Source organism: Primulina huaijiensis, chromosome 2 (assembly GCF_012295235.1).
Source record: "Primulina huaijiensis isolate GDHJ02 chromosome 2, ASM1229523v2, whole genome shotgun sequence".
Classification (NCBI taxonomy): domain Eukaryota; kingdom Viridiplantae; phylum Streptophyta; class Magnoliopsida; order Lamiales; family Gesneriaceae; genus Primulina; species Primulina huaijiensis.
The window spans coordinates 27514097-27574318 of record NC_133307.1 but is presented as its reverse complement, the minus strand read 5'-3'; the positions used below and the strand labels follow the sequence as shown (position 1 = coordinate 27574318).

Genomic DNA, 60222 nt, shown 5'->3' with positions numbered 1-60222 from the left:
GTAGGAATCCTAAATGCAACAAACAATATGAATTAATTAAAAACCCGACTATAAAGGCGTATATCTCTTTTGGAACTGTTGGTGGATTTGAGGCTTAAATGCGTGATTTAAAGTAAAACTTAATATATTCTTATTTTTGTGATGGATATATGTCAAATGTACTATTTTTGTAAATTAATGAATGCTTAAATTTTCTGTTTTAGACATTTTTTTTAATGTATTTTATAACGAGATTTTTTCACTATTTATGTGATATTTAAATCTTTGACTACAATGCGATTTTAAAAATGTTTGACTATGATTATTGTTTTATCAAACAAGAGGCACGATGATGGGTTTTTTTTTTTAATAAATAAAATCAAAAGTAGATGCACATTTCATTAATCCATTTACTAAAATATTAAAAATCCATATGTTGTTTAAAACATATTTAACAATTATAATATGAAATGTTATGAACACAGAATATTTGAGTCCAATTGCGATAATTTAGAAATCTTAAATTCCCAAATTTCATAAATAAATAATTAAACTCTAATAATGTGTAATATTATCACTTATTTGAAAATTAACAAATTTGGACATGTAAATTGACCTACGTTGATTTTGGTAATCTAATTAACAAATTTAAGTCTTAGTGCAATTACTTCGTTTCTTCTTCAATTTTATTCATATTTCATCCAAGCACTAACATTTGTTTTTATGGTGGTTATTGTTTTATTGAGTATAAAAACTCCACATTAATTTTTAATAATGTTTACACATGTATTAAACTTAAAATAATTTTAAAAACAACAAATATTAAATTTTTATCATTTATATATAAATTTTTTTGAGTGATGAGGATATTTTTTTTAACATAAGTTTCTAGAGTGCGTTTGAATTGAGAAATATTACTTTTTATTGTAAATATGAGCAGAATTGACTCGTCTCACGAATATTTACTTGTGAGATTGTTTTACAATAGACCTACTATAATTATATAACCAATTATTAAATATATAATTAATAACATATCTATTTTTCTTAACCTTCATTAAAAAAAAAAAAAAGAGAGAGACTTATATATCCCGAATTATAAATCCTCTTATCACCGCCACAGTGATAGGAATTCCTAACCATTTTCAAGAATTTACTTGCTATATACATGTGACGTTCTTGTAGCTGGAAATTCTCATAAATATCAATGTTCAGTTGCAACACAGAACCAAGGAAGCAAGGCGGAGCTTCCGACGGCCATTCCCTCGACAAGGATGTTTAAGGAATGGAAGCTTCAGTGCCGCTGCCACCGTGGTGGATGCGAAAGAGGGTGTCTCGGCTTCACCCTCCACTCCACTTGATTCCTTACACCAGGATGATGGACGCAGAGACAAAATAAATTTTATATGTATTTTTTCTGGAAATTGAATTTTCGTCCTTCCCGTTCTCAGGTAACCAATAAACTTGCATGCGGCACCATGAGTCTCATCAATGAAATTGTGTCAATCTTGTGTTGCAATAGATTACGTTCACTTTCCATATGTGTTAGTATAATTTCTAATAATTCGTTCGCTCTGCACGGAAAACAAGGAATCCGGGGAAGAGATCGATTATGCTTTCCATGCAAAAATTGAAGTTTAAAGCCAAACCAAAGTTTCGCAGAAGCTTCTCAATGGTGGCAGATGACGACGGAACTTTTCAACCTTTTTCGACGATTCTGATATGGGATGCCCAAGATGGATGAATTATTTGTAGTCGTTTGTATATGTAAATCTAGGGTTTATATTAATGTATCCAACATTGCTGCGGCCAATGATGATGCAATTTCTTCAACTATGCAGAAAATAAATTTTATGGTGTAACTTTTTCTAAAAGTACAAGAATATAATAAAATTAATATATCAGCCAACCTTTGGTACAAATACTAAAACCCTTACGCACCACACCGTTTGGTATGAATGATGAGATTCAATATCCTTGTATTATCATATATCAAGTTTTGCTAAACTTTGACAACAATTGTAATTAAAAGAAACTATATCATCCTTGCTTTCAATTTATCATGACCATCTACCGAACCAAACGATATATATCCCTATGAGCCATCAAACCTTCTCTATACATGTTAACATGTGTGGCGATTCCTGAATGGGACGACTTGAATCCATGCCGGTCTTAATTCCTACCTTAAAAATGTGCAAATAATATTTTCAAAAAAAATAAAATAAAATGGTGCAAATAATGCAAATGAAGATCAATCCAATGTTGGCACCACAATCTCCTCAAGTCTTGACTTTATAATATATATGCCTATTTTTTGTTGTTAACTGTACGTATTTAGAAAAGTTGGTCGATTTTAAAGTATGACATATTCGATTTAAAATCATAAAGAATTTTTTTCCATTGATGAGTCAATTTCATTCAGACAAAAAACAAAAAAAAAAGATAGAAATGTGTATAAATCAATCAATATTTTGGTTTAGTTTATATTATAAATCACAGAAATCACTTTATAATATAAATCGCTTGGTGCAGATAAAAAAGACATTAATTGATTATTCATAATTGTTTCGTCTCATAATTGAATCAAGTTCTACAGAAGATTATAGTCATAAATCAATATGTTATTCATTTATTTGTCACTACAATAAAAACACGATTTTATAATGGAATTAGAGACATAAAAAACCGGTCTGTAATTATTTGAAACCGATGTTATTAAATTATATCTTAAACCGTTTACACTTTTCAAAAAATTATATATTTTATATTTTAATTTGCGACCAATTTTCAAATGCCAGTCGCTAATTAGAACCCGAAATTAGCATTTGGTCTCTAATTTGAGACTGATATATAAGCGTGGTGTCTCTTTTAACGCCCACTCGCTCAAGACCTAGAAATCTCAATTTCACGTGTTAGTCGCCGTCATCCGCTCCACCATCCACACTCGTCGTCGTCCCCCCAAATCTCCACCACCTCCATCAACTACTGTTTTTTTTTTCTGTCTATTTTTTTCTTCATTTGGGTATGTATTTATATTTTTGTGTATTACAGATCTACCGCTGCACACATAGCTGCCATACCTCATCCCTTCTCTGATTAAAGGTAATTTCAATTTTTTTTTAAAACCTAAATTTCAAATTTTTTTATTCAGTTGGTTTGTATTTTTAGATTAGAATCAGTTTGATTCAAATTTTATGTTTATGAATCTTCAATCTTTTTATCATCTGGTTCATCTTACAATAATTTCCATTTTTAAATTAATGATAGCTTGTCATCCGTACTTTGTCAATGCTTGCTTATCTCGTCCCATGAGCCAAAAGACCTTTTTACAAGATGAATGATAAGGAAAAATTGAATTAAATTTGGAGTGGGTCTCATGTGAGACCGTCTCACGGATATTAATTTGTGAGACGGGTCAACCCTACCCATATTCACAATAAAAAGTAATACTCTTAGCATAAAAAGTAATACTTTTTCATGGATGACCCAAATAAGAGATCTGTCTCACAGATACGACCCGTGAGACCGTCTCACACAAGTTTTTGTCTTAAATTTGACGAATAAAAAAAAAGGAAAATGGAATTAGATACCAACACGATCATGAAATAAAAGGAATATATAGATTGCAATTGTTAGATTGTTTGAAAAAAATATTAGTTTTGCTATTGATATGTATGTTTTAGTTTTTAGAAAATGTTTTTGTTTTTTGTTGGTATTATACTATATAATAATTATTCTAGTTAATGACCTCAATAACATGAATAAAATTTCAAGATACATTATAGTATACGGGATATTTTAAAATCTTCATCATCATTATTAAAATATTGCATTTGGATTGATAAATTAATTTAAAATTATGATATACAAAATTCATGATTCTAAATTCATTTAATTTGTTTGAATAAATTTAATTTTAGTGATTTTGAATTTACCTCTATTCAAACATAGACAATTGTGTTCTTAATTGTGGAAAAATCAAATTCATCTATTAAAAAACAATCGAAAATCTATAATTACAAATACATGGAATGTTTACACAATATACTAAGAGTTGAATAATATTCCATAAGATTTTTTAATTAAATAATAGCAATATATGGGTAATATTATATCTTATTTTGTTAATCCTATCGAAAAAGGAGATAATTAGATTACCCAAATTATAAATCTTGTCACAGACGCGTGAAACCCTAATTTGCTTCCTATAAATATATCATTCTGTGGTTAGAAATTCACACCAACAACAATTTATGTTTAATTGCAACAGAGAGAGCAAGCAAAGCGGCGTTTCCAGAGACCATTCTGCCTTTCCAGCAGAAAAGAGACGCTGTTATCCGGGGAATGGTTGCCGCAGTGCCGCCGCCGCCGTGGTAGATGCGGAGGCAGGCAGAATAATCTGCAGCACAAATAAAATAAATTTTATGTGTAATTTTTCTAAAAAAAATTATTTTGTTTTATTAACCAAACAAATCCGGCATGCGACGTCGCCATGCTAAAGTTTGGGTATAATCTCCTTTTCCTTTTTGTTGTTCTTTGGTCTTGATTGATTTTAGATTGAGATTCCAGTCGAATGAAGAGTGTAACTTTTTTCATTGAAACAGTTTCCAGGATGAAGAGACAGAAACGTGGGGTGGTTTAGCTGCTTCCTCTCCAGAGTGAGGCCAACCACTTCTTTGACATCGGTCCATCCCAATTCTTCATCATAGTTCGGCTTCCAATTACAAATCACCAAACGATCCTTCACAAAGCTCTCCATATAAAAAAAAAAAAAAACTTATTCCCGTTTTAACAAACCTGCTGACGCATTTTAGTGTGGCCTGGACTTGTCGCTGATAGCCTCCGATGCATCATCTTTTTCATCCCCTTTGGACCCAATGTCTTGTCAAGCTTTATCAAATGCATTGCCATGCCTTGAGAATATATATAGCCACTTCAATCCAACCACCACCCACATACAGCAACTCCAGTGCCTTGATGTGCTCGGTATGATAAAAACAATATGCTGAAGTTAATACCACTACATTGCCGTAAAGAATGGTCTATACCGGTTCGATTTCCAGTTACATTTTGTAATATACTCGTACTACCATGCTGCAATCACGAAAACTCTTGTGAAACGGCTTCATGAGTCAATTTTGTGAGACAGTTCTTCTATTTGGATCACCCCTGAAAAAATATTTTTTTATTGTAAATATAAATAGGATTAACTCGTGTCAGACCTACTCGTGTCTAATTAGTTTAGTGGAAAATATTGATTGTTTTCAGGTATATATATACTTATTGTTGATGGCATCCAAAAATTAATTGCGACTCTTTCATTGTTAATTAATTAGCGACCGATTTTGCAAAATCCGTCATTAAAGAAAAATAACAACATAATTTTTTGGCGCCTTAATTAACATCCGATTCGCAAATTCAGTTGCTATTTTACGACGACAACTTTTTACAAGTCTGTTGCTAACGAACATTTTACGATTAATGACTAACGACGGATTTGCAAAATGTTCGTTGTCTCTGTCTTAAATTAAGGGGGCACCCAAAATATTCAGTTATTTTTTTCCTTTTATTTGAGTTATTTAATTTATATACTAACGACTGTTTTTCAGCAAAAAAGACAGCCAAAAAATGGTACATACCATATGTACAACACGTTGTCACAGTTTAAAATAATTGATTTGCGTTTCAAGTTAACATGGCCGCACAAAGCTGCAGGCTATTCTTTGAAAGGGTCAAGGGAGTTTGGCATAAATTGTTTTATTGATTTTTTAATCTTATTATGAAAACAGGTTGTCAATATATTTATTTGAACTTATTTTAAAAATTAATGATATTGACATATTTATTATTATAAGATTTTTTTATTGTTAAGATTACCAAAAATACATAATATTATGAAGATAACGTAAGTAGTTATATCTGTCTGTGAAAATAGTTTTAAATTTTATATAAATGTTAAATCTATACTTGAAAGATAAAACTATTTAATATTTATAATTTATAAAAATGGATTTTTTTTGGGAAAATAAATATTTAATAGTATATTAATTTTTTGCAAGTAAATTTGTTAATTTTCAAAAAAAAAAAAATTGAGTCAACTTATAAGATATCAAATAAGGTGTCAAACAATCTATTTTGATGGCTTGTAAAAAATTTTTTTTAAAAAATAAAATAAAACAAAATTTGAGAGCTTATAGCTTATAAGCAGTATCAAACAAATATATTCTTACTAATTGCATATATTCATTTGCAATAATAAGATAAAGAACCATTAATAACTTACTGTCTGATCAAGTGCAATAATTGAACATATCAATATAGTCCATTGAGTTGATTTGAAATATTAAAGTAATTTTGTTATCATGAGTAGAGACATGAAACCTATTCGCAAAGCTGGGCCCAATAATACATGTCCTTCCCAGTCTAATAATTAATCTTTACAATTAGGAGTTTGAAGCGTGATCCAAAATTAGGGAACTTTGGGCTTTTGTAAAAGAAGTAAAACTAGTAGAGAAAGTAAATTTCAAAGTAACAGAATTTTCTGAAAGACGGGCAAAGAGAATCGAATCTTTCATGGAAAAACAATACCTCACTTACTCAAAGGACGGGCAAAGAGAACACAATACAGGTCTTTCTATCTCCATGCCATTGTTCCAGACAACAATACTCACATATGATGATTGGTAACATAGTGCCACATAAATATAAATCCCAAACGCTCTAAAATTATAGTCCATCATTGCTTCAATTTTGCGAAAACAACATAAATATTTAAGGTTTCAAAGTTTAAAGGAGCAATTCTCTTCATACGAAATATAGGGTGGGGAGGGGAAGTTTTTTTCTCCCTTGAGCGGAGAAAAGAAGGTTTTTTGTTTTTTTTTTTACAAGAGGAGAGGAAGTTTTATGTGACAGGACGAGTTGGCCCGACATGTCTAGCCAATTTTTAGTCATATTAGATAGCTTGGGCCGGCTTTCTGATGGGTATGAGAAAATGCCAAGCTGACCCATCTATTTTATGTGGTGGGACGGGCTAGTCCGACGGATCTCATTCCTTTTGACAACTCTATATTACAGTGAGAAAATACAATGGTCCAGCCAATCATAGGCCATGTGCTCACTTTGAGTCCAACCTTCACTAAAGTTTTGAATATTTCAAGAACTTCAAATCCAATCCCGAAGTGCATCGCCTAATCTTCACTGCCATGCAAGCAAATCGACACCAATCACCCGATCAAGTAAAATGAATTTTAAAATTTTACATACAAGAAAAATAAATCTAGTCTCCAGTGGATATTATATCTGATGCTGCGTGCTACTCAGTTTTGTTAAAAAAAATAAACAGAAATGATTTATACCCACATCAAAGACTTAGCTTCTTGTTTGAGCGCTATAATCTTTCCTTCACCACAGTTCTTGTAAGTGTTTCGCTGTTCCACACGAGGGCCAACGTCTCCTTATGCACGGGAATTCTTCGAGCCTCCAAGTTGTGAAGATCTAAAGTCCACCTTTTAAGCTTGCATCTTGCGATTTTAACAATACCGAGGAAATATCTGTCATGAAACTGAAGCATGCACGTGTAAGACATAATAGCTTGCTAAAGGTGGCAGGCTTCAATTATGAGTGGGAAGATGGGCTGGGGAGGGGATATGAGAAATTGATGATCCAGTCCAACTTACACTTGGAAGGTCATAATCGCCATCGGTAGCATCACATATGTCAAGTGATATTTTACGAAGCATTGGCAACTGCAGTCGTGACAGAGGCACAATTTTGGCACGCATTGAGACTGTTCAATATCTACTAAGCAACAATCACCAGAATAGCTATGCGTACCTTGGAAGCAGCATCAATTATGAAGTTTCTAGGAATTCCAGGGCCCTACAGTTTTGATGAACATCAGAGATTGTTTAAAACAAGCAAATGAGCTTGTGAGGCTGAATTGAAGGATATAGCAATTGCCCGTATATTAAGAATCAAAGACATCATGCTTAATGTGAACAAAACTCGCAGATGGGCTCCCTGCTAAAACATGCAACACAATTACATAGTGGGTACTTGTTTTATGGCTATTTTTAATTTTGAATCAAACGCTAATTACTGAGTGACTCATCTAAGAAATACACCACCAGGGACCTTTATATCATTGTAGAACAAACAATCTCATCCTTGTGTCCCCCATTGTCTTTTGCAGTTGTGTACGAATCTAAATGCAAAATAGTAATCGGAAAATTATAGTGGGTTAAATAAGTTTGGCACAAAAGAGAAATCAACAATTAAATGGTGGCAGGATGCCTCATCAGATTTCTCATGCCAATAGGGACTGAAAATGCGTAATTGTTGCTCCCTACGTGGAATCCCAACACAAGTTGAAATATCAACTTGGTATGTTATCAATAGAATCTCTTGCAACTCAGGTGATGCAAACACCAAACTGAGACTGGATATCATATTTCGATTTTTCAAAAATAAGATATTCCCGTGACATGTACCATCTTAGTATCATGCATCAAAACAGAATAATGCTGGTCAATACATAATATGAGAAAAAACCTAACCAACTGCAAAAGAAAGGATTGGCTGTGCTCACAGTGTGACGTAGCACAAGATCTTCAAGAGCACAACAGTTGAAAAGGGGTCTAATACCATTGGCTGTAATTTCTCCACATTCCTGAAAGCAGTGGACAGGACAACGTGCCAATGATGTGAAAATAACTAAAGCAGCCTACTATGCAAAAGAACTACAAAGATCTGCCCACACATAGTAATGAAAGGAACCCAGAGAATGGTGGTAACAAACCTCAAGATGGAGAGATGTCAACCCGGGCCAACTTCTTGAAATAATATTTTGTGATTCTGGGAAAGATAAGGCAAAGCAAGGAACAAACTTTCATTTTATTATGTGGCAGTGAATATAACTTTTTGCTTCTGAGCCACCTCTCACACAATAATAAGCAAATAGAGTAAGAAAAAAAAACTCGAAAGAAAGTTTTGCATTTACAAACATTGAGTTAATCCATGCTTATTAAGATTTTTAGACGAGACATTCACCTGAATTAAGCAATGTGCATCCTTTCAATGAAAGAGTATTTAAATTCGTACAACTATCAGCCATAATCATCAAATCTTCATTGGTCATCCACGGTGTTACTCTTTCAAGTTTCAACTTCATTAAATTTGGCATCTTGAACCTGAAGCTTAATGAGGATATGCCACCAAAACAATAGCACAAAGACAAGGATCTCAAGTGCGGAAGTGTACTTATAAGTTTGGTTATTGCAGAATCTGATATCACCTATGAACAAAAAGTAAGAATATTTAATGGAAATTACTGCTTGTAGCAGTTATAACAATGAAAAGAAACAATATTCGAAAAAATAGATGTACGGACTAATGGGTAAGCGCAAAAATACATTGGCTTTATCACAGAATTCAAATATTGCAGCATTACACAAGGATAAAAGTCACGCAACGATTTCTGCTGATGGCCACTTTACTAAAAGTTGTTTTTGGCTCTCAAGAAAAGAAGAATTATAAGAGAAGTCCGACTCCATATAGCTACTATAAAAGCCTTTCCAACCCATCAAATCATTCAATAAATCTTTTGTGAGTCAACTGTCAATTGGGATGCAAAATAAGACATTTGAAGACAAACTCAACTTCTAAGCTCTACATTTACTCCTAAGTTATCACCAACTACAACTGATAGAAGAATGAGATAACCTTCAAAAAAAGATCTGAAGACCACATATATGACTGATAAGTATCAAAGAGAGTCTGCAGCCCCAAAATTCAAGAAAGAAACAAGAAAAAACACAAAAGTAAGGCGGCACCCATGTCAATGTTGCGTGCATGGTTGGATAGTTGAAAAGAAAATGAGACACGACTCTCTCTGGTTGGACCGTGTGGTGCAAATTTGGTCAACAAAAAGAAAGAACTTTAAAAAAAGACAAAGCATGAATAGGTTATGAGAAAAGATGGTGACTGAAAAGAAAGATCTAGCAGCAATGGATGAAGGTTGGACTTTTCTGAGAAGGAATTTAACATGTTGTGCTCTTGCAAGCAAGGAAAAGAACGGAGGAACAACATTTTTTGATATAAAAAGACAGCAAGCAAGAGAACCGAAGAGAAGGAGAAAAGACGGCTATTTTCAGAAGGAAAAAAAAACAGAAGGTCCCGAGAATATCAAGGTGGAAGGAAACGGGGAAGAAAACAAAGGGAAAAGCAACAGGTCAACGACGGAACAAATTCAGATTTGTTTCTTGTACCTAATTCCTACTCATCTTACATTTGAGTTGAAATAGTTTTCTAATGTTGCGTATCCAATTTATTCATATTATAAACTAAATTATTTTATCAAGATTATATGATCTTTTGTTTTGAATCTATGATTTAATAGTTATTTGATTGAATTCCTGAAATTTCTGAGTGCATGTTTGGTGCAGTGGAAAAAGTGTTTCAAACGAAACCATGAAACTCAGCTCAACTGATAGAACAATATAAAACTGGAATAATATTAACGTGTTTGAATACAAGTAATAGACTCATATACAGTACTAATTCTAATCCTAGACCAAGTAGGATATCAATAATTCTAATATAACTAAAATACTAGTCCCAATGCCCTTGAAATACCAACAGTTCTAAGGCGCTTAAAATACCAAACATCTAATTCCATTGCATCTAAGCAACTTAAAAATCTAGATAATAATAAACAAAAACTAATAATATGAATGGTGAAAATATTAATCTTGTATTACATCAATGTTTTATTATTTTTAATGCTTTCAAATATTGATCACCTTTGAACAATTTTATGTATAATAATTCAGAATGAGAGATGAAATCACAATAAGATAGAATAATTCATGACACAATTCAGATTTAGATCTAAATCGAGAAATAAAATCAAATACATATGTGCTTGACATAGACCATTATATCAAAGGCTAGTGATTTTCATAAAATTTAATGCGATATTAATTTGTTAAATGATTTAAAGAGATTTAATTGTTACGAATTAATATGTAATTTGATATAGTTCGAGAGACCACATCAAATAAATCAAGAAACCCTTCACCACAGAAAAAATGAAAATTCAATAGAAAATAATAAGGCTGCGTTTGGTTGAATGATAAAATAAAGAAATGATTAAGAGATAAATGATAAAGAAAATTATTGAAGTAGAAAATGATAAAATAATATTATGTTTGGTATGATTATTAAAAATGAGATAATTTAGAATCTTTTGATGAATTGACTAAATTGTCCTTTCACTATTGCGATGGCAGGCAGGCGGGCGGCGGTGATGGTCGCCCGGCGGCGGCGGTGGTCGGTCGTGGGGTGATAGGCAGGTGGTGGTGGTCCGACTCGCGGCGGTGGTCGGTCGGCGGCGGCGGCGATGGTCGGTCGGCGTCGGCGGCGGTCGCGAGAAGTGGTGGTGAGTTTGAATATAGAAGAAGGGTAAAATTGGAAAAATATGATGGATTAAGCGTTGGATTAATAATCCTAGGGAGGGAGAAGTGATTATTTTATCCTAGTTAATATAATCTAATCCTTTATAGGAGGGATTGACTTGTTAAATAAAAATCCTACCAAACATAGGATTAGGTGGGTTTAAAAAACCTACCAAACGCAGCGTAAAAAGATTATAGGGGATTACAATCAGTGAACCGAAATCTTGATAATAATTACCCATCGACTTTTTCCTTGCGATCTACATTTGTTTAGTTAAGAATTTGAGTTATTTTTATTTTATTTAAATTATTCATTCCAATATCATATGTTAAATATAGTTTAAATAAGTTTATTTGGTCCTTGCTAGTTAGTCCGGTAGAACGACAACCCTTTTTTTCATCAAGTTTTATATAGTTAGTCCGGTAGAACGACAACAATTTTTGTCCATCACCATATAAAAACTTGACACCATATGTCTGCAGTTAATTCGTGCTATTTAGTCAAACTTGTGAATTTGTAATTGAAAATTTTTCAAGTACCTGAAAATAAAGAACCACCATCTCAAGCAATGGACAGGTGGTGGGTATGAGCTTCAAGCCTTCAAGACCCAAGGATGCACCTAAACCAATAGTTAGAGTTCGTAAAGTCCTGATTGCTGGTTTTAGGGCTCCAAATGACAGAAACGAAAATCCCCATCCAAGTTCAATCTCCTCCAATTGGCAGGACTTGCCAAGGTCTGAGAACAACTCTTTTGGAGTAAATGATGATATACACAATTTTGTCTCTTCGGTTCCAATTTGCTCTTGTACAAGTTGTGTGCAGCCTCTTGTTTTCAAAAATTTTAGATCAAGATTTCGGCAAATAACATGAGACAAAGCACTGCAAGAAACCTGGAATAGTTAAAGCACAAAGTTAAAGATTAGATTGGGATGCTCTTGAGTTCAACTCAAGTTTTATTTTAAAAAGTAGATAGTTAATAAAGTTCATATTCCAGATAATTTTAGTTAGTTGGTCTACTTAGAGAAGCTTTAGAGAAGTCATTTAGCTTCTGTTTGACAAGTTGAAGCTAATCAAGGAAATTAACAAATGCAAAGTGTCTTATTCATCCAAATTCCTAAAACAACTACCACAACTCATCTAAATCCCATGAAACAATATGAGTGGTGAAAGGAGCTTTATCATATAAGAGAAAAGCTTAATGCTACTTTATGACATCCTTCACACCTTGGTTTCTGAAACATCAAGCATCTGCAAGGAGGATCCCCGAAACCTGTAAAGGGCATCATCGACAAGTTGAATTTCTCTGAGGCAGAGACTTCTTAAATGACATGCTCCAAACATAAGCTCGGAAAGAATCGTTCCATCTATCCCTGGCAAAAAGATTGAATAAAGGAAAAGTGTTGAGGAAATTTATGCTGTGCTTCCATGTATAAACATATGGACCAATGTCTCTTCCAGAGTTCAACAATGTGTAAGATGAAATGGAGGATTTCTTTCTCTATGTTGACTGTGATGTTAGTCTCCTGGTACCAGAGTTGATAAAAACATTTAAAATCTAAACTGTTATGCTTATGAAGTTTGACTTCTCATCAAACTAAACATTAGAACTAACCAGGTAAAGGATAATTCATCCTCAAGTTGCACTGTCATTTCTTGAAATCTCTCTTCTGATTTTATGTTATGCCATGCAAATGGGCGAAGAGCAATAGCAAATTCATAGAATAAGAGACTTTATTTCGACACGACTTTATAGAAGAATATCATCCCACATGCTATGTAACATATGCGATGGAGAAAGAATAGTATCACTTATCCAGTGAATGTTAAAGTGATTAGGAGGATGAGTTGAAATGTAAACCATCACATACCATTACAGCCACCAATGTGTAGAGTTTGAAGCTTACGAGGCATCGACTGAGAGTATTTTTCACTTTGTTGAGTTTTACTGGAGATACTGGAGCAAAGCGCTAGAGCGGAGTTATTCCCAAAAGAAGTATCACAAGCCACCATAGAATGTAGCTTTTTGCATTTCAGAATCATCACTGACAAACCACAATCCGTAACAGATGTGCACCCTCTCATGTTAACAAAATTCAAGGATTCACAGACTTCTGATATGTTATAGAGATCAGAATCTGCTCAAACAATGAAATGCTAATTCAACAATTAAAGATTTGCCAAGTAAAAGTTATTTACACCTAGAAAATCAAGCAAAAATAACTGATTCATTGCAAAACTGGTGACCATTTTCTTATATCAATATAAATTTTTAATAAATAATTTTTCTTTTCTTAGGCTTGAAATGATGGATACAGTTATTTAGTATTTTCAAAGAAAAATTTTAGTCGAAACTAGTAAGTTAGAATGGTCTCATTTAGAAATACCACACTATTTTTACAAATAACTCAATAAATTTGTAATTACAGTGTGCGATTCAAATAAGGTAATTCAGACCCTACATCTAGATTCTGGTAATAGAACCCTAGCCAATACAGGCAATAAACAGATACCCTTTCAATTGACTCTTTAAAGCACTTCTCTTACTATTTAAATTTATTGAGTAAATTTAATAATGCCTCTGGGATAGATGGAGAGAAAGAAACTTACCATATATGTCCGTTCGACCGTCTAAAGTGAGTTTGGTTATATTTGACAGAAATGGCCAGGACAAGAAAGACAATGAGGCAGCAGAATGATAATTATATCCGTCTAACGGCATTGATCTTTGTGGTGTTGGAATCTGTGAGGAAGATATAATAGATACTCGGGCAGGTATAACAGGACTAATGTCCAGAGTTAGGTCAATACTGGTGAGTAGAGGGAATTTTTGCAGGAAATGACACAACTTTGGGGTCTTGAAGTTCAAAAAATAAGCTGCCTTCAATGTTCTTAAAGATGGAAATGACTTGCAAAAAAATTCAATGGCCAATCCAAGAGGAAGTGATGGACAGTTTGAAATGTCCACTTCTTGCACTGCCTCAAAACTCAACATCTGTTCCATTGTCTGTGAAATCAGAGAACCGTCCAAACCAACATTTGCAAAATTCATGGGAGACTTCTCAATGATTTTTCTGAACACCGAATCTGCACTGCCAGAAGGAAGAATGGAAAACAGGAATAATCCCGGTGTAATCTGTGGGCAACCAGAAAGATCCACTTTCTGTAGAATTGCATGGGAAAAGTAAGTATTTAATAATTGCAGCAGACTATTCACATAAAGCACAATTTAAGAGGAATTAATATTGAGATTGACTCTTGGCAAGATAATCTTCCAATAAACATACTAATTGACAGACCGGCGATCGAGAGGTTTTAAAGAGATTCTTGACATACACAAACAAAATGCACAAAATAATCCATGACGCTCGCATGTCAAAACCAATGAGTGAACCAATAATCTCGTTTTGAACTATTATATGGATATGTGAGAAAAAAGAAGGATGGATATTCTTTCAGCAAGTTGATCTTTGCAACCACGCAGTCTGGCCTATCAACAACTATAATTTTAATATCTAATCTTATAATAAAAAAAAGGTCATAGTTCTTACAGTGATGATTACACTGAGCTCTATATCACTTAAAAAAAATTGATAACTAAAACCAAATCACTGAGAAAAATATCGAGTTTAACTCAAAGTTTGATAACTTGTAGGAAAAAATTAGGGAATCAAGACTACAAAATGCTGAATACACAAGCACAAAGCAAAATGTAAAAAAAAACCTGTGTAAATTTTGTCAGACGAACTTTAAAGTGACTCAAGTCACCTTGTTTTAATATTTCTTTCAACCTTGTATTAGGATGTCTCGCAAGACTAAGGATACTGCCAGTCGCTTCATCAGCAAACATTGAAAAAAATTGGTACCCCCGCTTCCCTAGAACAAAAAATGAGTGATAAATTGATAGGCTGGTAACACAACAGATCATTCATCGTTGCACGGATAAATGAAAGAGGTTTCAGAATATACAAGAAGGCATACCTGCGGCAAACCACAACGGTAGAAGATTTATTCGTATCTGTTAGGGAAAATACAAATATTTACAATTCTGTTAAGTGTTTTCAATAAATATTCTTGAAACACTAAGTTCAGTGCTCTTCATTTTGCTAGTTGTTTCACTAAATCCTGAACCTTCTACGGTAACATTCCCTATAAAAAAATGAATCATCTCTAGGAGGGAGCTCATCGTTTTAAAAGCCAATACTGTACCAAGCATACTGAACTTTGGATTTGTTCATTTTTACTATTGAAAAATTAAGGGTTTTTGAATGACGTCGTTCCAAACAATTTGTTCTTGTATTGACATTTTAATCTTGTTGCAGTAAAATACAGTACTGAACTGTATTATATCTTTTATGAGTATTATCAAGCAGCTCGTGCCACGTATTAGTCCCCAGACTTGCACAAAAAAAAACAAAATTCACTCACAACACGATCTACATCTCACAATCATATGAGCACACCCATCAAGTTAAAAATCATATTGCCTTAACAAGAGATATAAAAATCTATTCATACCTCGTGTGAGTCTACATTGTTACTCCAGCCCTCTGGTTTCACAGTCTTTGCGGTGAGCCAAACTTGAATCGCATCAAAAAGGTGCTTCTCACTGTGAAAAAAAGTCAAGAATGAACAACAAAGCAGAAATTCCAGAATATTAGTATTCAAAACAATAACAGCATCCCACCTGTCTAGAGTTAAATCAGAATGCTTGATACATGAGTACAGTAGTTCGTGAGGAATATCAGCGAAAGAGTTAAAGGATAATGCCCACATCTGCAGAAACAAAAGATAAAATGTGGATTGACAATATACGGACGGTAAACTTAATTACAACCTTGACTGATAAATCTTACCATGAGTTTAGCTGACATTGAAATTATTATAAATGTTTAAGTTGATATATTACAAAAGAAAAAGTGACCCTTCTTATACAAAAGCATCGATACACCAAAACTCGGAGAAAACTAACTGTGTCAACTGCAAAACACTTACAAAGTTCCTTGCCAGATAGCTCGTACAAAGCTGAAGGATAGAATCATTTGCTGCAACATATTCCACTTCCATCTATAAGATTTAATTCCATATCACTAATTTAAATAAATTAAGGCCCATCGTTATTCAGAATATAAATATTTATTTAAACCAAAAGGAAAACCGTACCCTGCTCCAAACCATACTTCCAGATATGAATCAAGCCATCTAGACAAAGTTGTGGCGATTGAAATTCTTTGTATGAAGTTACTTCATTCAACCAAACTTGACATTTCAAGAGAAGTGTCTCAACCCCAAAAAATAAAGCCGCCTGAGAGCATAAAAAATTAATTTCAAACATTATGACACAACACATTTTAAGATAACAGTCCATCACGGACTGAAATGTTTCCACTAGCCAATCACTAGGGACTCCGATAGTTAAGTCAACTCGAGAGCTTTAAGAATTATATTTTAAAAAATCATTTGTGTGAACATGAAAGATTAATCTCTAAAAGCTGCAATCCGAGACAGTGATCAATCAATTTGCTAATCGGAAAACAAGAAACATAAACCATAATCTCAAGTAATAGAGCAAGTATTAGCACGATAAAGCAAGCATGTCAACTTTGTAAACAATCCAATTATATTATAGCTAGAAAACATACCATTCTGCTTCATTAAGATAAATAAAAATTTAAGTGGCATCTCAACATGAATGTTTCAATCCTCAGAAATTATCAAACTCAACAACACACACGGGTGAAAGATAAGGGAGTAAGATATGATGCTTCCACGGCATGTTGTCGCATCATACTATCTAGTACGTGGATGGATGAAGCAGTAGGAGATAAACAAAGAAGAGTAAGGAAATTACCAAGGAAGCTTGAGGAATATGTAATTCAGTTGAAGTAGAAAGCATGTGGAGAAATATCCAGTTAATTGGTTGTACACATTCGTTACGAGCAGTTAGTTTAGTTTTCATTCATTGTATAAAAGGAAAACAACACCTAAGAATTGTATGGAACTTCATTCTTGAATATACAGAAATTGAATTCTTCTTTTCCCAATTCTTCAACTCTCAATCTTTTCTTGTTGACAATTCAAGCATGCATATTTTGTATTCAAAGTTTTTTTTCAAAGTTTAGTTCAAAGTTGGCTACCAAACTTTGAAAACACATCCAACATTCACACTTCACCAAACCCAAAATTTTTCATCTAAATACCATACATTTGCATCCATTCAATCCATCCCAAAACAAGCAAAAACACAAACAATTGAGTATTGTATAGCCTAGTCATTTAGATAAATTTTAGTATGCTCTGTGGTTGCGGCAATGTCCGATCTTCCACATCAGAAAGAATTTTCTATGTGATTAGAGTTGTATGAGTTCCACTTTGAAAGTGAGATTGAGTGTGTGTCATCCAAGAATAATTATTCTTGAAGTTGTTGGTGTCCCCTAAGTTGTTCTAGGGAGAGTTGTTATCTCCTATTGTTGTAGGAACGATTTGTACCCATTATTGATATAGTGGAGATTAATTATATATTAATAATATAATGACTAGGCTATACAATACTCAATTGCTTGTGTTTTTGCTTGTTTTGGGATGGATTGAATGGATGCAAATGTATGGTATTTATAGGAAAAATTTTGGGTTTGGTGAAGTGTAAATGTTGGATGTGTTTTCGAAGTTTGGTAGCCAACTTTGAACCAAACTTTGAAAAAAAACTTTGAATACAAAATATGCATGCTTGAATTGTCAACAATTCTCCCCCTCAAGCTTCATTTTGTAGATTCAAACAGACCTGCAATATTTCTACAGTTTTCCAGCTTTTCTTTGGACAATGACTTCGTAAACATATCGGAACCATTATCATCGGTACGTATCTTCTCAAGATGTAACAATTTCTCGTTCAACGCATCTCGGATCCTAGGATACCTTACATCAATATGCTTTGACCTTGAGTGTAAACTGGAGTTCACGATATTATCGCTAAAGGGAAAAGAATCAACCCTTCCGCTGTACGAAAAGTTATTTAATTTGGCTATCTTTCCCAACAAGTGGTATCAGAGCCACATTAGGATACATGGAAGAATCCATTGGAGGGATGTTTAAACTCAACGGATCAAATTATTCCATATGGAAGGCAAGCATGTTGGACCTGCTATATTGCAAAGATCTGTATTTGCCATTGAGTGGTGATAGTGTCAAGCCAGAAAACCTATCAAATGAAGAATGGACTATATTGCATCGAAAAGCTGTCGGTTCCATACGACGGTTTATCGAACACAGTATCTTTCATCACTTCGCGAACGAGAATAAAGCTGATGCTCTGTGGACCAAAATTGAAGCTATGTTTGAGAGAAAGAATGCCTTGAACAAAGCTTCGATTATCAGAAATCTTGCACGACTGAGATACAAAGAAAATGCAAATATGACAGAGCATCTGAATGCTTACCAGGGTCTAATCAACCAATCTATCACCATGAAGATTACCCTGGATGACGAAGTTACGGCACTATTATTACTGAGCTCCTTGCCAGATAGTCGGGATACTCTTGTGGTGTCACTCAGTAATTCTGCTCCTGATGGAAAACTGACATTACAAACAGTCAAAGATTGTTTTCTAAATGAAGAGTCCAGAAGAGAAGAGCAAGAAGCCAACTGTGAAACTAAGGCATTAGTTACAGAAATCGTTGGTAATCGAGGAAGAAATTACACACGAGGACCTCATAAAGGAAGAGACAAATCCAGAGGAAAGTCCAAGACCAGAAAAGAATTCAAGTGCCATTATTGTGGAGGTCCAAATCACTATGAAAGAGAATGCAGAAAAAAGAAAAGAGATCAAAGGAATGGGACAAAGTCGGAAGAGAAAGACACGGCTGCAGTTACATCTGATGGAGATATTATCATCTTTGGCGATGATGCATGTGTCAGTATATCATACCAGCAAACTGATTGGATTATTGACTCGGGAGCTTCATATCATATTACTCCACACAGAGATATGTTTGTTTCCTACTCAAGTGGAAACTTTGGCAAAGTTAGAATGGCCAATCAAGGTTTGACTGAGGTCGTTGGTGTGGGGAGCATTGTCTTGGAGACAGATACAGGGTGTCACCTCATTCTCAGAGATGTTCGACATGTTCCAAATATTCGATTTAACATCATCTCTACAGGCAGGCTTGATGATGATGGTTGTTCCAGTCACTTTGGTGAAGGAAAATGGAAACTCACCAAATGATCTCTTATTATTGCTAGAGGTATGAAGCAAAATTCTCTTTACCTCATGCAAGCAAAAATATCTAATGGAGAGGTTCATGCATCTACAAAAACCTCATCTATTGAGTTGTGGCACAATAGACTTGGACATATTAGCCAGAAGGGAATGGAAACTTTGGCTAAGAGAAAACTCCTTCCTGAAGTATCTGGTATGCATTTGGAAACTTGTGTTGATTGTTTGGCAGGAAAACAACACAGAGTTGCATTTCAAAGTTTTTCTTCATCAAGAAAAACTCAACGCTTGGAGTTAGTACACATAGATTTGTGTTACATGAAAGACAGAACTCTCGGTGGTGCGCTATATTTTGTGACCTTTATTGATGATTTCTCACGAAAGGTTTGGTGCTTTGCGCTGAAATCTAAAGATCATGTCCTTAAGGTCTTTAAGCATTTTCACGCAAAAGTTGAAAGAGAAACAGAAAAGAAACTGAAGTGTATTCGTTCCGACAATGGTGGTGAATATAGGGGTCCGTTTGAGCAATACTGTATAACTCATGGTATCATACTTGAGAAAAGTGTTCCAAAAACCCCTCAGCACAATGGTCTAGCTTAAAGAATGAACAGGACAATTTGTGAAAGGATAAAGTGTATGTTATCACACTCCAAATTGCCCAATTCTTTTTGGGGCGAAGCTATGAGAACTGCAATTGATTTGATCAACCTTTCTCCATCAGCTTCGTTAGATGGTGATGTTCCTAACAAAATTTGGACAGGGAAAGATGTCTCATACAAACACTTGAGAGTGTTTGGTTGCAAAGCCTTTGTTCATATACTAAAAGATGAAAGATCCAAGCTTGATGACAAATCCAAAAAGTGCATATTTTTGGGTTATGGCCAGGAAGATTTCGGATACAGATTATAGGATCCATTGAATCAAAAGATTGTTAGAAGCCGAGATGTTGTATTCCTCGAAGATGAAATTGGTTCTGATGTGGAACACAACAAACAATCACAATCATCCAATTCAGAAATTCCTGTAAATTTAGATCCAGTTTATTTCCCCACAATTCAGGATCACGGGGGAGAAACACAAACTGAGCATGACGAGTTAGTTGAGCCAATAGATGCTCAAGACAACTCTTCAACTCTACCTTCAGAAACAGAGATCAGAAGGTCCACTAGACAAAGAATACCTTCTACGAGATACAACCCACATGAGTATGTGATGATCACTGATGGCGGAGAACCAGAGAATTTCAAAGAAGTTGTATCAATTACACAAAAAGATACGTGGATCGAAGCAATGAAAGAAGAGATGCAATCGCTTTATGAAAATCACACCTACAACTTAGTAAAGCTACCAAAGGGTAAGAAAGCACTCAAAAATAAATGGGTTTACATGTTGAAGACTGAAGAAAATAAATCACGGCTAAGGTACAAAGCGAGGCTAGTTGTGAAGGCTTTCAGCCAGAAGTAAGGTGTTGATTTTGATGAAATTTTCTCACCCGTGGTGAAGATGTCCTCTATCATAGTTGTTCTGAGACTTGCAGCTAGTATGGATATGGAAATAGAACAACTCGATGTTAAGACTGCATTTCTTCATGGTGATCTGGATTAAGAAATATATATGGAGCAACCGAAAGGATGCATAGTTAAAGGCAAAGAGGATATGGTGTGTCGACTAAACAAAAGATTGTACGGGTTGAAACAAGCTCCAAGACAGTGGTACAAGAAGTTTGATACATTCACGATGAATCATGGGTACAGCATAACCAATTCTGATCATTGTGTATTTGTTAAGAAATATGATCAGAATGATATCATCATATTATTGTTGTATGTTGATGATATGTTGATCATTGGTCATGATCCAAGCAAGATAGAAAAGCTTAAGGGAGAGCTTAAAAGTCTTTTGCAATGAAAGACTTAGGACCAGCAAAACAGATTCTTGGAATGAAGATCTCTAGGGATATGGCCAATAAGAAACTATGGTTATCTCAAGAACAATACATTGAGAAAGTTCTTGAAAGATTCAAAATGGATAAAGCAAAAGCTGTTGGTACTCCACTTGCAGGACATTTCAAACTAAGTTCCATTCAATGTCCCACAAGTGAGGAAGAAAAGAAAGAACTGGAAAAGGTTCCTTATGCTTCAGCAGTCGGCAGTTTGATGTATGCGATGGTATGTACGAGACCTGACATTGCTCACGCAGTTGGCATGGTAAGTCGATTTCTCTCGAATCCTGGCAAGATCACTGGTCAGCAGTGAAATGGATTTCCGATATTTGAGAGGTACTTCTAAGCTTTGTTTGAGATTCGGAACTAGTCAAACTGTGTTAGAAGGTTATACTGATGCAGATAAGGCTGGTGATGTTGATTCTAGAAAGTCCGCATCCGGATACTTGATGACATTTGCAGGGGGAGCAGTCTCATGGCAATCAAAACTTCAAAAATGCGTGGCATTGTCCACAACAGAAGCCGAGTACATAGCCACAACTCAAGCATGTAAAGAACTACTATGGTTGAAGAAGTTTCTACAAGAGTTAGGCTTGAGACAAGACAAATTTACGCTCTACTGTGATAGTCAGAGTGCAATTCATCTGAGTAAGAACTCCAGTTTACACTCAAGGTCAAAGCATATTGATGTAAGGTATCATTGGATCCGAGATGCGTTGAACGAGAAATTGTTACATCTTGAGAAAATACATACCGATGATAATGGTTCCGATATGTTTACGAAGTCATTGTCCAAAGAAAAGCTGGAAAACTGTAGAAATATTGCAGGTCTGTTTGAATCTACAAAATGAAGCTTGAGGGGGAGAATTGTTGACAATTCAAGCATGCATATTTTGTATTCAAAGTTTGGATCAAAGTTGGCTACCAAACTTTGAAAACACATCCAACATTCACACTTCACCAAACCCAAAATTTTTCCTATAAATACCATACATTTGCATCCATTCAATCCATCCCAAAACAAGCAAAAACACAAGCAATTGAGTATTGTATAGCCTAGTCATTTAGATAAATTTTAGTATGCTCTGTGGTTGCGGCAATGTCCGATCTTCCACATCAGAAAGAATTTTCTATGTGATTAGAGTTGTGTGATTTCCACTTTGAAAGTGAGATTGAGTGTGTGTCATCCAAGAATAATTATTCTTGAAGTTGTAAGTGTCCCCTAAGTTGTTCTAGGGAGAGTTGTTGTTATCTCCTGTTGTTGTAGGAACGATTTGTACTCATTATTGATATAGTGGAGATTTCTTTTGTTGGACTTCGGTCTCGTGGTTTTTCTCTAATTTGGGTTTTCCACGTAAAAATCCTTGTGTCGTTTTCTTCATAATTATTATAATTGTTGATATCGTGGAAATATTTTGATCCGATATTATCGCTAAAGGGAAAAGAATCAACCATTCCGCTGTACGAAAAGTCATTTAATTTGGCTATCTTTCCCAACATTTCTCGTATCACTATCCATAAATCAACTTAAAAAAACAGAAATCACCTCATTCAGAGTTACAAAATTATCCGAAGTAACATCCATATGACATCCAAATATAAACCTCAAAACACTCAAAATCGCTTCCGGATTCCAATGTAGTGCTACATAATCCAGCCGAGACTCACTGAAACAAAAAGATACAGCTGAATAACAGGAGAAGCTTCAGTGAAAAAAAAATATAGTCGTTCAGGAAATCAAATACCAAAATCTTCCAAGTAGGAGCCCCCGAAAATACGAAGATTCTTCAATTAGCCTGTTAATTTAATGTCACCCCACATATCAATATCAAACTAAAAAATATATGAAAAATACAAGCAGCCACGTGAATAAAAGTCAAATTTATATCACTGACCTGCTGCGATTGACTCGAATTTTAACTACAGCGTGAGTTAGAATTGAAGGAAAGTCCCAATTATGGATATCCGCCGTCGAAATTACGATATCGTCAAGACTCTCAGACGGGTTCAGTTCGGTACAGACAAGAGTCAAGGCGCCAATCGCATCACTGTCGCCTTCCTGGGGCGCCATTTCTTTGGCTCGAAGCTGGCAGTACGTTTGGCTTTCGTTCTTCATTGCTTTGAAATTAGATTTTTATGTAAATAAAATATATTTTTATGAAAAATAAAATAATAAATGAGTATTAAAATATAATATTTAAGTTTTTATTTTGTATTATTTTATTTCTTTTAAAAAATTATATATATAGTTTTTTTAATATAAAATTAAGAGTATTTAAGTTGAGTGGAACATTATTGAAAAAAAAAAATTGATGTATTTGGTAATAAAAAGTTCTCAAATATAATAATATGTTAGTTAGAAATATAAATCTAGTCAAATAATTTGTTGATTTATAGAAAAAAATTTGAATATGTTTGTTCTTGATCCTGTCATCTGCAAAATTGACTTATAATTTGAAATCATGTTTACATTATAATGCTTAAAAAATTGAGTGATTCACGTAGTTTTAGATGATATTCTAAAACGTATGACAAAACGTCGAAATCGAAGCTCAAGTTTTATAAGTTTATCAAGTTTAATATGAAATTAAACGTAAAAATATTTTGTTGTCTTCAGGATTTTTTGTTCAAATATTTAGTATTTGAAATTTAAATTTAAATTTTTTTTTAAAAAAAATTTAACTTCAAATATAAAAAAAACTAAAGATCAATTAAAATTTTATCTAAGAGCTCATAGTATATAATTGTATTTAATAACGTTTAATCATGTTTTTTCGTTCTTTATATGACCAATATTATATGAAATCAAAACTTTTTTTTTTACGTTTTGCGCTTAATCGTATGTAATATGTCAAAATTGTCAAGCCTTTCTTGATATTTGAAGATGTGTGGCTACGTGGGTGACGTGGATATTAGAAAAACATAAATATTAAAATTGATTTTAAATTTGTTTCACATATAAAAAAAGAAACATGACACCGACTCAAACTATATATGTAAAATATACTTGACGAAAATGAGATATATTCGGTCAATATTTGTAAAATATACCCGAGGAAAATGAGATATATTCGGTCAATTAATTTGATTAATCTATGAATTATAATGATAATTAAAAAGAAATTCAAGATCCCATTGTGATTGAATCAAATGAAAAATACAATATTGATATTATTAAAGAATGGTCCACAAAAGAATATGAACAAAGAGAATTTGTTTCCTTTGAATATTGACGATCCAGAAAATTGGGGGGAAATTGAGGATTTATTTATTAAAAGGGGTCCAAATATAGACGATTATATCGTGTTTCCCAAAGATAATATATGTGGCATTTTGATATATTATATTACAAGCGGTTGCTACCAAATGAAGAGAAAATTAATAGAAAGGAATAATTTGAGTCGGTGTTTTTTAAAAAAAAAAAAAATTGAAGGGGTGAGAACCACATCGATTGCATGAGTATTTGGATTGAACTGAAAAAAATACTTAAAGAAAATAAGACAATAGATAAAAATGTGCAAGTAAAAAAAAACATTGGAGACAAATGTTAATGATGATCGTTGATGTTGTGTGCGTAGACTTTGCCAAAAATAATTTGGCATTTCGAATAAATTGTGAGAAACTTATAATGATTTTTTTTTTAGGTAATTGAAATGATTGCTGAGTTTGGTATATACTAGTAGAACGCGTTTGACATATTTTAGCATGTGAGATTCATTATACATATCTTGGTCCTCAAATTCAAAAATGGGTTGATACAAATGTTGGCAAATGAAGTGAAAGTTTCGATCATTGCAAAAGTTAAGAAAATCGAAATATTACTTAATTATATTATATTGTACTCCAAATGCGAGTCACGGAGAACAAATATATGTTGTAACACGTTGTGTGAATTGATTCAACAAACTCTGTAGTGATTGAAGAATATTTGAAATAATTTTTTAAGGTAGATGATACACCAGGACATGAACCTTTTATCAAACTAGAAATTTTGAACTTGACATTGAAGATATAAGAGGCCAATGTTATGATAATGAGTCAATTTGAAAGGAAAGCACAGTGGTTTATTTCAAATTTGAAAAGAAAGCACAATGAGTTTGTGACAATAACTTAAGTATTAGCAATTCCACTCAATCTTTTAAAAAAAAATAATCTCTTGGTAGGAAAAGAGAACACAGACGTGTTGTATTATTACAATGTATAGATGATTGACATAGATTTTTGGAAAGAAACTTGTATATGTATCGTGTTTTTTTAGAACATTATTTGGAAGTAAACACGAGGAACTCCGGTAAAAAAAATAAAAAAAAATCCAAGTTACATGACTACAATTGCAAATTTACTTTTAACAAAACAAAAAATGATGAAAAAACTTGCAAGTTATAAGACTGAAAAAACAAATTCACCCTTAACACGACAAAAATGAAAAAAAAATGTAAATTACAGAATACCAAATGTAATTTTTCCAAATTTATTTATAGAAACGACGAAATTGAAATATACTTTACCAATAGAAGTAAAAAGAGCCATTGATATATTAAATTATCTGAATAAAAAATGGACGGATGCTATACAAGAAGTACTTGAACTCCAGCAATGTAACATTAAATGAAAAATGCAAATTTCAATATATATGTAGATTTTACAAGGTGAAAACAACACAAGCTACTAAGATGTCGGATCGCCTTACGCACGCCCCATAATTTCCCATTAAATGCTATTTGGTAAATAGGTTAAATTATTTATTGCTCACATTTTCAACAAATGCATGCACCGACATAGGCTATGTCACGTCCCGAACCCGCGCCTACGTGACTGCACAATGGGCCCCTATAGCAATTACTTCGTATTCGTCCTCGCTTTACGAAAATGATTAACCCAAGTTGCTATAGAAGTCCATTGTAAGCCATTATAAACTCATTTTAAATCTTTGATTTTTTTGACGTGGGACAAGGGTATCACATGCTAGGTATAATGTCTTGAAAGGAGGAAGAGTTTTTATATATTTTGCTTTTGTTTTTAATGGGAGGACGATCGAAAACGTGAAACAATAGAAATGTGACGTGTATTACCATGCAATTTGAAGAGTTGCACCATTATCGTGAGATATATCTTCTGATAAAATATCAATTGTTCGATGCTTTTTTGTTAGTTTTATTTGATTTTTTAAATGGTCAGAAATACGGACACAACAATTGAGCCATCTTTTTTTTTCCGATTCTAAAATCAAAATGAAAACTAATGAGTTATAGTTTGATTTGAGTAAGAAATCAAAATCAAAATCAAAATCGGAATCTATTTTATTTTCAAATTTTGATTTTGGTAAAATATTTATTTTTATTTCAATTATATTTCGTTGGAGTGATGATATGATATCGAAAATTGCTGAACTGTCTGATGTTATGTACGCAATTAGATTAAAATGACAAAAATTAAAAGCTAGTCTACCCAAGTCAAAATTGAAAACTTATATGACGAAAATTCAAAATTAAATAAGTTTAGTCGACGAAAAAATTATTTTCATTCTTATAATAAAGATTTTGCTCATGGCCAAAATCTAGTTTCATTGTCAGAATGAAAAAGAAATTCAAACGTAATTAATTTTGAAAAACATGATGGCCCTACTCTAGCTTTCCTCCATCTTTGGCGCTTGTTTAATGTGTCATTTTATATTATAACTAGTATTTAATCCGTGCGATGCACGAGATGATATTATTAAAAATTAGTGAAAAATGACTAGATATTTAAATTGAAAAAATAATATAATTATAAAAAATATTTTTTCGCTAATTTTAAAAAACTTTCTTAAATAAAAAGCATGTCGATTAATTTTTTTGGCTAATAATCACTATCATATATCAAAATTTTAGATCGTGTTAGCATAAGGCAATGACATGATGCTTATCGTGTTTAGGTGTCGTTTGGTTCATGGTATGAGATATATAGTACGAGGATAAGTAATATTTTGTAATAATAGAATAAATAGAAAATGATAGTTAATATAGTGTTTGATTTAATTGATTTGATTGATTAAATTTGAGATAATATGATATTACCATTTTGTCCTTGTTGAAAATATTAATAGAATATTAATAATATTATTTCTTAAGGGTAATATCGTAATTTTATATTATTGATTTGATTGATGTGAGATAAATTATTACGAATTTGATTGATGTGAAATAAATAATTAATAATTTGATTGATCGAGATAAATAATACTTGTACAAAACAAGTGATATGATAGGACTATTTATATTAGTACTTAGAAGTACTTGAATCAAACGGTACCTTAATGTATTGATATCAACCACCAACCTTAATACCTATTCAATTTTTTAATTTTTGAAAAACTATATATTGTTATTTTTTAACACGTGATAAAAACATATTTTTAAATCAAATTCAATAAAGTGAATGAGAAATACTTTTTTTAAAGTTCAATAATTTTATCTAAATCCATATTCACAAACAATTTTGTGACGTGACATGTGTTTGACACATTTGAATGATAACAATAATTGTTTCATCGATATCTTTATCCAAATGAGTTGTGATTTTATCTACAAAATCTCTTCATAATATACACAACAGCCTATTATTCCTAAAGAAAAATGAAATATGCGATTATAAATAAATTATGTATAAATCAGAAAAGTTATTTTAATTAACATTTACTACGTGTATTCCAAAACAATGCCAATAAATTTTATAAGGTGTCTCCTAATAAGATGCGTACTTTCTTTAAAATTGGTTTGATAATTTCCATTACGTGACATTTTATACTATCATGTATCTGTGAACTTAGTAATATAGAAGAAAATTATCACATTAGTAAATACGTAATAATTAAACTTTTGTACAAATAGAAGAATAATATTTTTTGCTTCTCAATCATGAAAGTCAGATTTCAAACTTAATGTCTCGTTGTTTTCATATGTTGGTAGTTCATAACAACGAACAAATCTAAATTTAAACGAACATTACATCTTGAAAGGATTCAACTCAGATATGGTGCTGAAAGATGAGTCGTTTCAGAATTCAATTTTGGAGTAGATAAATTTAGTAAGATAAATAGAATAAAATTGGTTTCTAATATATTATGCAATATTGCATTATTTATAATTTGAAATTCAAATAAGATATCATAAGGGACAAAAATTATACATTGGATGTTTTTGGCAGAATTATATTATACATTAACTCTTTGAAATTATGAAAATCTCGAATTGCATGCATTGGGTGTCAACATTTCTGATTATTGAGGGTAATATACATGTTTATTGAGGGTAATTTAATGTCCATTTGAAACTCTTTTGAATCTATCTCTTTTAATTTTCTTGGGCTCTTTTATTTAAATTTTTAAGAAGACAATTCAAGATATATAATATACATATGGTTTTGGAAGAAAACTACAATACACTAATTATTCTATTGAAAAACCTTGTTGTAATGATAACTTTTAATACTCAATCAATTTTATTTTTAGAAAAATTAAATAAACTAATTAAATATTGTATTTCTTTTTTAGTAAGTAATTTGGGCATGAAATTACTTAAAATAGCAAAATATATTTTTGAATGATTTATCTCATGAGTGATATTGAACATTGCAATCATTTGTATTTTAAATTTATTTATAAAGTTTTTAATTAAATTGATTGATATAATCAATGTAAAAATTTTAATATAGTTTATGTTTTCATCAGTTTGAATAAAATTTATTTATACAGTTTGTAATAAAAATTAAATATATCATAAAATTTTATTGTAGTTTATGTTTTCAATAGATATTAGTTTAAATTTAAATGACAAATTAAAAACACATATAATACATAAATTATATTTGAATTAATATGAAAAAAATTAAATTCAAATTTGAACTAAATGAATTGATATAATCAATGCAAGCAATAATTGAAGTTATCATTTATTGCAGTACACATATTTCAATATTCGTGATATATATTTCTTTTTTTAGAAATGACATTTTGGCGGAAAATTACTATTTTTGGCAAAAACTCTGTTTTATATATATATATATATATATAAATTAATTTTTCAATACTATAGTCAAGAGAAGGAGCAATTACGTTCACTCAAAATTCATATCGTGTTCAGGTTACCATCAAGTCTCTGCTTCAATGGTGCATTTAAGAGTGAATATCTACTTAAAAGGTAATATATCATTTCCCTGCATCGACCATTCAAACATTGCTAGCTAACATATGTAAAAAAAATCTGGAAATCCACAAAATTTTCAAAGAGGCAAGAAATCCAATCATATCCATGGAAGTCATTAATAGATACCCTATGTCCCACCTGAGTTATTATACTGATCAGGCAAAAATAATAAAAGAATAATATATAAAGAAGAAGGGAGGTTTTTGTAACAGCATTGCTCAGAAGTCATAGATGTCCTTGAATTCTGAGACCCCACAAATTTGGTCCTTCTCCTTTACCACGAAGAAGTGAACAGAACAAGATGGGTAAATATTACATAAAGTGTGGGGTTTTATCTGAAAATCTTAGCTTTCAAGGATCAGACTTATGCCTAGTGGACCGTTGCTTTCATTCGTATTGCTAACCCGAATTCGATTGATTATTGCCTGAATAGTTTGTGGTACTCTTTTCTTGTATTCGATATCGTGTAGGGAATTTTTCCCGTAAATCTACGCCTCTCTCAACTTTACGTTTTGTGGATGTTATCGATATTATTGGCTGCTATAGCGAGAGCTTCTGAGAAAATTTTATCCCGAGTGGAAAACTGGATTATTTAAGTAAATAAAATATACTTTTACAAAAGTGTCGCTCGGATTGCAAAGCCAAATGAGGCGAGTTGTCAAATGGAAGATTTTGCGACGAGGACGGTAGATTTGACGGAAATATACTATTTTTTACTAAAAAAATATGAGCCAATGAGCAGATATCATCATTTCACCATGATATTGCAAACGTATTTAAAACAAATTCCATCGTGCAGGCATCTGAATAAGCAATTTTTTTTTTGTTTTGGTTATAAATCAATTTTAGAAATTTAGAATTCAATTGCTATTTCAATTCCTTATTTCTTATATCTGATACTATCTTCTTATTTGTGGATAATAAGCTTCTCATTTTTGAAAGGGTGTGTCTCTTGTGAGACGGTCTCACGAATCTTTATCTGTAAAACGGGTCAACCATACCGATATTCACAATAAAAAGTAATAATCTCAGCATAAAAAATAATATTTTTTCATGGATGACCCAAATAAGATATTTGTCTCACAAAATACGACCCGTGAGACCGTCTCACACAAATTTTTGCCTTTTTGAAAATATTTTCTAGATTTAGTATTTCTTTTACTTTTGTCTTATAAATATGGAAGTAATTTTGATCAATTAAACAATTTAGTTTATATAAAAAATAAAATAAAATTGAGTTCAGTTCGGACATTACTCTCATGATCGATCTGATGATCACCATTGTCTCAAAAATTTTTTCGATGTGAGATCAATATGAAATACTCTTATTTAGTCTCATTTTACAGAGTAATGAGATGCTAATAACATTACGACATTACTCCCATAGTGGATATAAAAGAAGACATTTATCCATATTTGTGTGGTAAATTTAATTTTGATTATGGAACCCCTAATTAAATCCACTGACAAATTAATGACTGAATGTGAGAGTGTGGAACCCTAAAAAATCTTTCTATACTTGGACGTACACTTGTACCCGCCATTATTTATAGCTAACCGAGTACTCCTCCATTGCTCACTCCCCCAATCCCATCTCCCACCAATATACTCTCTCCCTTCTGCTTTCAAAATCTTCAAGAAAATCAGCCATATTTTCTTGAATTCTAACCACAATCCCATGGCTCCACAGTTCCTCCTGCCCCTCATCTTTTTCTCCACTCTCCCTTTCGCCAATGCGGGTAATTGGCCGCCTTCTCCCGGCTTTTCCCCGAGTTCCAGGTTCAGGTCCATGAGTTTCTATAGAGGATACAGGAATTTATGGGGCCCCTCCCATCAAAGTGTGGACAACAATGGCGTCACTATTTGGCTAGACAAAAACTCAGGTTCGTTTGATATTTTTTTTTTTAACGCTGATGATTTTTGTTATGGAAAATGTTGTAAAGATTGATCGTCCTTAATGTTTATATAATTTCCTTGAAAAAAAAATAAAAAAATTACTTTCACTATACCGGAAACATTCGTTTGTATGCAGAATCAATGTTTTTTCTAAAATATATGTTCTTTTGGTGGGACAGGAAGTGGGTTCAAGTCATTGAAACCATTCCGATCGGGGTACTTCGGAGCCTCCATTAAGCTCCAGCCTGGTTACACTGCTGGAGTTATTACTGCTTTCTATGTAAGAAGTTTCGAATTCTTTAATCATTAATGTGAAGTTCTCGATCCGTCGCAGATAATTGATTTTTTCTTATATAAAAATTATAGAATATTTTATAACTTCAATTATTTTCACACACACACAATTACCGACACAAAAATAGGCGATCTTCTGATTAGTCAAAAATATGTAGTGCAGTAACTCGATTTATTTTACACTTTTAATTCTTTTGCCGACATATCATATCGACAATATCTATTGTCATGTTGTTAATTTAGTTTAAAAAATAAAGCACAAAAGAAGTCAAGTTATTATCCTAAGACTTAATTTTAAACAAATTAAAAGACCAAAAACTCAATTATTTAAGCCAATTTAATAATTTTACTATATTTCCATTTTAATTATATATTAATAATATAATGATTGTTAATTACATGGTTTATTCTATAGCTTTCCAACAATGAAGCTCATCCAGGGTATCACGATGAGGTGGATATCGAGTTTCTTGGGACAACCTTTGGAAAGCCTTACACATTGCAGACAAATGTGTACGTTAGAGGAAGTGGGGATGGGAGAATTATTGGAAGAGAGATGAAATTTCATTTATGGTTTGATCCCACACAAGATTTTCACCATTATGCCATATTATGGAGTCCTAAAGAGATCATGTAAGTTGCTACTTCAATCTCTTTTTATATTATATTATACTTGTGCTTTTGCAAGCATAGGCAGCGTGCGTTGTGTGCGTGTATAATCGATTTTTTTATATATAGATAATTTTGTTTAAAAAATTATATGCGAAACCGAAATAAAACTGATGGGAATTGAGAGAGAAAGAAATGTCGGCAGCAGTTGAGAAAACAGAGGAATAAGATGGTGGGCATGTGCAAATTACTGGGAAGTCCCTGACTGTGCGATAGGGTAAATTTGGGAAAAAAAATTGGTACGTCACTGTCATGATTTTCACAATTACATCATATTAAAATTATTGTTTCTGTTAACTATATATTAATTAATACACGACAGTCTAATGAGTAATTTTATTTGGGTCATCTGTGAAAAAAATATTGTTTTTATGTCAAAAGTATTACTTATTATTATAAATATAAGCATAATTGACCGTCTCACATATAAAGATTTACGAGACAGTTTCACAAAATATCTATTATAATAATATATAATTAGACTTCGATTTGTGGCCAATTATAGTTGTTAGATCTATCTCACAATAGAGGCTGAAGGCTCTAGATTCCATCAACACAAGCAAAGTTTCATCTCAACGTGATTTTATCTATCGGACTATTTTTTTACACTTAAAATTATCGTTATTTTGTATCGATACATCATCATAAATGCATACTGAAACTGCACACAATCACGAGATTCTGGCAACAATGTTAATTGAAAAAACCAAATTAATGATAATAATTCATATTCATATATAAAAAAAGACGCATCATTGTTTGAATAATAATTATTATTATGATATGTTTTAATTAGTTTTTCTTAGTACTTTGCATTGATTCGTTGTCTTTTCAGATTCTTTGTGGACGATGTTCCAGTTAGAAGGTATCCAAGAAAAAGTGTCGCAACATTCCCCCTTAGACCAATGTGGGTATATGGATCCATATGGGACGCGTCGTCGTGGGCGACCGAGGACGGGAAATACAAGGCTGACTATAACTACCAACCTTTCGTCGGGAAGTTCACTGGTTTCAAGTCAAGTGGTTGCACCGCCTTCGCACCATCCTGGTGCCGCCCTGTGTCGGCCTCACCGTTCCCCTCCGGCGGCCTAACCCGCCAGCAGTCTAGCGCTATGCAATGGGTGCAAAGTCGGTATTTGATGTATGACTATTGCAAGGACAATAAAAGGGACCATTCCCTGACACCGGAGTGCTGGAATTAAAAAAAAATGTTTTAAATTCAAGGCCAAAACATATTATTANTTGCCAACAAAAAAGGTGTAAGATAAGCAAGTGGGGTAACATCCAAATACCCAAAAAATAATAATGATATAAGCCATTGGAGTTTTTTTTGTCATGTTTCCACATTGTATATTAGTATAGAAGAGTGAGAGGTGATCCACAACGAGAGTGAGATCGTTGATACTGAATGTATTTAATTTGAAAGAGTTCACTTTCTTGTCAGTTTCTTAATAAATAAAGCAATATGTTTTTTTTTTGGGGTTAGATTTAATAGATAGATACGTTACAAGTTTTATTTCATTAAATAATATATATACTTTAATATTTTAAATCTCGAATGGATGATACACACTTTTGATGTGATATACCACAAATTCCATTATTACAATAATTATTTTAAAGATTATTTATAATTCATAAAAATATTCAAATTAATTATGAACAATTTTATAAAAGTTCTTACACGGTTATATATTGATTAATTTAAGTCCACAAAATATTACAGAAAATGACGACTGATCACTAGCTACATGACCTCCTAGCTAGTATAAATAATACAGGTAAATTGCATCAACACCATGGTAAAAATTAAAATAAACAAAACTCTTATGTTAATTTAACTTCATTTAAAATCTTGTATTTTTTAGAATCGGACATAAAATATCTTATAAATAGGGAAAATATGTTTATGTTTTTTAACACATGGATTAAATTTGCTTGATTTTTAAAAATGGAGGAAATATTAGATTATTAATAGTTTTTAGGGAGTTTTATGCCGTTTTAGCCCAATTAATGCCTGATCTTAAACCTAATCGTAAAGGCATGATTAAATTGGTTATGATTTTATGTTATAATTAGTGTCAAGCCTGCTACTTATAATATTTATTTTTATTTATGCAAAAAATAACGCTTGTAGCACATGAAAAGTATGTTGTTTTGGTGAAAATTAATGTTGGGGATACTATAATTGTTTCTGATAGGTAGAATAATCGAAGCATGACGCTTAAGTTGATGTACAATTTAAAAGAATTGAGTTACACTGTTACCCCTATATAGTTATAGATATTTGTAATGCGACAAGCGTTGGTCCTACGATTGGTATCGGATCCGATGTCACAAGCTCGATTCACATGGATTGCAATTTGGGAGGAGGATTGTTGATCTGCAATAATTGTTCCTCTTATGTAGTTCAATTGAGTCATAATGCTTTGGCTTTTATTTGGTTTAAAGAATTTGAATTGAATAGTTACTATTAGCTATAACTTTTAGTGAAATGATAGAAGTTCGTTCTTCAAATTATTATCATAGCCAAAATAACGAGTTCGATTCTCGTGGACTTCAAGAAGTGAAATTATTGAGAGGTGAAATTTTTTTGGTATAATAATTGTTCATGCTTGGTAGATCAATCAAATGTGACGTTTGGACCGATGCACAGTTTAAAATATTTGAGATGCATCGTTATGGTAAATCAAAAGAAAGCGTTTGAACATATACTACTTAAATGAATTAATGTCATGGCAAATTTTTAATTATTTTATTTCAAATTTAATATGTAAGCGTAGTCAGACATGTATGAAATATTTTAGAATTTGGATCCTAAACACAGCACCTGATATTGTACATTTTTTATACGAGATGATTCAGTAGATCATCTGATGGACCTCACACATTGTCAGATAAATTTGAAAAATTATCAGACGATCATCTGATGTAAAAAGAGCACAACATCAGAGGTTGTGTTTTCAGTCACGGCAAACGATCCAAATCCAATATTTTAAAGCATATCTATGTTTTATCCCTTTTATTTTATCTTAATTACTCATTATTTTTCTCTATTTGTATTAATTTCTCATGATATTAAACTATATTTCCATAACATTCATTCTGAATCGCTTGTGACTACTTTGTAAACTATTATAAAAAAACGTGTATCTCTTTTTTTTTTCCCCAATGGAATATTTGTTACACTATCATTGTCTTAGATATTAGATCATGTCATTTTGTTAAAAAAATTTGGCCTTTTGAAAATCTGAAATAGTTTATCAATTAATTCATTATTAATAAATACCACTCCATTGTAAGTTTCGATATTTTTATGAACTTTGAAATTTGCAACATTTTTTAATATACCCAACGAGATAGTACTTTTAATTTATTCATTCACAATGATAAATTTTAGAAACATATATTTCATTTGGTGTTGTAATTGAAATTTAAATGCAACAAATGAAGTAAATAATTTTTTTTAAAAATATAATCGGACAAAATCATCAGAGGTCCCTTACTGCAATTATTATTATTATTTTGAGAGGCCCTTATTGGAAGTATTGAAAGGACAGAGTTCGGAAAGAAAAGAAAAGCAAAATGAATTTAAAACATATATATAGTCCTACAAGATGCTACATGAAAAGGCAGAAATTATGATTAAAAATAAAAAAAAACAAACGAAAGAAATAAACAGATACGAAATCATTGGTTCATACAGTGGTAATCTCTTACTTGTTGAAAAGATTATCCAAAAAAGGTATTATAGTAAACTAGCAAGATCTTGCGTTACAACATGCCCTAGTCGTTTTTAGCTACTTATTTAACGTAAAACGAGTCGAATTCGAACATGTCGGCAATATTTGGTAACAATTTGATTAATTAGCTAGTGAATTTAATATGTAACAATGACCACTCAAGAAAAGAAGCAAGGAATGTCTTGTCAATTACATTTTAATAATTGCATATATTTGAATCCCACCCCCCCACCTCACACTAAAGAACGAGGACAATTATTTTAAAAAAAAACATATATTTGAATCCCACCCCCCCACCTCACACTAAAGAACGAGGACAATTATTTAAAAAAAAAAAAAAAAAAAAAAANGGACAAGTCACATTTGATTAGTTGTGAAGTCAAGCCAGTCTCCATTCTCATGTTGTCGCATTATTTTCTTGGGGTTTTTTCATTAATGGTTTGTATTTTCTTTTTATTTACGCAATTTGAGTATTATTTACGAATAAAAATGAACGATCTGTAAAATCTCGTCGGTTGCGCCAAATCAGCAAGCATCACGCATAATTTGAGATAAAAATTATTCACCATGAAATCGAGATTTATGTTTTCGTCTCTTACAATGTTTTTTAATTTCAAATCATGTAAAATAAATTATTCTGCCGGAAATATGTAAAATAATACAAAATCCAAAAAAGGTCAGTGATTTTCTTTGAACTTCATCCNTCGTCTCACAAGAGACCTCCTCTAAAACGAGGATCGGTGGATGCGGACTCTGAAATCGGGACAACACTTTTAATTTAATTCTCTCAAAATTGTGAGGTCTTTCTAAATATTTGAAAACTTAGATTACATATATGGCCCAATAATGGCTAGTCCATGTCTATATTTATTTTATTTTTTTTACCTAACTCACCTTCACTTTTTACTGAAATCTTTTTTTACCTATTATATTTCTGAGATTTCAATCATACAATTTCCAATTTTCTCGTTCTCAGTTGTTCTTCCTTTACAATTGTTTAAAAAAAAAAATCATATCATCCAACTTTAAAGTTTTCTGTTTAATGCAATATTCGTTTTTATATGTATTTTATAAAACGATTTATTATAAAAATTACAATAATTTACTCATATAGCTATCAAAACATAAAAATAAATTAAAATGCCAAATTTTTTCCAATCAAACATCTTACACAATTTTTTTTATTAATCTTGTTCATACACTGTACTAATTATTTCATTTTCTATTTAGCATACTAGTATACGAGGCTTTAATTTACTTTCAACAATTTAAGTTTAGTGTATGTTTATCAATTAATCTTGCACAAAAGATTAATTTAGTTGAATTGTAAACAAAAATATCATATCATGGAAATTTTTGAATAAAAGTTTTTCGAAAATATCTTGGGTTGAATGAATGAACTGCAAAAAATCGCTCTAAAAGCAAAAATAAATAGTAACAAAGGGTTCGGAGAGAAAATAATCACAGTTGATGACAGAATTATAACACTCTTAATAAAAAATTAATCATTCGATGTCTTTTGAAATTATTAATTTTATTGTTTAATCTACTTAATTAATCGATGATCTCTAAATTTTGGAAGAGAAGAAATTTTTTTTTTCCGTTGCAAAATATATCAAGTGAGAAAATGGGAAGAATGAAAAATCGTGTAACTAAAATCTTGGAAATGGATTAGGAAAAGTCAATGGCTAGTATAATAATGAAAGGTCATTTTAGACAAATAAAAAAGAGTAGTAATTAAGTGGGACAAATTTTAAGTCAAGAGAATAAATGATAAAAGTGGAGTGAGAAATAATATTTGCAGTGTTAATAACAACATTCTCGATCAAATATCAATCTTAGTCTACTATCTATGTATTCTTGGCAAATTTGATCATTTTTCTGACGTGATGCTTATGTGACACCAATACGACGATCATGTAACACTGACATGTGTAATGACATATCAATACTGCAATGAAAAATTACTAAAATAGCAAAAATTTGGAATATACATGACTAACATTTAAATTTGATAATATAGAAAAACAAAATCACAAAGAAATAAATACACCCAAGTTAGTTAGTTTCTTGCTGATTGTTTGGGATCCATCTACAAGCTTAATTTTTGGACATTGGTAGGGATTTTCAATATACTTGAGTATTTAATATGTCTAAAAACAATTAATATGCCTTACAATTTCCAGTATATGCGCAATTTATGCAGTATCCCAGAAACCACAGCCCAGAAGGTAATTTCGGCAAATATTACATACAAAAGAGTCCCCAGCCTCTCACTTTTCCACACATCAATGAAAACATGCTTCTGAATCCAATTCACCTGACAAAAACCAACAAAAAATTTGATATTTATAGCTTGCAACATAAAATATCAAAATTTGTTGCAATATATTATAGAGACAAACTTACCAGATTGTTATCTGGATTCTTGAAATACCATCCATTTATAAATGCTGCGAAAATTCCTTCAGCAGCCATCACGAAAACCAGCATTGCATTCATACCGATCCACTCCAAGAACAAGAACGGCATTCTAAGTCCCCATATGTCAATCTGTTAAAATTTTCAAAAAGGGTTTGGATTCATTCCATTCGAAGTGATCGGATTTTGAATGGCAATCTGACTTCATTTTATGACTCCCATATCATCAAAAAGACGAAAGAAGTAAAGGACTAATTATATTTTTATCCTAACAATATATTTACCAGTATGTAGAAGGCAGAGAATACGATTCCAGCTGCACCCGCAGTGAAACAAACATAGCTAAAACTATAGAGCTGCTTGTTGATAGGAATAGCTGCAAGAAAATTAATGAAATTTTTTCTTGAATTATTGAAATTTGATCGTCCGATCGATGTAAAATTTCAGAATATCCTTTTTCTTACCATCTGTAAAATGAAAAATACAGGCTAATGCTAGCAAAACAACCCCCATTGAAATCCATTGCTTCAGTCTCTCAGCATGCCCCTGCATAGTGAATCCATCTGTTTTTACATACTAAGCCATTGATCTTCATATAATTTTCCATTTCGAAATATATAGTAGTATTACCAAAGAAATTTACCTCGAAATGAATCAAGACATGCCCATAGTGAATGCCAACAGTACCAGACATGATTGCTGAAATTGAGCTGCAAAAAAACGAAAAAAATATAAAATTTTCTCGACATCACGTGCCTAAGAAGATGAACCAGCATTAGAATCAAGAAGGATCGCAACCTTAAAAGGCCTTCAGGCTCGAATGGAGCGCGACACCATGTGGGGGCATCTTCACGAAACGAACCAGAACTAGGAGAACTAAGCGTACAAGCCTGCATATTTTCTCATTATATATCCATGAAAACGGAACTCATGAAATGCAACATTATCATTGAAATTCTTGGGAAATAATGAACTAAGAATTTGTTTTCTGTTTTTAAGAACCGACCCTTAAACGTGCCCAAACCGGATGAGTGTACAGATGATTAACACCCCAAACTTGTCGATCAACATACCCAACTGCATTGCACGCCGGTCCCAAATGTCCTCTCATCCCACATTTTACCTAAAAAAATGTAGAAAATTTTGTAATTCATGTTTACTGAGATATAAACATGTAGTACAGAAAATGGTGGTGTTTTTACAGTGTATCTCTCGATTTTGTCACCGTTTTGCGCTGAGAAACTCCAGTCTGGAACATATAGACTGAATAATGTCACCATGTAGATAATAAATGCAGTGAACCCTCCAATCCTAAAACCGAAACAAATGTCAATCTGTTGCTTCATTGTAGTACAGAAAAAGATATGATACATTCAAGACTTAGCTTACCATTGCCATTTGTATGCGGTGAAAATCGAGAGATGGTCGAGGTTTTGGCTCGTTGGTCTGACCTTGGTGGTGAAGGTCTCTATTAAAGCCACAATGAAGTAGACCAAAGCTATTCTCTGTTCCCATTTGTACATACAACACATAAGGCTGGAGTTTTTGGATTTCTTTTTCATTTCCATAGCCGTTTTGTATCTTTAACACACGAGTTTATGAAAAACGATTGAACGCTCGAACCTGAAGAATGCCACACCATCGAATCTGCTTCATGTCGACACCATAAACCAGATCATTTGGTGCATGAGAGTATCCTCCTGCAGGTCATAAAATGACAAATATTAAACATGCCCTTTTTTCGATTTCTGGAATTCAAACTCGAACTGTATTCAACCTCATATCAAACGTTTATTACCGAATGTGAGGTTTGTTTTGTGCTCAAAGAAAGATAAGTATAGAACTCAATCAACACCTTGTAGCAGAATTCCCCAGAACAGAAGCTTTAACGTCCTCAAAGTTATCTTTCTTACTGCATAACTAATCTCTGCAATTCTCTGCAAAAATTAAGGTTTGATCCAATTTGAGAGCAGGACTGTCTGAATAAGGGGATATGAGCGATAATAGCCCTCAGCCCTCGAATGAAAAAAAATCTAAATTCTGGAATCCGGCCTTGCACTAAAGATTGTAACATATACATTATATTGTACCTTAAGGGCAAGAGCTACGGCAACACCAACGATGAAGAGGAAAAAGGGCATTACAAAATCAGCTAATGTGCATCCATTCCAAGGCGAATGGTTAATGCGCGAATACGCCTCTCCAGCATCATCGACCAGTACCATCAGCTGTAAAAACACCATAAATTCCTAGTTCAAGTTCCAAAAACTGATATAAAAATTAGCGGGGAACTGCTTAATATATTCATACCACAATAGTGAGACCTCTAAATGCATCTAAGGTTGCAACCCTTTTCGTCTTTTGTTTTAACAGAAGCTGCTCTACCTTCTGTTCCTCGGTTTTCAGGTCCGAGGTTTCCACGCTTCTCGGCTCAATCTCGTTGCTGATATCATGAACACCACTAGTTCTTGCATCATTCTTCTCCCCGTATACATGCTTATGATCATCCTTCTTTTCATTTTCGAAATCCGTTCTGGCCCCGAATCCTTCTTCCAAATTCCTCGGATCCTCCATGGGCAAGTACTTTCTATTAGCTGGTAGTGAGCTGGCTAGTTAGTTGAAAGTTGGTTACGTGTATAAATAACAAAACTCACATTGTAAAGCATTTTTTAATTCACTTCTTTCAGTTGCAATAAAATGAGTGGTTGCACTCTCATGCAAAGTCTCCGTAATATGGTATCAGAGCAGCTTCCATTTCAAATCTGATTGCCGGAGAAATCCAAGCCAGAGAATTGAAGTGGAGTAATCCAATAGTTACCTGCATTTCTCGATCGGCGATTCTGAATTCTATTGATCCGGTGTAATCATCTAATTCTCAATCTTCATTCGACTCAGCTGTTTCAGAATTCATGGCGAACACAGGTCCATCAGCATGGAATTTACCGATCCGATCTGCAATCGATGATCCATCGAGTCCATACTTTCTCCACCATTCCGATAATCCAGGACTCAATCTTGTCTCCCAACAACTCACAGGTGACAATTTCGCATCATGGAGTCGAGCAATGAAAATTGCTCTTTCTGTCAAGAACAAATTAGGATTCATTGATGGATCGATTATCAAGCCATCAGAATCCGAGACAAATTTGGTGAATGCATGGATTCGCAACAACAACATAGTTATTTCATGGTTGTTGAACTCTGTTTCTAAAGATATATCAGCCAGTATTTTGTTTGCGGAATCAGCTGTGGAAATTTGGAATGATCTCAAGGAGAGATTTCAACAAAGTAATGGTCCTCGAATATTTCAGCTTCGTCGAGACCTGCTTCAACTTCGCCAAGATCAAGATTCGGTTAGTGTCTATTTTACCAAACTTAAAGCTCTTTGGGAAGAGTTAAATCAATTTCGCCCTATGTGCATTTGTGGGAAGTGCATCTGTTGCGGGGTGAAGAACATCGAATCGCATGTTCAAATGGATTATACAATGACATTTCTCATGGGTCTCAATGACTCGTTCACACACGTTAGGAGTCAAGTGCTACTCCTTGATCCTATACCATCAATTAGCCGAGTTTTTGCGTTAATTGTTCAAGAAGAACGACAACGAGAGGTTGGAACATATCAAGGCACAAATCTTCCAAATCAAAGCATGGCTTTTACACTCAAAAGTGAACATACTCAGACACAATCAGGCAGTCGAAAACCACAAAAATTTCAAAAAGGAAGGCCATACTGCACAACTTGTAATATTCCGGGCCATACGATTGACACCTGCTATAAAATACATGGTTATCCACCTGGATACAAGACTCGATACAGACAGGGAAATAGAATTTCTGCTGTTCCCGTTAATCATGTGTCTGGCCAAGCTAGTATATCTGAAACCCAGGACAGCTCCAATATTCCCTACATGTTGGATAGTCGATTCTGGAGCATCCAGACATATTTGCTCAAACAGGGATGCCTTCATCTCTCTTAAGGCAGTACAAGATTCAAGAGTGATTCTACCTAACGATGAACATGTGGATGTACACTTCTGTGGTGATGTTAAGTTGGGAACTTCGCTGGTCCTTTCGGATGTACTTTATATTCCAGAGTTCAAGTTTAATTTGCTATCTGTCAGCTGCATCCTTGCTCGCACACAAAATATGATGAGTTTTCATTCTAATTCCTTTATGATTCAGGACACCAAAACACGGAGGACGATTGGCAGGGGTAAGAGACTGGCAGGGCTATACGTTCTGGACTCAAATCTGATGCATTCTGACATCCACATGAATCTGGTTAGGACTCAAACTTGGCACCAAAGACTTGGACATCCCTCAATGAAGGTCATGAAAATTCTGAAACCTCATTTACAGCTTGAAGTAGATAATTCTTGTCATGGCAAAATCTGCGAAATTTGTCCATTAGCAAAACAAAAACGTTTACCGTTTGTCTCGCATCATAATGTGTCTGCAGTTGCTTTTGAACTCATACACTGTGACATTTGGGGGCCTTATCATGTTCCTACATACAATAACCAAAGATATTTTCTGACCTTGGTTGATGACTGTACAAGATTCACATGGGTCTTTCTTATCCAACATAAATCTGAAGCAACAACAATGGTCTCCAGATTTTGTGCCATGATTGAAACACAATTCGGTGCAAAAATTAAGATATTCCGCACCGATAACGCCAAAGAACTTGCATTTACTGAATTATTTCAGCAACGAGGGATACTTCATCAGTTTTCATGTGTTCAAACCCCTCAACAAAATTCTGTTGTAGAACGGAAACATCAACATATACTTAATGTGGCTCGATCATTATTCTTTCAATCTAAAGTACCTATTCGATTGTGGAGTGAATGTGTACTAACAGCCACATATTTGGTGAATCGTGTTCCATCACCATGGACTGCAAATAAATCACCATATGAGTTACTTTATCAGCAACATGTGGATTATACACATCTTCGAACATTTGGATGTCTTGCTTTTTCATCCACTTTAGCAGCACATTGAGATAAGTTTATGCCAAGAGCTCGTGTGTGCGTTTTTCTTGGATACCCTCCAGGAATCAAAGGTTACAAACTGATGGATATTAAGAGTAAAGAAGTCTTCATCTCACGTGATGTGAAATTTCAAGAGTCTACCTTTCCTTTTCACCACTTATCTCATGAAGAAAGTATCTTTGATCCATTTCCTGATATTGTTATTCCCAATCCAGCACCAGTGGATGCTTTTGATCATTTGGACAGCACTCTTCCTTCACATCTACAATCAGAAGAAGTTGGTCACGATGTACCGACTGGTTCATCTCCTGTTCTAGCTGAATCACCAAATTTAGCTCCAACTCGTACCTCCACGAGAATTTCCCGACCACCTTCTTATTTACAGGAATATCATTGTCACATGATAAATCACAATTCTGCACCCTCATCAACAACTGCATATCCTCTCAGCAACTACATCTCTTATAAGGCACTCTCTCCACTCTATCGGAATTTGGTGCTCAACATATCATCTCAGGTCGAACCACAATTCTATCATCAAGCTGTTCTACTTGATCACTGGCGTACGGCTATGCAAGATGAACTTGATGCCATGGATGCGAATAACACTTGGTCGGTGATTCTACTTCCTCCGGGTAAGCAAACCATTGGATGCCGTTGGGTATACAAGATCAAACACAACTCTGATGGCTCCATTTCTAGATATAAAGCTCGGTTGGTAGCCAAGGGCTATACTCAACGCGAAGGTGTGGATTTTTTTGAAACATTTTCTCCAGTTGCGAAATTGGCCACCATCAAAATTGTTCTTGCTTTAGCAGCAAGCCAAAATTGGCATCTCGCCCAATTAGACGTTAATAACGCATTCCTAAATGGTGACCTCTCTGAAGAAGTTTATATGGATCTTCCACTGGGCTACAAATTGCGTGCTCAATCTTACACAGGTGACCCAAAATATGTCTGTCATCTACACAAATCCATATATGGTCTACGTCAAGCATCGAGACAATGGTACACCAAATTTTCAAATACCTTGATCGAATCAGGATTTGTACAATCCAAGTCTGATAATACCTTGTTCACCAAGGACTCGGGCCATAGATTTATCACCTTGTTAGTTTATGTCGACGACATCATCATTGCAGGCCCTTCCATTCATGCCATTCAGCAGCTGAAATCTGATCTTCAAAGCAAGTTCAAACTCAAAGATTTGGGTGATCTCAAGTATTTTGTTGGACTTGAAATAGCTAAATCCTCAACTGGTATTTACCTATCTCAACGCAATTATGCCCTTCATCTTCTTGAAGACACTGGTTTTCTAGCAAGTAAACCTGCAACCGTGCCAATGGATCCGCGCTCACGTCTTACTTCTACTGATGGTGATCATCTTGCTGATGTCACAGCATATCGCCGCCTCATTGGACGACTTTTATACCTGACTTTAACAAGACCTGACATAATGTTTGCGGTGCATAAACTAAGCCAATATGTTTCCCAACCACGTACCTCGCATTTGCAAGCAGTTCATCAACTCCTGAGATACATTAAATCCAATCCTGGTCAAGGGATTTTTTTCTCTGCATCATCATCAATTCAGCTACGAGCTTTCTCAGACGCTGATTGGGCAGCGTGCTCTGACACACGAAAGTCGATGACTGGTTTCTGCATCTTCCTTGGTGATGCTCTCATATCATGGAAATCCAAAAAGCAATTGACAGTATCTAGATCCTCAACCGAGGCAGAATATAGAGCGTTGGCCACCACAACGACCGAGATACTATGGCTCACACAATTGCTCAAGGACTTACAATTCAAAGTTACCACACCGGCTGTAATTTTTTGCGACAACCAATCTGCTATTCATCTTGCCAACAACCCCATATTTCATGAAAGAACCAAACATATCGAGATCGATTGTCACTTCATTCGAGAAAAGATCAAGGAAGGATTCATCAAACTATTACCAATAAGTTCTCAACTCCAACTTGCTGACATGTTTACTAAACCACTCCCCTTCTCCACTCTTTCCCTTTTAATGTCCAAGATGTCTATAAAGAACATTTATAGTACATCTTGAGGGGGGCTATTAGCTGGTAGTGAGCTGGCTAGTTAGCTGGTAGTGAGCTGGCTAGTTAGTTGAAAGTTGGTTACGTGTATAAATAACAAAACTCACATTGTAAAGCATTTTTTAATTCACTTCTTTCAGTTGCAATAAAATGAGTGGTTGCACTCTCATGCAAAGTCTCCGTAATACTTTCTGTATTATCGCAGACAAATTCTTGCAAAGGGATGTATTTATATTAAAAAAGGAAAGACAAGATTAAGTTAGATGCCGGCCGTTGTTGGGAGCTCACATGGACGATAAGTTTGGTCCTCCCTATTATTTGGATAAACGAATTGAATCTTGAAATTGTGATATTTGAGCTTGAGGCAAAAACTGTTGTTGATGCTATACAATCGCCGGAAAATGACGTTACTGAATTTGGAGCTATCGTACACCATGCAAATATTTTTTGCATAAGTTCAGTTAATTTATAGACAAGCAAATCTAACCTCTCATGTTTTTGTCCAGACTGCTTGTTTGTATGTCGGTCTATTTATTTGTTTTGAGACTCGATATTGTTTGATTGAACATTTGATATTTGTAACATTTCACATTATTAATGAAAATTTTTTTTTAAAAAAAGTAATAAAATCTTAATTGAAAATAGGTTGTTAAGATTTTTTTATAATATGATAACGGAGTTCAATTTAAAGATGTTAATTGCAAGATTTTTTTTTATTGTGGTGGCCCAGCTTTGGTTATGTCCGAGATATAAAATTTGTCCGTATATATGGTTTTAATGTATCAAAATAATATCTTATTACGGTGGCCCAGCTTTGGTTAGGCAACTTATTTTTTTTAGGCAACTTATTATGACATCTTATCTTATGAAATCTTTGTTTTAAAAAAATTACCAAACATTTTGTTGGGACTAAATAATTTCATCTGCTAAGACAGAACGTATCGTTTAGGTACGATTTAAAAATATTAGAGTTGTATAATTATTATCGTATATAATTTTTGATCAAACAACACACGTTTATTTTTGTAATTTGTATCAGAGCTAAGATCACATCTCCGATTATCATTGAATGCAATGTGCAAAATTATTGAGAGAGGTTTTTGGAACGTCATAATTGTCACTGCTAATATAGAGATCAAATCATGACTTTTACCACTATATAATTTTTTATAAAACAACAAACTTTTGGTTTTACAAATTTTGTTGAAATTTATAAACTTTCAATAGCTTATAATTAAGCTCAACCAACTACCTTTAAACTTTTGGATATGTTTCAAGGCGTTGGAGAGAGAGAAAAAAAATACTCCAAGTCGGACAAATCAAAGGTAAATTCTTTAGACAGGACAAATTGCAAGTCCAATTGCTGGTGAGCTAGCTAGCTGTGATCGTTAACTGTGGTCACCTGGAATTTTATTTAAAAGATTAAGACAAGACGACCTTGCCTGCCGTTGTCTAATATTGACGTGGTTGACTTGTACAACGTTTTTGTCCTTGTAAATGATTGATTCTGCGTGGAGGAGGAATCTTTGTGCCTGAATCAATAGTTTATTCGACTGCAGGGATCGATTAACCAAGTAAGATGACATTACTATTGGACACCATTATTATATATATAAGAGGATAATTACAACTTTAATAAGTCATATTTATCTCTACGATTTTAGTTTGATATATTATCAAACCCAAATCTTAATCTGATATTTTATTTTTTATTGCAATTTTAATCCTTTGTTATTCAATTTTTATTTCCGTGAGTCTTTCAATGCCAGGACCATGTCAATATTATTATAGAAAAACGACTAAAATTATAAAAATAACATAAAAAGAGTACATACTGAATAACAAGTATCGAAAAAAAAAAATCAAACATATAAAACCAAAATTACAATTTTCTTATATAAAATTATTAGGATTCTTTAATACAACCATTTTGGTAAAATATAAGAAGATTTATTTATAACATGGTCCATTTCTTGTGTTTTAAATTTGTTTATTTATCTCGCAATTGTTACTATTTATTATTAATAATTGATGTACAAAAAACTTTTTGGCGTTTTGGGACCCTAAAGTCAGGTGAATTGTCAATTTTCGAATGCGAACATGCCAAAAGACATTCCGATTAGCATTTTTATATCTTTCGGTAAAATTTATTTATTTTTTATATAACATTCATTATGATTTAATTTCCTATTTTTGATATCTGAATTTATTTTGTTAATTTGGAAATATTTTTGATATTCTATGTGAATCCTAGCTTTAACCATTTTGAAACTCACTATTTAAAAGCACCAAAGAAAACATTTACAAAATGTAAACTGCTTGGTACAATACAATGCATAAGGGAAACCACACCGTTCTTCTCATTCTCTATGTATTTAATTGCCACAAAAACAAAGTATTATTAAAAAATTTATTAGAATCGAGTCGTAAGATTTCAGCTTGTTGCTCCTTGAATAATCACCATAGTCCTCGAAAACGCCTGCTTTTGTATCCGAATCGGCTCCAGAAGCAGAACCGTCGGATTCAGATGACCACTTGCCCAGATTATTGCCCCTACTCAGCAGAATCAAGATGAATAAAACTGGATATGGATCTTTGCATTGTTGTATTAGTATGTATATCTATTTGATTCGATTATTTGAACGTGAAATTCGAACATTTTCCCGATCAGATATGGTGACAAATTAAAGCGGAAAGAAGAAAGGAAAAAAACCTGCTGCTAAGTACACCAGCATTGAGTGTGAGCAAGTCAATATCTGTGGCAGATCTAGGCTCAATGCTATAAGCTTTCTCGTATTTCACCTCCACACCCTGTCCAGATGCCACAAAGAATGCTCCATTCACCATTATGTCCCCCTCACTCCTCCAATTCCAGTCCCTCCATTCGTCCTCCGGTGTATCCACCCGTTTCGTCACCTGTAAAAACGAATAATTAATTCAACAATGCGTAGATCATGTACTGCCACGCACTGTAATGGACTCTGCTAGATACTATTTTTGTATAATATCACCCTAAAAATGGATCTTGTATTATATGTGCATTTGTGAATCCATGCATGCAAATGAAGTTAACATAATAATGAGCTCTGCTAGTAACTATTTCGCGTTCATGCTTCCATTAGTATGCTATGTCTTTGAACTACTTGAATATCAGTACAAATATAATGAGAGTACCTCCTTCACATTGCTATCAGACGAGGCGATATAGCGATTTCCTTGGCTATTGATGGTAGGATTCCCACTCCCTCCGATGGCATACATTTCCCACCTAGTGAAGTCATTGTTCACCACATGTATGTACCCTCTTCTACATCTTGGCATTCTCTGTACAAGTTTCTCGCCAAAATGGTTAAAAGCGATGGTCACCTGCATTCCCGAATCAGGTAAGTAGTCGTCGCTATGGCCGAGTAGCATCACCTCATTATGATGAGAAAAAATGTTGTTAGATATAGTAATCCCCGTCGACCCCATCACAGCATCTATCAACCCATCCTTACAATTCGATAAGGTACAATGATCAATCCAAATGTCCCTAGATCCAAATATCGAGATTCCATCACCGTCGGATTTGCTACGCCACCCATAATGGGTGGGGCTCGACCTTATATTCGTCTCTCCTGCTTGGTAACAGTCATGAATATGAATGTTGTGGATTATCACATTACTTATATATTGTAAAGTTAGGCATCCCCCACCGGTTATTTGCACCTTCGCCCCTCGTCCATCTAGAGTTTTATATGAGTTGAAGATCAATTCTTCGGACAGATGGATGAGCATGTTAGCTGAAAATACGATCCATAAAGGCTCAGTTTGGATCACAGCGTGTCGAATTGTGCCTTGTTTTGGATTTACAGGGTCGTTGTCTGATGAATCCGTGACAACGTAGTAACGTCCACCCTTGCCACCGAGGGCATATTGGCCGAATCCAATGGCACAATCAGCCAATTTCTGGCGGTTCTGTTGCCAGTTGATGTTGCACCGCCAGCAGTCGTCTGTGGGATTTCCGGTCAGACAAGTGGGTGATTGATCATTGGTGGAATAGGATAGCATTTGCCTTCTTGAAAGTGAGATATTCACTTTTCTGCATGAGAAAAAACAGCCAAATGCATGATTTCTTGAAGAAGAAACTAATTTACAAAACATGAGTAAAGGTTTACGTATGACAGAAAGGAGTTGCAATCAAGTGGATGCATGCTTTACTTGTTATTAGCTGTGTGAAAGGAGATACACATAGGATTCCATGGAGAAGGAAAAGTTGCTGGAGGACCCCATTTTGGTAGATTAAATCAACACCATGCCATTCAAATTGTGTACTAAATAATTTTTTAATAACCAAAAGTTGGATCTCACTGTTTCATATTATATATAATAGATACTAGTAAAAAAATATTGAATTTATGCCGATGAAATGCATTTGATATTGGACTGTTCTCTTGTTAATTAAGTGTACTCATATATTTCTATCGCGACCAAAGCAGGATGTTGGGATACACGCTAATCAAGCACTTAGATCACATGTATTGATTATGGAAAGTTAAAAATAATACAAACTCCTTAATTAGGCAGATAATGTTGCAGAAATTTCTTCCCGGTCAGTACTTTTACGATATCTTGAACGAAAGCACGCATACGTGAATCTTAACAGAATTCCACAACACAAAAACCCTCTCTAATTAACATAAGGAAAGAGAGAAAACAATGAACAATTGTGAGATTTATATATATTTTAGTATGTACATCGTCGAATGGTTGTCTACATGTCTTCTATATACAAAGATTTGACCACCACTAAGAGCAGTTGGTAAGATAAGTGTCATAGATATTCCATTCAAAAAAGTAACAAATTCGAATTTGTTAAAAGATGAAAGCACGCGTGGGCGACTATGGCCAACACTTACAAACATAAGTAACACAGCAGCTGCAACAATGAAACAATCCAAATGCAAACTGAGAGATTTTAAGAGCAGAATTGGATGTCATAGCTAGATTTCTTGCCTGTGGACATGACGAGCAACGGCTTCGGGGTCGGGGTGCTGACCGGGGAGAGTGAAGTTGCGAAATGCTGAAACCTGGTGAGAAAATAAGCCCACAACCAACATCATGAACACAATGCAGCCATTGCTGGTCAACATGTGGTTGGTTTGGTTGTTGAATTTGTGAGTTCAAAGTGTGAATAATGAGTGGTTTTTTAGAAATTTGAATACTCTCAGTTTTTGAAGGGCTCAATGCTAAGTGGACTGGAGAGGAATTTAAGGGTAGAGTAGTTCTGTTTTAGTGGTGGCATTGGGGCATTAGAATGAGAACATATCTATTCATACTAAATCATATTAATTTATCAAAAATAATTAATAAAAGCAGCGCAAATATAGATTATATCGGAAGTTTCGTTTTTATTTTTGGGTTTTTATTATCATTAAAAAAATTTCATTTGTTTAAATAAAATCTATAAATATCCTTCCTACGTAATAAATATTACAAAAAAATATTAATATAAATAAATATATTCTTACCATAATAATAAATATACCAATTTCGTTAAAGTGTAAACCAGCAAAATCTCGAGTGGCCCATAAATTATCCAAATTGAGGGCCCACATTTTAATTTTTTTTTTTTTATGCAATGGTGAACTTAATAATTAATTAAACATCTCACACAATAATTAGTATATGAACACCCATATCACTAGGCCAAAGATCCAGCAGAAGATGAGAAAATTGGAAGATTGACTTCCAACAAAAGCGATCGAGTTCAATTTACATATTGACATATCGAACGATTCATATGTATTTAATTATTCTTATATACGAGGTTCATGATTTTTTTTTAAACCCGCATATAAAAATAGAGATGAACCATTTGAAACGATCATATATAGATTAATATCTTAATAATAAGAATATGTCTCTTGTGAGACGGTTTCACGAATTTTTATCTGTGAGACGGGTCAACCCTACCGATATTCACAATAAAAAGTAATACTCTTAGCATAAAAAATAATATTTTTTCATGGATAACCCAAATAAGAGATCCGTCTTACAAAATACGACCCGTTATACCATCTCACTCAAGTTTTTGTCTAATAATAATAGCATCTCATCTACGAAAATATCTCTATCAACATACAACACCACCAACATAATTTAAATAGCCATTAAATAAACAGATATTTTACTAAAAACTAAGAACTTTACGAAAAGTCAAAAAGTCCATTGAACCAAGAAATACACGGACGTAAAAAAAGGTATGCATGTTTTACAAAATTATTTCACATAGAGCTTTTACCAATATTTTTCTAAAACATTATATTAAAAATTAAAAAAGCCCCATAATGCTTAATATAATATATATGTATATATATACATATAGTACAAGCAACAATAATTAAATAAACTTTATTAAATTTTTTTAAAAAAACTATTCGATTGAATAAATAAAAATAATAATATTTAAATATGTATTTCATTTATATAAATATCATTGTATAAAATATATTTTATAAATGCATCGTATAGTGCATTAATTTAGTAATACAAATAGATGTACAATTATACGGAGCAAAAGATAGCGTCAATTTCCAGCTTCTAATGATGTTGTTGGATACAATGGCAACAAAACTTTCGGTTTCTTAAATCTTTTTCTTCTTTTAACTCCGTGAGTATATATGCTACATAACCATTTATATATCATAGTCACGCTTCATTTTATAATAATTTGAATATAATTTTTTTAATGGTGCATAACTCATTTTTTTAATAATAATAATAATAATAATAATAATAATAATAATTCTTGAAAAGCTACATTACGGATATAATAATACTAACAATAATAACAAAAACATTAACAATAATAATAATTGTTAAACTTAAAATTATCTAAGTTTTGATGATAACAAGCCGTTGATGGTTGTATAGCTTGTTGTTTAGTTAATGATAGATGTGCTACTAGCAATCAACAAGTAATAAAGATCAGTCGATTATACATCAATTAGACAACTAAGAGTTTAATCGATAATGTTCTCAGATGGTTTATTGTAGTCTTCTCTTTCCTCGAACATAATTTAATAATAGTTGGGTTACTGAATAGTCAGCTGATTGTATAAAAGAAAACTGTTTTTAAAAATGCTGACATTGAAAATGTCGTGTATTTAAGGAATCATTATTTCTTCGTTGAAAACTACATTACTGTTGAATCTCTGCATAATCTTTGTGAAAAGCATTCAAAGTTTTCTAGCACTCTTTCCAGTTACATATCAAGTTACTCAAAGCACTCACTAAAAATATTCATATTTCTACTGATATTTATTCATTCTATCTTAATAATATCGATCTGATGAAAGAGTGATTTGTCATAAGCTTGTTTCTGCATAGATGTTTGTATTAAAATCAAAATATAAGGACTTTCATTAGTTAGGATTTGACAAGCTAAAATAGGTTTGTACAAAATTTTATATTAACGAAAGTCTATAGCAGAGTCCTTCCAATATAGGATGAAAGGGAGATGTAGAAGAATGGTCTTCGAACTTCCAAAAAAATCGTGTTTCATTTATTTCCTCTTGATTATACTTGCTGCTCTTTTATTAACTATTTTCTAGATCTTATTACTGAACCACTGCCTATGTATCGATCGATATTCAATGAGTCCAGTTGACGACTCATTCCACACTTAGAAAATACTTTTACTAGTTGCCAGTTGCTCTCATCTGATTGAGATTCAGGCTTTAGTTGCTAATCCAGCTAAAGTCATTTGCGAGTTTTTAAAACAAAAAAGTTATAGGTGTTTATTTGCCCCCATCTCCTCTATAAAACACTTACTCGATTTTAACAACAAAATAATAATAATAGTTAAATCTTGAAAAGCTACATGCATGGATATGTTAATTTGAAAAAATAGTTTTTAAGTTCATTGACTTATTTTTTATTTAGGTTCACTAACTTTTCAATTTTTTGTTTTGATATAATAACTTCTGAATTTTGACTATTTTGATGTATCTATCACCGGAATGTTCATTTTTTATTGAAAAACAGCATTGAGACGATGGATAAAGAGCTAAAGTTGCCAATAATTAGCAGATTTATTGATTATGAAAAGAAATCAATTTATTTGGAAGCAACTTAAAATAAACAAAATTCTAACAAATCAAACAAACTTTACAAATTTTATGCATTCCATCATAATGATTGTATGACCGAGCGCTTGCCGCTTTACCAAAAGTTATAGCTGGTGGTAATGGTACAACTCAAATTTTTTAAACGGCAAGGTAGCTCAAACACCACGGTTCGATCGCTCTACTAAGCAGGGACAATTATTGCAACCAACAATCTCAATCATAATAATTGAACTTCTTGCAATCAATGGGAATCGAATCTGTGACATTGGCTCTGATACTAATTGTAGGATCGAGCGCTTGTCGCTTTACCAAAAGCTATAGCTGGTGGTAATGGTGTAGCTCAAATCTTTTAAACCGCATAACAGCTCAAGCATCACGGTTCGATCGGTCTACTAAGTATGGACAATTATTACACCCACAATCATGAACATTTTGCTTGTAAATGAACAAAAATAGCAGAAATTCGGAATTTATTATATCAAGACCAGATATTAAAAATTTAATGTACCCAAAAAAAAACTAATAACTGGAAGAAAAAAAATTCCCAGTTAATTTTTATTTTCTTGAACCACTTTTGGAGTTTTGGTCTCGAAACATGCCTTTTGACATTTTGTTTTGAACTCCTGGGGTCCAACTCATAGAATCCAACTGCATACTTTGTTGACTTAATTTATTATCGAACAACTTTATTACACTCCAAGTCACATTTCATCTTGAATTTTTGTATTATAAGTTGACAATGTTACTCTTTAATTGATGTTCTTAATTATCTTAATAAATTCCACAATAGTCTCAGTTCTTAAAGTAAGTATTATTGTTAAATATTGTTCTTATCTTAATAAATTTTTTAACTAAAAATTCAAAATAATAACTACTCGAAAAGTTGAAATAATAGTGGATGTAAACTGGTGAAATTTAAAGCAGCATGTGTACAAGTGATCTAAAGACGATCCCAGCCATTTTTGTGGACATTCTAGTTTCCTACCAAATAAGCCACTCAATTGGCTATATTCATGAAAATTTTATTTGTGGGTTTATTTTGAAGATAGTTTTATACAGTAAAAAGGCCAATTGCATCGTCACCTCAAAAAAAAAAANAAACAAAAAAAAAAACAAAAAACAAAAAAAAAACAACCTCTTATATAAAATCAATAATTTTTTAAAATTTTAAAAGAGAATTTGCAATCTCTAAAAATGTAATGAACTTTACATAGTAAGTTTCGTGCTCTTTTCTATTTTTTAGATTATTCTGTACTACACTTGGAATATTTTTCTTATATGATGTGTGGTCAAATGTTAGCTCTTGGATCATCAATATATATGTCAACTTTCATAAAAATATGAGTGGGTACCACATGATCTAATCGTATTTAAATAAGAGGAGAAACACTCTCAGTGCAGCATATATTAATCTTTATTTTTTCCAAGGTTCTAAAAAGCGTGAAGCGCCTCGAAGCGCGGATGTCGAGCTCCAAGCTTTTCAAGCTTAAGCGTAAAAAATCGTTTTTTATATTTAGTGTAATTGTAATTATCTCGAACCAATAAATAGATAAAATAACACATAAATATGATAAATTTAAGTTTGATGCATTAATTATCATATTTATAAAAACATAAAAACCTCAAAATTACAATCTTTATTTGTTTTTGCAACTAGACCACATTAAAAAAATCTAAATATTTGTCAAATCATTGTGAGACACGCTTAATCATAATTAAAATTTAAAAATAAACATCTAAATTATAAACCTAAATTAATATTTTAAAATAAAAAGACATACCTTCAAAATAAAAAAATGTAAAAATAAACAGATGCGATTAATTGTGCTTAAGCACGCTTAATTAAACGCTTTAATTACGCTTAATTCGGTCAAACTATAGTTTGAACGTTTTTTTCTGCTTTTCTCCAAAGCAAAGCGTTTTTGTGGAGCTTCGAGTTTAAGCGTGCGCTTAAGCGAGATTTTTAGAACACTGATTTTTTCTAGAGGCAAAAAATGTGATTTGGCTTTTTTCCCTCTTGGCCATTTCAATATTCTAAATTCAGCAAATGTTTCCGTTTTTAGTAGTATGTATATAAAGTAGATATCAATTTCTTAAAAAAACAAAAAAGAAAAAGACAAGAAAGTAGGTATCCAAGATAAAACAGGATAAAAAGACAAGAAAATAGGTATCAAAGATAAAACGGAATTAAAAGACAACGGAAGCTTATACGAGCTACATTTAATTATTTATGGCCAATAATTTTACAGATTTAAATTCTGTTATTTACGATGCCATGCATAACACCCAATTTGCGAATTCCAGTATTATGATATATGGTATTTTCCCTAAGGTCCAATCGAGTCTAATAAAGAATCTAAAAGATCTCATAAGCCGACTTTGTAATTGAATATTTTCTTTCTAAATATTTTTTCGAGCAAACGATAAATTTACCCACAATAGTGTGAAACTAGAGATGACAATAGGTACAGATAGAGGGAGTATCTGACCCGAACCCAACCCGTTTAGGCTGGGTTTGTGTAATGTTAAATGGGTATGTCTTGAGCTTTAGCTCAGGCCAACCACTTTCTTCTAATTTAATATTATATATTATTTAATAAAATTATTAATTGTTGAGTTATTAATAATTAAATTTTTTTCATATGATTTCAACAAAAAAATATATTTAGATTAATAAAAAGAAAAGGTTTAAAATGCATGTGTACTACGATAATATAGATGATGGTGAAACAAGTTCAATATATATGTGTATTATTATGTATCTTATTTTTTTTCAAATATTTTATTAATAAAAATTTTATGGTCTTTAAGACCACTCAAATTAAAAATCCTGGTTACGACCTTGGTCGAGACAAATATGAGTTCAGGTTTAGATGGGTTGGAGTAAGTTTCGAATCCGCGGATCGGGTCTCGTGTAATTCTGAACATGACACATATATTGAAACCACATTGGTTGCCTACCCTAGGATTCTTTATAAAAAGACCAAATTGGTTGCCTACCCTAGGATTCTTCATAAAAAGAGGGAGGGGAAAGAGATTGAGAGAGAAGAAAGAAGAAGAAAATGAAGAGTAGAAGCAAGCCTATTCCCAATATCCATGCACTATTCCTTGTAATATTCATCATCTTTATTCAAGCAAAATTCATCCTTCGCTCAAGAAGTAGGTATGTAATCAACCACATATCCACTAAATAAAATTTTGATGGATTTACGATAATTGTACGTGTAATTTTGATTTGGGAATTAATTCTTTTTTGCTGTGTGTACAATGTTAGATAATGAAAGGGACTTTGACTACAGCCCAGATGGGAATAAGGGTCCAAGAAAATGGGGAGAGATCAAGAAAGAATGGGGTGCATGCAACAATGGAGACATGCAATCCCCAATAGACTTATCTAATGAGAGAGTTGTTCAAATCTCACAGCCTGAAAACATGAATTTCAAAGCTTCTAATGCAACTTTCAAGAATAGGGGCCATGATATACAAGTAATATTTATCAATATTTTGTTAAATTTTTAGGCATATCGACGATGATCGATGTATATATATAATATAACGGATAATCTGTTCTCGAATAAAATGATTAAATCTAATTATATGGCCATCCGATACATATTCAATTCTCGTCTTTGAAAAAGAAATTTATATAATTAGACTTTGTTTGTTCCTAGAACATGATATAATTATTTCTTTAAAAGTATTTAATATTTATTTTGTGTCGTTTTATGCATGCAGATTAAGTGGATTGGTGATGCAGGATCAATTTTTATAAACGACACCGTGTACCGTCTCCGATATGCACATTGGCATTCTCCTTCGGAACACACCATCAATGGCATAAGGTACTATACCTACTTCGGGATAATTGTTTATCCAATTAGCTATAATTGTACAAAATTATCATAAATATATTATTCTGCCTTAGTGATCTGATTTTTTTTACGCTAATTGAAATTTACACAAATGTTCATGTCAACTTAAACAAGTATTCTTTGCTCATTAAATAAAAAAATATATTATAAAAATATATTTTAATACTTCTACTATACGATCATCCATATATACCTATCATATTTCATTCACTTTTCGAATTTAAAAAAAAAATCCAAGCATTATCCATACAAATTACAAATATACTTAATATAGTTGCATAATTATTTTGTTAAAAAATTAAACATTACTCAAACAATAATTACAAAATATAACAAAATAAATCACAAATGTTTTCGATATATGTTACATAATTTATATAAAAATAAACAAACTGTTGTTTGGGGTATTCAAATATGAGAAGAAAGCAAGAAGAAAACAATGAAACGGCTTTGTAGAGGCAAGTGTTGAACACTTTCTCCTTAAGAAGAATTTGCCCTCACAATGTGCTTGAGTTTTGTGGCAATCTTCTCCCAAAATACAACTACAACTCTTGAATAATGATCACTCAAATATTCAAGTTCTTTCACAAGGAAATGAAGGAACTCTCTCTTTTTGAAGAAAGGAAGAAGAAGATATGCAAAATGATGTATGTATTTTTAATTTTCAAAATATCAAATATTTAATGTTTTTCAAATGAAGAGACATGATCTTTCATTCATAGGGATGTCCCTTGGCCATTGTAACTGATCACAATCATCAAACAATGCCAAAGAAATGAAAAAATACAAGAAAATCGAAGGGACACGAAAACAGCACGCCCCGCGCGAGCGCTGGCGCCCGCTGCCGAGCGCTCTCGGCAGCGCTCGGCAGGCGCTCGCGCGCGGCTGCGCGTTCACGAAATTTTTTTTTTTTTCGATTTTTGTCCCCTACATGTTCTGACTACTCGTTTGAGTTTCTTTCAACATATGATAAACTCTTTCGAGTTTTATTCAGAACCGCTGAACTTAATATTCGTTCATTAAGTATCGTTTTTTTTTTCGTTTCGAATTTTTTCAATCAAACACATTGATTAATTTGCTTAATTTTCATTCATTAAGCATCAAATTTTCCAACACAAACTTCATAAATAATTATTAAAAAAATATACAAACACATACCACAAATTCTAGCTTCAGTATTGAAGAATCATAATCAGCACACCAGAAATTCCATTAAAAGTTTTTAAGTTATTTTAGCCCAAATTATAGTTTTCCTTTATATATGGTTAATATATTAACCGGTAATTTATCATGTGAATCGAGACAAATCGTATTCCCATCCTGGAAAAATGTCAAAAGAGTACGAAACCCATATGTAAAATAACAATAGTACTACTCTTTTAAAATTTTATGATTTTAAATTATCACAAACATAAATAGCATAAAAGTTATATATAAATGAGATAAACGTGCTTGTGATTTGAAATTTACCTCGTAAATTTTTGTTTTTTATAGGTACGATATGGAATTACATTTGGTACATCTCACTGAAGACCCCGAAGTGAAGATTGCTGTCATTGAAATCCTCTACACCATCGGCAAATCCGATTATTTTCTCTCTAAGGTAACTAGTATATAAACAAAAAATAATTGCCTCCAAAGGACGTCTGAGTTGGTAGAATAGGTGAGCATTTGATCAATAGTCATGATTTCGATTCTCCTTACCAAAACTTTCTCGGACGAGCCTATTGGACATGGCTTGTCCAATACAGTTTACCTGACTAGCATAATTTGCATACTACTTCTTTAGCCCAAGGTTTATTTAGTACGCATTGAAAGATAACGATCGAATGTTCTCATGTCATAATGATAATAATAACTGTTTATGATAATATAATACCCCAAACATCATATAGAAGCTAAAATGTGATTTTACAATCACCTTTGTCGATAACAGATGCGATGAAATTGAATTTAGTGGAACGTTATCTATTTTTGTATGTTTGAGTTCGAGCTCGAATTTTTTAAGTTGAATCCGAGTTTGACATTGAAGTTCAAAAAATAAATAACTACAGGCTCAACTAAAACTTCAAAGTCAAGTTCAATTTATCTGGTTTGAATTAAATCGTGCTATATGAAGAGTCTCTAATTCAAGCAATACTTCTATAGCTCATATGATATTTCTAAACTATAAAAACAATATCAAAGCTCACTAACTATCGGATAAAATGATTTCAAACTCGAGTTCGGCTAGATCAGATCATATTCCAATGTGTTCGAGCACATTTTAAAGTTCGATAATTTTATATTCGAGCCAAATAAAAAAAAAAAACGAATTACTAATTGGTTCGATGTGTCTATGCTCGTAGAATATTCGCTTCTAGCATCCTTTCAATAATATTTA

The 60222-nt window shown here is 32.8% G+C and overlaps 5 protein-coding genes and 1 long non-coding RNA gene across 12 annotated transcripts in view; 3 read left to right on the top strand and 3 right to left on the bottom strand.

Moving 5' to 3' along the window:
- Positions 1–2793: 2793 nt before the first annotated feature.
- Positions 2794–5271, top strand: LOC140961054 (uncharacterized). The gene is made up of 3 exons (XR_012172283.1): positions 2794–3084; positions 4253–4488; positions 4587–5271. It is a non-coding gene; the product is annotated as an uncharacterized lncRNA (long non-coding RNA).
- A 2040-nt stretch (positions 5272–7311) lies between these two features.
- On the bottom strand, positions 7312–23702 carry LOC140971220 (BTB/POZ domain-containing protein FBL11). Of its 7 annotated transcripts, none has more exons than XR_012174264.1 (19): positions 23483–23702; positions 23333–23383; positions 23134–23254; positions 16597–16738; positions 16429–16478; positions 16121–16209; positions 15952–16042; positions 15415–15451; positions 15158–15309; positions 14044–14596; positions 13305–13571; positions 12661–12806; positions 11976–12326; positions 9031–9274; positions 8780–8835; positions 8538–8650; positions 7816–7860; positions 7659–7727; positions 7312–7543 (listed from the first exon to the last, which is right to left on the bottom strand). XR_012174264.1 is itself a non-coding variant. In XM_073433359.1 (19 exons), the coding sequence occupies exons 1-19, from the start codon at positions 23656–23658 to the stop codon at positions 7370–7372; spliced, it is 2895 nt and encodes a 964-aa protein (XP_073289460.1). In that variant the 5' UTR covers positions 23659–23702; the 3' UTR covers positions 7312–7369. The 7 variants fall into 7 exon arrangements, 6 of the variants coding, with proteins under 6 accessions (XP_073289460.1, XP_073289461.1, XP_073289463.1 ...); XM_073433359.1 differs by having other exon boundaries at positions 8570–8650; XM_073433360.1 differs by having other exon boundaries at positions 8570–8650; positions 13341–13571.
- A 7606-nt stretch (positions 23703–31308) lies between these two features.
- On the top strand, positions 31309–33866 carry LOC140971219 (probable xyloglucan endotransglucosylase/hydrolase protein 32). The gene is made up of 4 exons (XM_073433358.1): positions 31309–31653; positions 31846–31946; positions 32376–32593; positions 33465–33866. The coding sequence occupies exons 1-4, from the start codon at positions 31449–31451 to the stop codon at positions 33829–33831; spliced, it is 891 nt and encodes a 296-aa protein (XP_073289459.1). The 5' UTR covers positions 31309–31448; the 3' UTR covers positions 33832–33866.
- Positions 33867–38360: 4494 nt separating this feature from the next.
- On the bottom strand, positions 38361–41401 carry LOC140971217 (uncharacterized). The gene is made up of 13 exons (XM_073433357.1): positions 41104–41401; positions 40884–41021; positions 40649–40730; positions 40417–40493; positions 40183–40298; positions 39996–40104; positions 39800–39916; positions 39592–39683; positions 39437–39503; positions 39258–39339; positions 39078–39169; positions 38782–38925; positions 38361–38692 (listed from the first exon to the last, which is right to left on the bottom strand). The coding sequence occupies exons 1-13, from the start codon at positions 41365–41367 to the stop codon at positions 38546–38548; spliced, it is 1527 nt and encodes a 508-aa protein (XP_073289458.1). The 5' UTR covers positions 41368–41401; the 3' UTR covers positions 38361–38545.
- Positions 41402–48150: 6749 nt separating this feature from the next.
- On the bottom strand, positions 48151–51125 carry LOC140971213 (probable pectate lyase 12). Its single transcript, XM_073433352.1, has 4 exons — positions 50852–51125; positions 49031–49937; positions 48570–48772; positions 48151–48409 (listed from the first exon to the last, which is right to left on the bottom strand). The coding sequence occupies exons 1-4, from the start codon at positions 50986–50988 to the stop codon at positions 48232–48234; spliced, it is 1425 nt and encodes a 474-aa protein (XP_073289453.1). The 5' UTR covers positions 50989–51125; the 3' UTR covers positions 48151–48231.
- Positions 51126–57029: 5904 nt separating this feature from the next.
- Positions 57030–60222, top strand: part of LOC140971215 (carbonic anhydrase Nec1-like) — a 4059-nt gene continuing 866 nt past the window's right edge. Inside the window, 5 exon segments of the mRNA XM_073433354.1 lie at positions 57030–57107; positions 57109–57130; positions 57242–57453; positions 57703–57809; positions 59334–59442. Coding sequence (XP_073289455.1) covers positions 57030–57107; positions 57109–57130; positions 57242–57453; positions 57703–57809; positions 59334–59442 — 528 coding nt within the window.

What these genes read in the sequence shown, in the direction of transcription:
- LOC140971219 (XM_073433358.1), top strand. Translation starts at nt 31,449, where the DNA reads ATGGCTCCACAGTTCCTCCTGCCCCTCATCTTTTTCTCCACTCTCCCT. An exon ending in TTGGCTAGACAAAAACTCAG is followed by an intron (nt 31,654 to 31,845) that starts GTTCGTTTGATA and finishes TTGGTGGGACAG; the next exon opens with GAAGTGGGTTCAAGTCATTG. An exon ending in GAGTTATTACTGCTTTCTAT is followed by an intron (nt 31,947 to 32,375) that starts GTAAGAAGTTTC and finishes TTTATTCTATAG; the next exon opens with CTTTCCAACAATGAAGCTCA.
- LOC140971220 (XM_073433359.1), bottom strand. Translation starts at nt 23,658, where the DNA reads ATGGCGCCCCAGGAAGGCGACAGTGATGCGATTGGCGCCTTGACTCTT. An exon ending in TTGATGTTTCAGAAACCAAG is followed by an intron (nt 12,327 to 12,660) that starts GTGTGAAGGATG and finishes TAACTATTCCAG; the next exon opens with GTTTCTTGCAGTGCTTTGTC. An exon ending in GCGATTATGACCTTCCAAGT is followed by an intron (nt 7,544 to 7,658) that starts GTAAGTTGGACT and finishes TGCATGCTTCAG; the next exon opens with TTTCATGACAGATATTTCCT.
- LOC140971217 (XM_073433357.1), bottom strand. Translation starts at nt 41,367, where the DNA reads ATGGAGGATCCGAGGAATTTGGAAGAAGGATTCGGGGCCAGAACGGAT. An exon ending in TTAGAGGTCTCACTATTGTG is followed by an intron (nt 41,022 to 41,103) that starts GTATGAATATAT and finishes GTGTTTTTACAG; the next exon opens with CTGATGGTACTGGTCGATGA. An exon ending in ACCGCATACAAATGGCAATG is followed by an intron (nt 40,105 to 40,182) that starts GTAAGCTAAGTC and finishes TTTCGGTTTTAG; the next exon opens with GATTGGAGGGTTCACTGCAT.
- LOC140971213 (XM_073433352.1), bottom strand. Translation starts at nt 50,988, where the DNA reads ATGTTGACCAGCAATGGCTGCATTGTGTTCATGATGTTGGTTGTGGGC. An exon ending in GTTGCTCGTCATGTCCACAG is followed by an intron (nt 49,938 to 50,851) that starts GCAAGAAATCTA and finishes TTTCTCATGCAG; the next exon opens with AAAAGTGAATATCTCACTTT. An exon ending in CTGATAGCAATGTGAAGGAG is followed by an intron (nt 48,773 to 49,030) that starts GTACTCTCATTA and finishes TCGTTTTTACAG; the next exon opens with GTGACGAAACGGGTGGATAC.